The sequence below is a fragment of the Numenius arquata genome, chromosome 4 (assembly GCF_964106895.1).
Source record: "Numenius arquata chromosome 4, bNumArq3.hap1.1, whole genome shotgun sequence".
Classification (NCBI taxonomy): Eukaryota; Metazoa; Chordata; class Aves; order Charadriiformes; family Scolopacidae; genus Numenius; species Numenius arquata.
The window spans coordinates 47,501,597-47,573,685 of record NC_133579.1 but is presented as its reverse complement, the minus strand read 5'-3'; positions in this window follow the sequence as shown (position 1 = coordinate 47,573,685).

Genomic DNA, 72,089 nt, shown 5'->3' with positions numbered 1-72,089 from the left:
GTAACATCATTAACACATAATATCTCTGCAATAAATTTTATTTATGAGGAAATCTTCAGTTTAAACATGATACACAGTTGTAATAATATAACTGCAGAATCAATATTTCAGAAATTTTGCTTAGATGATACCAGTATGATTGCTATCTAAAGAGTATGTCTTCACTAGAAAGGCTCTGATACCTAGGAGTTATGCAGCAAAAATGGAGGTGAGATACTAATCTAACTAGCAAGATACACAGTCAGGCAACATTATGAATAACTTACTATCAACTTCCATCAAAGATCCGCATCACTTGTGTGCCTACGGATGGGATAAGATGACCAGGTTTGGCCCCTGTGTACAGGAAATCAACGAAGTGCAGACTCCAGAGGAAGGTCATTGAATGGCTTGGTAACTTGAGCATGTGACATGCCAGGAGAAACTGAGGGACCGGGATTTGTTTAACTTGTAGAAAAGAAAGCTAAGGAACGATCTGATTACAATCCTCATCTATCTAAAGAGAAGTTATAATGAAGGCAGAGTTGGGCTCTTCTCTGTAGTGCACGTTAATAAGACAGAGACAACAATCACAAGCTGCAACAAGGGAAACCAACTGCTGCAATTACATTTGCAAAACTGTACAAGGTTCAGGCTCTCAGTATGAATGCAAGCTTTTTGAGGGTCATAGGGCATGTAATGCTATGGATATGAACTGGCTAAGAACTGAGAGACTGAAAAGTTGACTCAACACTTCAAGCATTATTGTTGCCCTTTCGTCTCTTCCTTTGGACATTTCAAACATCCACCACTAGTGAGGTTGATAACTAAACTGGGGATCTTCTTTGATTTGTTAAGAAGCTGCTCATTGCAATGATTCCTGGGAGTCTAAGTCAGTGCACAACCTAAATTAATATAGTTATCATTCTTTGCACTGACATGATGTTGGCAGTTTAAAAATGGAGTAAAAATTAATTTAAAGAAGTGTTAAGTGGTTAGGGAGTGGCTTTGGAGCCCTTTGAAACATTCTTTGTTGTAGGAAATACTGATTCCTTATTTACTCGACATGGTTGTGCCAAGAACAGGAAGAAGTGACCAATGACTGGCAGCCACCTTCTAATGCCACACTAAACTGTGTGGTGGTCTTAAGAGTTGATAGTGCCAAACTAGATTAAAGAGAGCATTTAAAATTACACTTGTTTTTTCCATGGACAATACAGGTGCTGAAGTGTCATTGTTCTGAACAGCACGCTGAGTGGTATTTGAAAGTTTGAGGCATTGTCGTTTACTGTAATTTTTTCTTTAAAGTTAATATGAAAGCATACCTAAAAGTGAGGTGGATTTGATCCCATTGGAGTGACACTGTCAGCCTTCTCTGACTTAGTATACTTATGAATAATTTAATTAAGCGTTGCTGAGCTTGGTTAGGTGCATAGGTTCAGATCCACAGAAATATTTATGCACCTCAGATCCTACTGTTCAGTAGTAGCACAAAAGCTATTTTATTCTTAGTGAATAAGAATGTTTTTTGAATGTTTTTTGTTTGTTTTGCTTTGCTTTGCTTTTTTCCTAGCACAGAATAATAAGACATAATACATAAATATTAACAGCCGGCTTTTGTCAGATAACATTAGTTTCTGAAAACAGTAGCTCTAAAAATTTTTGACTGAATTGGCTATGATTGAATCTAAGTATATTGCTCATTATCCACCTTCAGCACATTTTAAATCCTTCAGAACAGTCACAGATTAATACTAATGTTTTGGGAAGCTTTGAAGAAAATCAATGCTTTAGTACTTCAATGGAGCTTTGGTAGTTTTGGATACAATTCCCACATACCGTTCATGATATTTGACTCCATGGTTAAAGCATCTATCCTAATTCACATCAGTCATACCTGAAAAGAGTTAAAAGAAAGAGACGTTTATTGTATCCTAGGGAAAATGTCTCACTGTAGATGTGATGATCTTATCCTTCATATCCCTTGTGAGTCTTTCAGAATTCACAACCACCTGTTATTCCCCTTCCCCCTCCAAAATAGTTAAATATGTAAAAGCTAGCATGAGAAATGTTAGAGATGGAAAATGATTGTTATTTTCTGACATAATAGTTATCTTGTTAACATTTTTCCCTATATTTAAATCAATATTTTTTATAAAAAATTCTAAGTCTTGATCCAATGGATTAAATTATTGAAGAGAATAATTATTGATTTTTCTGAGTTCATTCTGAAGCTGAACACTGAGGGAAAAGGTATTTAAGGTGAAAAAGTTGTCAAATTATTGCATCTCTGAAATATATTTATATATTAATAGATTTAAATCAACTAGGCATTTTAGTAGATACAGAAAAAAATTTAACAGCTACAGGAAATGTTACTGTATTTTTAGACAATCAACAAAGAAATATTGTCTGATAATTACTTGGTGGAAAACTGATTTCATGCAATAGTTTAAAATGTTGGGGTTTTTTACTCCTTAATAGGAAATCAGGTTACACTTTCAAAAATATTTTAAAATGTTGATTTGGAGGTTTTATGTCAGGGCTCTGAGGGGCCCTTTCTGTCTCTGCCTTGCCTCCCCTGAGGTTCTTCACACCCTGACCCCATTTTTCCCAGGCCCCTATTTCAGCCCAGCTTGGGGCCTTCAGTCTCTGCCCCAGAGATGCTGCAGCAGTGCTGGTCCCCAGGCCAGTTTCTGGCTTGTTCTTTGGATTCCCTGCCTTTACCTTGATCCTGGCTTGGTCCCCTGCCATTGCCCAAGGCTCCTTGGCCAGCCAACAGGACCAACTGTTGTCCCCACAACTCGGCTCCCCTGTCTGAGCCTGCTCGTAAGGGCATTGACTGCCCAGGTTGCAACCATCCTCAGCTCCCAGCTCACCGCCTCTTGGGAAGCAGCCCCCTTTTCACCACTAAGCAACTTAGATACTCATGGAGTGATTTTTAATCTAACATAGCTCAATAATCACTTGATGAACTTCAGATATCTATAGAAAATCCACTGCTTCCAGAGTAATGTGCATGGAATAGGGTTTCCAATGCATCGATTAGTGGGAATTTTTGTTTTACATTATCACAATGATTTATGAGTTATTGATTTAACGTAATTTAATTATTTATTTATCTCCTTTTGGGTGGGCTCTTTAAGTTATTTTTAGCTCGCTTACTCAAACAAGTCCTCATTTGCCAACTAATGAAATATGTTTTTATGTTGAAGGGCACTTTAAAGAAGGAACATAAGACTTCTGAGTTATTTAAAGTTTAAAGATTTGAGCAAATCTAGTGCTCTGTTCAATAATTAGCACTGACCACTTATCTAATTGCACTTTACACGGCTTTTGTAATGACACAAGAACACTTGGCTCAACAAAACCTGGCACATTCTAATGGACACGAAAGTGTCAGGAAAAATCATTCTGCAAACTGAAAAAAAATAAAAAGCACTTTTATTAATTGGAATTAAAAAAAAAAAGTTTTCTAAATGATAGATATTTAAAAATTATTCATTTTTATAATCAGAGCAGACAACTGCAGAATGCCAGAAAAGCTTGGCACAAATTTGTTGTCTCTGCATCTATTTCTGTATCTGTATCATTATAAATCTATATACATATTGTAATGGGTCTGACTGGAATGGAATTAATTCTCTTCACAACAGCCCATATGGTGCTCTGTTTTGGACTTGTAATCAAAACAGTGTTGATAACACACCAATGTTTTGGTAATTTCTGAGCAGAATTTATACAACAGCATGGCTTTTAGTCTGGAGGCAGAAGACTAAGGTGGGATATTATCAATGCTTATAAATACTTAAAGGGTGGGTGTCAAGAGGATGGGGCCAGTCTTTTATCAGTGGTGCCCAGTGACAGGACGGGAAGTAGTGGGCACAAACTGGAACATAGGAAGTTCCATCTAAACATGAGGAGGAACTTCTTTACTTTGAGGGTGGCAGAGCACTGGAACAGGCTGCTCAGAGAGGTGTTGGAGTCTCTGTCTCTGGAGACATTCAAAACCCTGCTGGACACCAACCTGTGCAACCTGCTCTAGCAGGACCTGCTCTGGCAGGGGGGTTGGACTAGATGATCTCCAGAAGTCCCTTCCAACCCTATATCATTCTGTGATTCTGTGAAGGCTTTCTCTTTTTCCCACTCTATCCGCCACCAAATAGGCTGGGAGTGCACAAAATGTTGGGAGGGAACAGCTGACCAGAATTGACCAAACAGATATTCCATATCATATGATGTTGTGCATATAAAAGCTCAGGGAAAGGAGGAGGAAGCAGGAATATTTGCAGCTGCCTCCTGATGGGAAGTAGTGAATAAATTCCTTATTTTGCTTTGTTTATGTGCACAGGTTTCCTTCAATTATTCAACTGTTTCTATCTCAACTCACAAGTTTTCTCAGTGTTGCTTTTCTGATTCTCTGCCCCATCCCTCCTGGGGAGTGACCAAGTGGCTGGGGGTGGGGGTGCGCTTAGCTGCTGGCCAGGCTCAACAAATGTATATACACATGTATGTATGTTTTCACAAGCTTTGCACTTCCTTATTTGCAGTTTGTTTTCTGAGCCATTAGATTGAAGACAGTTCACCTTCTAAACTTGATTTATTGAAGTTCCATATTCTAGAAAGCTTTAACATTTGTGGTGGGATTTTCCATTTGTTTGTTTTGTTTTACTTGACATTAAACTTTCTCGTGTAAACATTTATCTCAGAAACTTTAAGGATGTCATAAGAATCATAATTGGAGTTCCAAAGTTAAAATATTCCAGCAGAGTTTCCAGCCAATGACATAACTAGAGAGGTAAAATGAAGTTCTTCAGCCTTGATAGTAAACTACCTGGCAGTGTCACCTCTGACAGATGTCTTCAAATTATTGGAGCCTTCTTTAATGGTTGAATCATTTTCCTACTTTACTTAATGGAGGCTTCAACTAACAGTGCCTAATTACCTGAAGAGTTTCATTTTTGTCAGTTAACAGTTTTGCATGAAGATGCCCAAGGGTTTCAACATGCAAAAGGTGTTTGTGAAAGCAATTGAGTTTTCTACAAAATGTCAATAGTGTTTTCAGCCACATTTTCACAGATCTCCACATGCTTGTCGTGAGGCAATAGAGAAAACGCAATATATGCAGGTGACCCCAGTAGTACTGTATGGGCACATACATAAAATTTTCTTCTGTCCATCCCAGTTAAATAAGGCTGAAAGAAAATCTGGTTTTTAGACTCCCAGAGAAGTCACAATAGTGCTTGAGAGAAGCCTGACGTAAGTTAGCTTATGTGAAAACAGAAAACAAGTCTTCTGCCTAGAAAAGATAGATTTGGCATTTGGGTATTATATTCTACTTTGAATTTACCATATAGTAGTCAATGTTTTACAGCTAAATATTTGACAACAAATTCTGTTAGGATGCGTACAATATGTCACATACCTCTATATTGAATCTCATTGTTGTCCTAGACTTCAAAAGAACAGATATTGTATCTCTAAAAAATATGATTATCATAAAATAAAACATATTTTTGTTTGTTTAATAAATGAAGTCAAGCTGATAATGATAATTTGCATTCATTTTCCTGAATCAGGATTTTGTTGTCATGTTTTCTTCATATACTGTCAGATTAATATCATGTTCTTTGTTTAAAAGTGTATATATTCTGTGCAAATATTTTAGACAACATCACTAACTTTGTGTTTTATTAAATGAAATTTAATTTGAAACCATGTTGCTTCAGTACTACAGTAATTCTTGAATGTATTCAATTAATATCTCATAGTTTTTAGAAGTCCTAACTTTAAAACCATCCCTCAATTTCTGTCCTCTGAGACAGTGTGCTATAAATATACCAAGAGTAATACTAAGAACTGTGCTGCATATCCTGCACTGACACAGATATTTTCCGCATAATGTTCTCTTACTCTTCAGAATAATTTATTTTCTTTTTGAATCAGCACTCAGTGTGGTTTGGAAGAATGGGTCATTCTCAGAATTTCACAAGTAATAAAAAATCAAGGTCTTGAATTCTTGCATTTTGCTGTAATCTTAGTGAATTTCACTGCACAAAGTGATGGAGTATATCTGGAGTTAATGATGTGCAATCCTTGTACCTTAGGAGGGATGAAACATGAAATATTCAGCTAGCTCTTGTCTACTTCCCCTGCCCTGACACACAAACACCAAAATGTTTAAATCCTGGCTACCAGAAAGCAATCCCTATATTTCACAGAAGAAAAGGTATTTTTAGGTTCATACTGGGGAGAACAATACACCTGCCCTGTCTTACGTTGTTGCCTTCAGAAAAGCAAATAGAATAAATGGCAAGAGGTTATATACTAGGCAGCAGAGAAAAAAAAGTAAAATCAGTTGTAAAAGTGTTGTTAACATACATAGATTGGCAACACCTTCAAGAGGTACTCCTGGGACAGCTCTTGCTTGCAATCTGAGAAGCAACTTTGATAGAATATCTTGTCCATCATTCTGCTCTGAGCTCAGAATTAACCTCTGCACAGGATTCACAGAGTGTGCAAAATTACTGGAACTCTGCCAGGTCAGGCTGCAGTGCTCAAAAGCAGAGTGATGCTTTGTCCTGAAACAAGGTTGAGACCCATCATTCTGATATGTAACTGCTATGTGTCTGAAAAACCTATGAATATAGATCAGAAAGAATGACTAGATGGAATCAGGATCCTAAAGATAACACAGCAAGCTGACTTGCACTCTCTCCTATACCCCCTCTTCTGTTACTCTCTGTTATCAGCCACATGCAAATATTTGGTGGGAAAATGCCCTCCTTCCCTTCCATCTAGACACACACAATTATCTTTTTCAATTGCTTTTATCATCTTCGTGAGCCACTGTCTTGAGTGCAAATACAATTAACAAGGTAAATAAATAAAAGGTAGATAAAATTCCTTCCAGTATATCGACAGGAAAAACTTCTGTTTCTGTATTATCTTAGATAATATAAACAGGCCTACCAATATTTTTTCTGCATAAAATTTAATGTTTCAATAAATAATATATAATAATATTCAATAAATAAGAAACATTAATGTTTACTCAGATATTGTTCTAATATTCCAAATTATTTTTGGGCAGGGTTCTACAGCCCCTGCCTCAAAGCTGCAGGCAGCTACACCTGCCTAGGTGTAGGACCTGCCTAGTCCCAACAGCCTGTAGAACAGTTAGTTCAGGTGCATCAACTCCACTGAAGACTGCAGAACGCTTTAACACAAGTAGCAAACTCCAAGTCTGGGAGTCACAGAGTCCAGAACTGCAGTTACAAATCACACAGATAAGCAAAAAATAACAACAGAAAAACCAAACTCCTAGCTTATGCACTGGGGCCCTTGTCTTCTGCAGCTGATCAGCTAGAATTCTAAGGCACAGAGTTGTTGCAGTAAAATTATGGTGCAAATAAACGATCAGGTAAGAGTAGTGAATTTTCTTGTGACCCTCTTTGAGATTACAGTAAATTATCCACCTAGATACTCTTCTCCCAGTCTTAATATTCTACCTTTGGGATGACTCCTGTACTGTTATAAAATTCCTTATCTAATAGGCAACCCGCATCTTGGAATACTTTAAATTCTTTCTTTTTATTATTTCATTCAGATGATCTGTTTAGCACTCCACTCACTCATAGGTTAAAAAATTTTGTTCTTATTTTCTGCCGAAACCTGTGTTACCAATAAAGGCATCGCTCAACTCTGCTAAATGTGATTTGGAATCATATTGTGTTTTAAGTACATTAGTGTATCATTCTGATCCATCTGATCCATCAAAATCCCATGTAATATCAGATAACTTCAAATAAGCAAATTTGATATTAAAAATTAAGTCTTCATATGTGGAACATCTAAAAGAACGCAGACAGTGAGTATTGGACTCTGACAACTTGTTTCTAATAGTTTCCACTAGGCTTTTAAACAAATCCTATCACATTTTAATAGTTGCATGCCTCACCCCTTCTTCTTGCTCCCAAAGACATTTAAAGAGACTTAAAATCTTTCTCAGTCATTTTTGTGATGAAACAGATGAGAGTTTTAGTTTTTTTTCTGAAAATAGATACTCCTTCCCTGATCATCCTAGCAGCCAATTGCTACCCTTGTTGCAAGTTAAGCTGGTTTTGAACATATGTAATCAGAACCACACAGAATATACTAATTAAGATGTTCTCAGTGTCTTGTGTACTTATCTATTGCCTTTCTCTACTGCAAATACATTGCCTGACAGATCTTAACATCCCTTTTTTTTTTCCTACATTGTTGCTTATAATGATCCTATGACTAGAACAATACACTCAGATCTCTCTCGTTTTCTATCAGCTTCAACTAATGATGAATTTCTATATAGTAGAACTCCTCATTATTATTCCATTAGTCCATGACTTTGAAATTTTGTCCTAAGAATCTTATTTCTTTTTCTACTAGGAAGCAGGGTCTAATTATTCTTGTAGTATTATCTCATTCCTCACAGCATCAGCAATAACTCCAAATTATAAGCATACACCTCCTTCAGGATATTAATGAGCTCGACTTTACATATTTAAGCAAATTTCATTTTTTATACCCTCACTAAAATATCAAACTGAAAATAATGCATCCGTTGGAAACTGGCATCTTCCAGGGTGCAGTTTAGTGCAGAGTTTTGCAAGAGAGTGGCTTCAGTTCCTAATCTAGTCCTTATTCAGACCATTGTTACCAATGATAGCTTAAGTCTTAGATGGGCATATATTATTGTTTATGTTATCTTCATTACTTTTACTTTCGTGAACAATTAGAGGACTGAATTGTCTTCAGTGAGAATTTTTATTGCTACCCATAGACCACTGGTACAGCATTATTAATATGAAGCTTGCAAAATTCTAGAAGCTATTTTTTGTGTATGTTACACGCATACAGCATCAATTTTATTATAGTACTTAAAATCTATCACAGAGAAGGTTAGTTCATATTCTCCTTTTTCAGCAATTGCCAGATACAGGATTTTTATTTTTAAATACTTACCTGAAATAATTATATTTCAGGAGAAAATTATATTTCAGGAGAAAATAATTATATTTCAAGAAATCTTTCATAATGATTCTGTTAATTGTTTGGATTTTGAAAAGCCACATCATTCCTTTTAATAATTTTTTATCCATCAACAACCAACTATTGTCAATCTAAGCAGAACTGCATTGCTAAAAAAACTCTGGTTCTTAAAATGTTGTAGTCTTTCCCGACTAAAATTCTCAGAAGTGACTAATAGTGCCAGTTTGTGGCAGGCTTAAAGAGAAGTTTTTCAGGAAGGGATGACCATGCTTATTTAAACATCAGGGCCCTGTGTCCTGATGAGAACTCAGGTAGCAAATCCAAAAGTCAGTAGTATTTTCTGAAAATAATTATTTCATATCTAGAAAAATGGCCAAAAATTATTTATTTTGTCAGTATTAGCCTAGTGTCTAAGCAGTTCAACTTCAAATTCTTTAATTATTATTATTATTTTCATTTTAAAGTCTGCTGCTTAATCCAGATTGTTTGAAATCATGGCTTTTTTCTTTTTTGCACTATGAGACCAGTGTTTCAATCATTTTGAGAAGTAGGTTTTAGAGCTCAGCTTGTAACGTAACAGTCATAATGTGGAGAGAATTGAGGTTGTTACATTACCTTTATTCTGAAATACTGTGATTTTTTTTTCTCCTTTAAGTTTATTTTGAATGCAACATTAGTTCCATCACTATCAGATAGGAGTAGCTGCCAGTTGGGAAAGTTAATAAAATTTTCTTGTGCCTTTGTCTTCAAAATCATATTGTTTAGTGCTGGGAGAATGAAAAAAAAAAAAAAAAAAGAGAGGAAAAAAGAAAGAAAAGTGTTTTAATAATGAACAATATCTTAGTGTATAATTACTTTGCCTTGTAAACAGCACAATGCAAAGTTCATGATCATTCAGACACCATGGGACTGTTGTATAATGAAATTTAGATTCAGGCATAGCACTGTTAATGGTGATTAATAAATAACAAGACAGGAACTGGGAGTTCTAAAGAAGACAGAGCTCACAATCTGTAAACTGCCCTAGAACTTAAAATGGCTTTAGATAAATTATAAACACTGGCAGACCCAAAGGGCTGAAATTCTCAACCCATAGTCTGGAGGATTTACTCCTGGTCAGGTTTTAAATTGTTGTTTGTCTGTTTCTGGCTGCTAAATTGAATTAAGGCTGCAAAATACCTTTGAGCTAAAGCAGAACTATCTATTTATTTCAAACCAAGTTATTTAAAGCACAAAAATGCTACTTAAACAAAAGCATCACTTGTAATTTTTTTTAATGTTTAGGAATCTATGAGACTGTGGCAAAATTAGTCTATCCAACAATATTATTATATTAGAAAAATATATCCTTTACTTTTCATGAGGATTTAACATTTAGTTATGAGCAAAATTATGTTTATATTGTTTATGAGTCAATAACATGCCTTTAAAAATAATCTCCTTTTGGTGAGGGAAGGTAGGGAGAAAATTAGCACTGGTTGACAGTTGTATCAATAGTCAACCCCCATACTGAAATAACCCCCATTAAACTTTTTTATTAGTATACTTCTAACGTTCCTCTAAGTGATACTAATATGTGATCACAACAATGCTGGCTCTGCCACAAGGAAAAAGAAAACCTTATTCTGCAGTTCTCATGCCTTTCCTTCCATATAGGGGTTTGAAAAATGGTACAGTTTAAAGCAGTAATAGTGTTGTAGGACTATAAGGATGTAAAAGTTCACAGTACAGATTCTCCTCACAAACCTTGCTGAAGTTCTTTATTGGTACAATTTTTTCTGCAGATTGTTTTTCCTTATAGACTTGGTCCTTTTCTCACATGGTAGAAAATGCTGGTTAGATTTCTTAGCAGTGACTGTAGAGAGGGTAGAAAATCCACTTGCTGCAGAAGCACCTGTGTCAGAGGCTTCTAGTTCAGTGTCAACTTGGCCAATATGTTTCTGTGTCACTGTGTCTAGAAATCCCATCTGCAAAACAGAGTCTGGCCTGTCCCTGAAACATAACAAGAGGGGAAAAAACCCTTGCTCCCAAAAGTACATGTCTACACTGCAATAAAAACATGGGTTTAGTCTGGTGGTTCTAGTGTGAAGGTAGCAAGGATTTCAAATGAGCTGATAGTTAGTTTAGATCAAAACAACAGAAGTTCGGTAGCTCAGATACTGGTGCTTTAATAACCTAAATAAATAAGGTATTTGCCCTTTTACTTCCCACTGTTTCAATATGCCCAGATGTTGATTCGTAGTTCAGTTTATATGGCCATTCTAGACTAAAATCTCCAGAGTGTACCATTGAAATTTATGAAGTGGGAAATTAGTATCTCTAAGAAATATGTAAGCATAGATATAAGTATATAGATATAAGTATATAGTAAGTATATACTTATAAGTATATATACATATATAGTGGCATAAGTATATAACTATATATAATCTCTAAGTATATATGTATGTGTATATAAGAAATATTATACACTGAGATCAGTGTTAGTTTCAGATTTTAATAAAGAACGTGTTCCATGCAGAGAAAAACACAGGTGGATTTCCGCATTAAACAAAAACTAATTAAGAGTTACTATGTATAGCAGTATTTATGAATTTTCATTGAGGATGCCAGAGTTAGGCAGGAGAGTATTTTCAGATGAAATGGACATATAACAATGTATTTATTAGGTAGATTTAACTTATTCAAGTCAAGGTCTGAAAGTAACAACACAAAGAGAATAGCAAATGCTGTTGCTTGACGCTAGAGTCAGTGGAGAAGATTTAGGGGTTTATCTTTCTAACAGGATTCAGAGAGCTTAGCACACTCTTGCTTTTAGGTCTAATGTAGGAGCAGTTTTTCGTACATAGGGATTTGACAAACAAACTTTATTTGATCTCTGTGAGGAGCTTAAAGAAAACTCTAAGTCGAGGCAGTGGAGAACTACCCTTTACAGAATAAGAAATGCTTGATGTGCCACCCTAAAGAGCTGGAAGCTCTTTATAGATTTTGGTCAGTTCAGTCACATTAACCCTTTTTTTTCTCCTGGACTTGTGCAATTTTCTTCCTGTAAGTCCAGCATTGCTTCAGGCTGTTAGAAAAAGCATGCTGAATCCAGCACTGAGATTGGCGACGTGGTCAGTCCTGCAGTGCTTTCACAGCAGCTGTGTGGTGGTGATGGAGAGGCTATGAGTGGCGTCAAAGGGAAGGTGTGATCCCCAGTGCAGGCTGGCCCTGCAGTCCATTGATCCAGCATGGTGAGTGCTCCAGTAAAGGTCAGCCTGAGGGCTTCTGGCCATGCTGTGCACCAGACAGCCCACTAAAAATGTTAGCTGTATATCCATGCCTACCACAACTATGCATTTTGTTGAACGGCGGGAAGAATTTTCAGCTCTTTTTAAAACTGAGCCACAAAACTAGTGCCTACTTCTTGTACTTGTATAGGATAAGGAAAATGGTGAAATTCTTGTTCTTCATTATTTTCCTGTCAAGAAGAACATTTTAATTCACTTTATGGGGCTTATTCCTGGTTTAGATCAAGAACACAAATGAAAGGAGAATCTCAGTAAAAGCAATTGTTTGACATTCATTCCATCTCTCAATACTATTAATGTACCTAACATTTTCAAACAAATCAATTTCTTAAAAGGATAATATGAATTATTGGTACCAGCTCTTTATTTCTCAAGCATGAAATTATTGTCATTTTAACTTTAACCTTTTATCAATATAAGAAATCCTATACTTTATTTTCTCAAAGTTAAATGAGATGTAATACCTGCCAATTGTTCTTTCTAGTGGAGGCATCCTATTAAGAATTGTTTCTTGAAATGAATTTTCTTTCAATTTAACATAAAATTACATACTTTGCAGCACAGAAATGGATATGACTACATACAAATTCTATTTAAATTATTTAGTTAAGAATAGTTACCTTCTTAATTTTAATTCAAAGAAAAAAAAAAAAGTGTTCCTGTTCTTTTTGAAGGAGAACCAGGGTTTTACCATGACAGGGCTAAGTGAGCTTCCAAGTACTTTTTTCTGTGTAACAAATAACTTTCTTTGTCCATACTATTTTCTTTGAAAATAATAAAGCCTTCAAACAAATAGCCTAATAAGGTTATTAGTCTGGGGCAACAACAAAGTTTGAATGTAAGCTTAAATGCAATCAGCATCTTTCCCGTTTCTCTGAACAAGATGCAAATGTCTGAAATGCAGGCTGGTTTGACAGGACTCAGACAACTATGAACATATCAATTACATGTTGTGATTTTCCAGTTAGTCCAATGCAATTGAATAATACTCTTTAGTTCTACTTATTAATAGCTTTAGGATGAAAATGGAGACTTGATTAAAGTTATAATCATGTATTTTGTATGATGAGTTTATTTCTAAAATAATGTATCCAAGAAGAAGCATTTATCATGCCCTGAGAATCGGGTTAGTTTTTTGAAAGACTTCTCATCTGAGCATGATTACAATAGTCAGGACAAAAGCATTTAGGAATCAGCCTTATAGTGGGATGATTAAGTAATGCTCAGAAAAAAATGGATATGAGTCTATGGTTATATTCAAGACTATAGCCTCACTACTGAACCCATTTTCTTTCTGCTCAGGATCTCTTACTTCTACTCTGATCTTTGAAAAGGCACATACTATGTTACTGGAGATAAACAAGTAGCAACCAGTGAAATAAGTATGCTTCCAATGAAAGAAAATTTTAAGCAGACATTTCTCAGAGTATTTCAAGTGTTCCAGCTCATACTCTTAAATGTGGCTTGCTAACCTTGGGACCCGGGATCTCCCACAGCAGCCACGTCCCACCAGAGTGATGACTCCTTAGCCTGAGGGGTGGTAAGCTTTCTCACGAAACTTTCATGGGAACTAGATTTTGTTCATACAGTTCAATCCCGTTAGGTCATGCAAGTAAGAAACAATTTTTTTGAGACACATTATGGAAGTGAGTCCTTCAGAAAACTCCACCTTTGCAAATATCTGAAAGTACAAATTTGTTCAGATGTGTTTGTTCTGTGTGCTAAAAAAGAGAGAAAAATTTTTATTTGGTTTTATTTTGAAAATTTGGGCTCTTTTCGGTTATGTATTTCAGGAGAAAGACTTGGATCCTCAAAATCCTTATGTAACTAGCATTCAATATTTTAATAAATTCAGTGTCAAAACTCGGATAAACATGCTACAGCCTATTTTATGACATCTATTGCTACCCTTACTGTGGAATATACTATGATTTTATGGATTTTTTTGTCTTTGTGCTGGTCATTTTTTAATCAATAATAGTTTGGGGGATTATAGTTTCATATGTGTTTTATAACTAGTCTGATCAAATCCTTCTATTCTTTGGACTGATAGTTCCACTACCTACATTAGATTTTAATGCTTTTGTTTGTCTTGAGTTTTTGGGGGGGGGGGGTTGTTGGTTTTTGTGTTTTTTTTCTTGTTTGTTTTTTGTTTTGTGGGGAGTTTTTTAACATTTTTTCAAAACAGCTGCAGGAATAAGTTCTTTATAAGGAATATAGGTCTGAGTTGCAGAACACAGAGGGGGCTAAAAAAGCTTTTGTTGGCCTTTTAATGTTTCTGTAAGCCAAGAGTTCATATCTTTTGCAACTAGTTCAAAACTAATCAATCATCTCAAAAGATATCTTGAGATAACAGGAGGTAAAAAAGCTCTTAATGCCACATTGACTTTAGATACACCATTGCATTTTCTTTGTCACCCATGTAGATAAAAATAATGAGCAGCTGAAGATCTTCACTGCACTTAATAGATTAGTGTACACCTATGATCACAGATGAACTTATTTCTGCAGAAGTGAGAACTACTGGGTTTTATTACAGGTTTTCTTCTGATGTATACCTCAATAGTGTGAAGATGGATTAAAATGTTGTACATTGCTCCCCTAGAAACAGTGTGCTCATGACCGAAAATTTCCTGCCTTTTATAACAGAAATTAAGAGCTATTGTGGTTTAAGGAAAAAAAAAAAAAAGAAAAGCTAGTAGTTGGTCTAGATCAACTGTGCTATTTCTGTAGTTAAATTGAAGCACAAACTAAGTGAATTTTTTTTATATGCAAATGTCTCTTCATAAATGCGAACAATATTAGTATTTTGAAACATATTAATCTAAAATACATTTGACTTTCTAAAACATCCTCAGGAAGGAACGCATAGAAATGTACTATTCATACATGACAAGGACAAAAAGATGTACTGTGAACACATTTCGAATTCACCCATTCCAGAACAGCAGATAAGCCCAATGACGTCGCCTGCAATAAAGTAGCCCCTGAAACTTCAAAATGGATGATTTTGTCCTGACGTTACCAATTGAGCTGGGGCTATTATATTATTGTGTCCGCTTTAGAAAGTGGGAACATGAGACACACAATGATGTGCTCAAGGTCATGCATGAAAACAGGAATAGACAAAAATGGAGTTTTCTTAAGTAACTTAGAAAAACTTTTAAGCCTAGATGCATTTCAAAAATGGCATTTGAAAAAAGGCAACTTGTTTTCACACTTAGCTGTTTGAATGCCTATTCAATCTGTCCCTTATCACTGTGAAAAAATAATTTGGTCCGGTAGCTGAATGATAGCTCACGCCACTCAAGATTTTCAAAATTGTGCCGCAAAGTAGAAGAAGGTGTCCCATTCCATATAATTTCAACTATTTATAGAAAATGACAATATTGGTGAGAAATAAAAAACCCTGAAAGCTCAAACCTGAGGGCTTTCTGGGAAAACAGGCAGGTAGATTTAAAAATAGCAAGCACCATACATATTTGGGAACTCATGTTTACAAAAAATAGAATAGCAAAAATTGCTGAATGGTTACTGCAAATAAATAGTGGATTTAAATCTCAATGCTTTAAAGGGAGTTTGCATGATGTGAAAATGTATTTATAAGTGGAAAAGAGAGATAAGAAATCTTTGGTGTATATTTTTTCTCTTGTGCATATCTTAGCTATTAATCTCACATTTAAAACATTCCTCCTCAGGGAGCAGAACCAGGGTTATGTGTTTTACAAGAAAAAAATACATAATAAATAAAAAGAGCCAAAATTTGATAAAAACAGTTCAGGAATAGTCCGCTACGTAATTACAATTTGTCCAAGCTCTTCAGTGAAATTCTTTAGTAATATACATATTTCCAAAAATCAGGGTGATTTTCTTTTTGTTAGTAATTGAATGATGGCCAAAATGCAAATAATTTATTAATCCAAGGGCCAGTTTTATTTTGATCCATTTAGAGAACTTTTTCCAGTACTGTGTAGCTTTATGCTCCATTCTTTGAATTGGAACATTCAGTAAAGAAGCAAAATTTAATTAAATAAACAAAGTATACAGTTTTTCATCTATCCTGAGACAAAAATGCAAGAATTTCTATCTAAACCAGATGTATATCTTTCATCTCTATACGCACTAGTGTGCATTGTAGGTGTTATATACATTCATATGTATAGTTGTGGAACAGTATGAAACAAAAGGAAAAAAAGCTGTATTTGATTCATGGCATATTTATTGTTTGCATCAAAATTTTTGTTCTTGTTTTCCCTGCTCAGTTTATTGTGTTGTGATCATCACATGCTAGCCATATATAATTGGATTTTGCTTTTCATGTCTCGTTATTTGTCTGAGATGAGAAGCATCAAAGAAAGCAGTTCCCGGATTGCTCTTCCTTATCTTCACCACTTCTTTTATTCCTGCTCTGGAACAATGAAATACGAATCTCTTCAGAGCCTTTGGGCCAGAACAGAAGGTAATAGTTGCATCTCCTACTGTTTTTGCTATTAGTTGTCCTCCTGCTGGAGGTCTTTTAAGCGTTTGAAGGCTTGCTTTTGGAGCTCATGAAACTGAGTCCCGAGTATTAGTGCCTCACTGTCCCTGAAATGCTTTTGTTTTTTCTGTCAGACTCACTGGGAAGAGTCTGCTGTCAGAGTTACTGTAAAATACCTCTACTAGGCACGCCTGTCTGGATTTAAGCCAAAAAAATAAAACAAATATGTGTAAGTGGAATCGGCAAATACGACGCATGATTTTTAACTACAGAATATAAGCATGATTTGGTTTTTTTCTTGCTGACTACTGCCTGGGAAACATCTGAACCTGTTCTTGAGTACACTCAATTTATGGCTATGTAAAGGGCACATTTCAAGGCTGGACAATTATAATTCATGAATATCAGAAAAGATTCTGAACAGCATCATTAGAATTTTAAATAAAGAGAATGCCAAAAATACCCAAGTAAAAACGGGCGCAGTGCTTAAAATAGATTTTAGCTAACTAATTAATGATAACTGTAGTATAATTCATCAGGATTGAGCTGATCCTGATAGGAAAACATGATGTAGCACAAAGAATACTTTCCCTGGCTGACAGTGGGGGCAATCAGCCTTCAGCCAGGGTAGCAGGTGCACATGGTTAGATGTGAGAGGTTCGTGGAGTATCTGGAAAACTTTAAAGCTTGTGGTTATTTCTGGATTTTGAAAGTATATGAAGAGATCAAGGAAGAGAGGTTGTTGGTTCCTCTTCTGGCAGATGATATTGAGAAGCAAGACTGGTAAGAGTTGAGTGTGGGTTGTGTTTTGATGTTGGAAAAGAAGAAAAGTTACTGTAATAGCTAAAATAAAGTAGATCTCAGAGATATTGTAAGGGTATTTAAAATTTATCTAGAGAGGCTTTTTTACCCCTTTGCTTTTCTGTTTAGAAGATGATGTTTTGTTATGGGGGTATGGAAGTGTGATTATTAAATGAAATCACTTGGAGTTCTGAAGTATTTTTACCTCTCTTTTCTTCTGTAAATAAAGCTGTCCTCAGGGAGCTGGCCAGGCTAGCAGTGTGTATAGTCACCTGAAAGGAGAGTTGTGGGAGTTTGTTTTAATGTAAGATGTACAAGATATGTCTGATGAACTAGTGAAAAAAAAATATTTTTTTTTCTATTTATGAATTGGGGTTTTGTCTTGTGTGTCATAATGTATTTTGAGGCTTTCAGATACACTAGAAGGTGCACCTTAAAAAGGCTATTTCTGTTTCTGTTATAAATGCATCTGTTCTGTTTTCTTCTGGTCCTAATACACTTTTACATCAAATGTATTTTAATTGTGATAGATAAAGGGTGCAAAATGGTGAAAAGATCTGTTTATAGTGAGTATGTAACTCACTGAAGTATGTGACTGTACATGCAAATAGCTGAAGTGCTTTAGATTGTCTATGTATGAAAGAAATGCTGTGCATCCCACAGGTAAGAAAAAACAAAGGCTTTATGGAGTCACCTCCGGTTTGGGTTTTTTATTTGTTTGGTTTGGTTTTTTGTTGTTTTGTTGGGTTTTTTTTTCCCTTTTGTGATCCTGAGGGCTCCCTTTCCTGGTATGAGAGGCTTCTGGTTTGAGGGAAAGGTGTGGAGGAGAAGCAAAAAAATGCATGAGCGTTATCTTTCTGCCTAGTTGCAACAGTCTCAGGAAAACCTGGCATGATGTGGCTTTGGCAGTTGGGAGGAGCAGAAGAGGTTTTTGGGAAACAATAGCTCTTACAGAGGTATAGGGTTTCTGTGCAAAATATTTCTTGCATCCTGAACAGGCTTGGGGAAGCAGGTTTTATGGGTCTTCCTCTGGGCTGGATAAACATTTTAAAAAATTATGGAGGAGAAAAAAAAACCTAGGAGAATGGCTCCTCTCATATGTTTAACCCCTAAACTCTGTTTATCTCCTCATGGAATGGATAATCAAAACTTCAAAAACAATAAAAACCTCTTTGGTTTTACTCTTTGACATATTCTGTAGGTAGTTTCTTGTGAAGAATTTGTTAACATGTCTTGCAGTGAATAGAGGGCTTTCTCAAGGACCTGCTTTTACACAATTGCGTTTCAGGTTCCTGTCCAATCCCAATTTATGTTTAAAACCTTTAAGAACTTCCATAGCAGGGTAGCAGCACCATGATGATTGTTCCTCTCTTTTTAAAACAATGGAGGTATAGAGAGGAGGAACATAGTAGGATGACGATAGTTCAAGAAAGATTATAGTGAAAGAAACACTGATATCTTTCTGAAAAAGAGAATGTGTGAAGTAAACTGTAGTAGGAAGATGTCTATGATATGATTACTGTTGCTTCTGTGACAACTGTGTCCACTGCCTGCTTCTCTGACTTTCTTGTTTACCTTGGATTGCTGGTAAATCAGAACTGTCTCTCTCTAAAGCGAACTCCCTCACTAGATGGAGAAGCAGCTAAATTTTAAACTTTTATTATGTATAAAACAGTATTTCTAGCAATACCAGAGGCTATGTTGATAGACTCAGCTGCAATCAACTTAGGATAAAAAAAAGGAAAGAGTTAAAATGCAAAGGAATGGTGAACTACATTATAAGTGCACCTAAGTGTATCTTATGCACTACATAAGATACAGAGAACTGATTAGGCAATGATTCAGATATGAATGAGCTAATTTGTAACATGTATTGGTAGGAATATTTTTTCTTAGCTAAGTTGTTTTCCATTCCAACAAGATTCTAAAAATCTCCACAGAAGGTGTGAAACAATCACAAGCACAGTATGGTGCAAGTTGAAGGGTATCTGATTTCCACTAGTGAAAGCAAGATCTACATTCAGTGGATTTTGAGAATGCTCTATAATGTTGGGATCAAAATTGTGAAAATTATAGACTCAGATTTTTATGCATAGCAGTAATTTTACCTTTCTTCTGTCTCAAGTTTTTGTTTTTTTTTTTAAATTTTAAAATCTTATTTGTAAGTCCGAAGAAATAGGGAATTGGAGCCACTTGAACTGAATGGGTTTTTTTAATGTGTTCAGAAAACAACTGCTATGGCTGCAATTTATATATATAGATATTTTTTTCTTTTAGTTTGGTCCATATGTATTTTCAGGTGTCTGGTGTTTTTTACTCATTTAAATTTAATATTAAACCAATTAAACTATTTGTCATTAATTTTAATAGAATCTGTGTCTGAAAAATAGTACTTTTGATTTGTCTTCTTAACATCTAGCTGTTTGTTCTAAAGCCATGGGAAGATGTTGATAGGTTCAAAGTCAGGGGTTTATGTCTGTGTATGCATCTTTTATTTTTATTAACATCTTTGTAAGATAATGATCATTCTATAACTGTTAAGTCCAAGCTAATTAGTTTGCTAATGATTGAAGCTTCAGTGCAGCTGTATAAAATACTTTGTATCTTAGAGAAGAAACTTTATCACTCTTGGCTTTTACTTAAGTTGATACTTTTGCAATAGAAGATGGTGATGAAGAAATCCCATACGCAAATGCTAAGAAAGCATACACAAGTATAAGGTTAGCGTCAGGTAAGTAAAAGAAATGCAACAGACCTGAGAAAGGAATCCTCAGTATGGCTGGTTTGTTTTCTTCAGGAAAGAATTTTCTAACATGAAAAATTACTAAATAAAACTGTCAGTTAGTAAGAAATGTATGGTAGGACAAGAGAAAATATCGTGGCAAAGTGTAGTGTGATACTTGGTAGAACATGGTACTTGATTTAGAGTGACTTCTAAATTAATCTTTGTTTCATTGGTACTGAAGATTGAGGAAAGGGAAAGAAACTTGATTAATGGGCTTGTAGTAGGATGATTGTGGTTATAATCTAACATATTAATGTCTTATTGAAGCTGAGGCATGGGACAGAAATAAATCAATTTTACTCACATCAAACCGGAATCTGTCAAAGAACAGGAATATTTGATTATTCAGGTATGGAATTCACTGAATTCAGACTTTCTGATATCACTTTAAAAAGTTAATTATTATTATTATTATTATAACTTGGGATTGTGAATATAGAACATGTTTTGTTGCTTTTACTGATCATGAAGTGTACCACATTTTAACTATATCAACTTTCTTCATTATTAGATTCAACCTGTGGGTAGTATGTATGAGTGTTTAAGTGATAATTAAAATTGTTGAACTTCTTACTACATGCATTACTCAAATCTCATGCACCGAGACCTGGAAATCAATGCAGTTCTGCAAATAACTTGTGTATTTTGACAAAAGTATAAATCTCAGCTTTTCCTCTCCAAACTGTTAAAAAAAATAAAAAATCATAATTGTTGTGTCTTCTTGCTGCTCCACCACATAAATAGGCCATTGTAGATCTTCAGATTATGTATCTTTAAATTCCAGGTGTCCACATCTCTGTTTCTGTAATGTGTACTTCTCTATATGCACGTGTCAATGTGATAACATAATTTTGTACACACAGCTGTGTGGTACCTTAGCTGCATGGAACAACAATTATCCAAAAACATTATTCGAGGAAAGAAATCTGAAGGTAAACCACAAGAAAAACTTTTTTCAACACTGAAAATTAGCAGTTGTTCCAATAGAGAATCACTTACAATATGATTGGTATATAGCACTCATGAATGGGTTTCTGAAATGGAGTATAATATGAAACACATACCTTATGAAGAGTATATAAAAGGATATTGTTTCTTTGGGATATTCATATTGCTAGTTTGATCTTAAAATCAGTTAGTTTTACTGCCAGTGGCATCCCACAAAATACAATTAAAAAAAAACCAAACCACCAAAACCCAACAATCTAAACAGAACAAACATACTCTTCTCCTGTTCTCCTTTTGACTTGGACTACACTGGCAAAAAAAAAAAAAAATCAATTTTTGAATACCATAACCTGCATGAGTTTTCAGAATTTTGGCAAAATGGACCTAGAGTATTGGGATGTAGGACATACTTACCAGTTCTCTAGTTTAAAGATTATACATGCAGACTCCTACATGCTTTTCTGCTTGACAGGTTTGGATTACTGAAATTTCCAAGAAAAGAAGAAAAAGTGTCCAATTCAATTCTTCTTTACGATCTGTATCAAAACTCCCACTGTTTAGATTGTGGAGTTTGAAGATCAACTCTATTTGCATACAGTGAAAGAGCAATGACTGTTTTGTTTACTTTCATTACTGAAGGATCTGAGATTTTTTGAGACCCCTTCCATGTGAGTTGGCTGGTGATATGAAAGGTGGAGAAAGGACATGGATGGGAAGAACAAACTTGACCAAATAGCTTTGATTCTTTTCCTCTGAAAAGAAACATTTGGGGTTACTGCTCTGGAAGTAACTGGCATAGGTAAAGCTACATGTGTGGTGATCAATGCACAACTGAACACGTGTATCCCCCTTTAAAGCCTGAAGGTTCTTTTTCCCAAAGGCAGCAAGAAAGTTTATTCTGATACCTTGAAAAACGTGAGTACACTAAATGCATGCGACTTGAAAGGGTACAGTTTTACAGTGTGTAAAACACTACTGAAGTCAAACTTGAAACCTCATGTAATCAGAGACACCACGTAAACTAAGGTCTTCCAACAAAATTTAGAAATCTGTTGGGCTAGGCAGTTTTTATCTTCAGTGATACCTAAAACATATTTCTATACTACTTCAAAAAGTTTGTGGGAAGAAATTTGAATAAGATTAATCACTCTCACACAGTAGTAAAAAACTATATCTGATCCAGGTGGAGGTGACCAGACCTGCGAGTTCCTGAAGTAATAAGTAGGAAACTATACTTTCAAGAAGTAAGGGACTGGAAAGATAAAACCCTGGAGGAACAGTGGAGGTAAAAAAGAAGTCTATTATAGGAAAGAAAGCAGCATGAAAATTAAACAGGTGTTGTTTTCCTTCTCCTTGGATTTAGAAACACATAGAAATGAAAGCAGTAGGGACAAACAATTTTACCTGTTCACATATGAGAGAGAACTCTTGTTTCCTAGCTTGGCTTTTCCTGAGCAGAGGATGTATGGAGAAAACTTTCCATGCAGTTTTTTTTTTTTCTCTTCAGTTTCAAAGTCTTCCTTCAGAATTCTAATGATCTCTTAGCAAGCAGAAGTTTCCCATTCCTTTAGCTATGAAATGTATTGTTCAGGCAATGAGAGCTTGCCTGAATTTGAATCTGGTGGTGATTATTCTTCTGGGGTGTGATGCAAAATGCCATGCTTCACTGTTTTCAAAGTGAAGCTAAAGAACAGTGTGTCACCATGTTCATGGAAAACTCTCTCCAGATCCAATTGAAAGATATTTGGATGTGAATGCCTGACTCTCCTATGCCACTGAAGCCAACAGAGCTGTTTGAAAGTGTGGTCTTGGCTAGATAAATCTGTATAAACTAAGGTATGAATATTTGACTGTAAAGTAACTGGTGAGACAATTTTTTCTTCTGATAAGACAACTGGTAAAGGGTCTCGAGCAAGAAGTTAGTCCTCTGAAATTTATATGAAGCTAGAGTGTATCTTAACAATATCAACTCTTAAGTACAGTATCTTGAAGCAGATGAAGCCTTGTAAGAACTGGTCTTTAAGGTTGTTTAAATCTTGCTTTAACTCTTTATTTTAAGAAATTCAGTAGAACATAAAACAGGAAACCTACTTGGGACTTCCTAAATACTAAACACAAGCAAAATCTCTTCATGAAATCCATGCTAAAAAAAAATGACTCGTGACGTGTTAAGGCCACTTTCAGGTTGGAGACTATGCAAGCCAAAGGGAGAAAATAAGTTAAACTTTCTTTTGTGCTGCAAGCTTGGCCTAAGTAGATAATTTTATCTCATACAAATGAGGATGAAGAAAGAAGACTAAAACTTAACCGATGTAGGTTTCCAAATTCGCACATTCTGAAGTCTTTTATATAGAAAGAAATTGATGGGAGTCTTGCTCTTGTGTGTAGGAAAAAAGAAAAAAAAAAAAACAAAAAACCAAAACCAAACACCACACACCACTTTAAAAAGTAACCATAGAGCTCTGCCAGTATATGAATAAGAATAATAGTAGCCAATACTCCTGTGGATAGTCTTCTAAGAGTTAACTTTGCAAAGAAAATAGAGCTTGTGCAATTGAAATGCACTTCTTTGTTTTAGTAGACTTCCTGGGAATGTTTTGTGTGTCTTTGAAAGTGAAGAATCTGGTTTATATATCAAGACAGGAGGAATCCTTTTTAATCTTTTTATTTGGAAAATAGTGCATCTATGGAATAGAAACTTACAAGCTTAGTATTAAAAGTCAGAGAAATGTTATATGCAACATGACTCCCTCTTCTTACATGTTTTGCCATTCATAAATTCTCAGGACTAGCTCCTTTTCTTTAGCTGAGGAAGCTCCGATGAAGAGATAAAAGTAGGCCATAGGCCAGAAACAGTTGCTGTCCCATTTCCCTGGGGTATGAGGGTTGGGTGGCAGGTAGGTTTTTTACAAAGTTAGCTTTTGCAGGACCTTAATTAAGTTGAGGACATGAATTATGTACCAGCCTTATAGGTAGCACAGCTCTTGCTGCTGGAGGTAATTTGATCCTAATACAGGAACAAAGCTGCCTTTGAGCCATGGGTTGACAAGATCTCCTGCTTAGCTCAGCAGTATCTCATAATGCAAAACTACAAAAGGAGGAAGTCAACAGTTAAACTTAGCCAGAGATCTTAACTTCTGCAACCTCACCACAATGCTATATCCTGATTTAAAAAAAGAGACTGGAGTCCCATCAGGTTTGCTTTTCACTGTATGACTGTAAGCTGTCACAGTTAAAGATATGCCAGAAACAGTCAAGTTCAGAAATGTGGTCTTTGTTGTATATATGTATCCTGTCTGATTAATGAAACTCTGTGCTAGTATCTTGGATCATCTGTAAATATAGCACCTGATCATAGTATATTCCAGTGATTAATTACCTTGTTTTGCTTGAACTTATCAGCATGACAATGATAGTAATGTTTAGTTTTGCTTAATAGGGTTTTTCTCTACTCAAATTCAATAAACCTTTGAAAGAAAGCAAACTTGTGAATCACTACCCTGCAACAGGTCCTCAAATAATGAAACAAACTAATAAGTATCAATAAGTATCAATATTGTTGTGTTTTGGTATAACTTAGTTTAAAAGGGTGGAGTTTTTTGATGGTGTACACTGTAGAAGGCTAGTAAGATGACAGCCTGGCCAGTTGCAAGATCCAGTTACAGTGTACTTTGGTGATAGCTATAACTTGTTGCAAGTGACCTTCAATCCTGAATGAAATGTTCCCTTTTCTGTTCTCTATTTTAACCGTATTCCTGTGAATAAATATGTTTAGGATAACTTGTTCTCAAAATGACATATTAATTTTCAGCTCCTAAATACATAGTATGTAATGGCATATCATTTCTACATACTCCTGGTAAGAATTTGACCTTTCATCATTTTAGGACTGAACCTTTTTCCTAAAGATACATTGTCAATATGTCTATGTCTTCAAAGAAAAGGAACGTGAGAAAGAAGCTTCTGGTAGCCAAGAAGCTTGTTTCTATGGAAACATTTTGTTTTCTTTGAAACATTCTTTTTTTTTTTTCTTTAAAAAACAAACCATCTGAAATAAACACTGTCAGTGTGACAGATGCAGATTTTCATGTATCTATTCCTTTGAGACAGGTTTTGCACAATTAGCTTAGTTTGGCAACTAATGCTGAAAAAATACAGCTTAGTTGCTAGAGATATTGAGTAATAGTGATCTGGATCTCACTGTGTAGTGAATAACTGCCATCTTTTATTCCACTCAAGCTGGAACAAAGTAATCTTGTGGTTGCTTGGGAATGTGAAGCCAGGCAGGATGCAAGTACTGACCCACTACCTATGGTTCCTATTTCCATCCCACCAAGTTTCAAGACTTTGATTTTTATTTTTTTTTAATCACAGCACTATTTATTGTTGTTTGGTACTACCCTCTGCATATCTAAAAGCTCTCCATTGAAGTGCTGCCCCACAAAACTGACCATTTTCTTGAGTATAGTGGAACTGTGTGGCTTGTGAAAAGTTGAAGGTAGAATGAATACCTAATAATATTCAAGGGTTACTTCTGAAATGTTGAGGGTAGTTAGCATGTGGTGTTTGAAGCAGTCTGCAAATCCTCTGTCAAACTTGTGAATTAACTAGTCAAATGTTTGGCATATGTTGCCAAAAATGAATTCCTATTTACCTGCTCTATATCTTGCTATAAAGACTTCATAACTTTAATGTATGTCTTATAGTGGTATTTGAGAGAGAACTTGTTCTGAAAGGGTAAGTGCTAACAACAACAGTAAATATTGGAAATATTTACTCACTTATCCTGTAGGTAGGGGTAAGAAGCCTGCATTCAGGAGGGAAATTACTTTATGCTGTCTTATGAAAACTTGTGCTAATGATCTTACTCTGCTCATGGCTAGAATAAGTTTTAAGAAGAGCCTCATGAATTTCAAGATGGTAAATGCAAAGTGCTGCCCGTGGGGAGGAAGAGTTCTTTGCAACGATATAGGCTGGGAACTGGATGGCTGTGGAACAGCTCAAATGGAAAGGACCTCGGTGCCTAGGCAGATACAGGCTGAACATGAGCCAGTGGGGTGTCCTGGCAGCAAAGGTGATCAAAAGTTATGCTGGGCTGTATTAAAAAGAGCACAGCTGGTAGATAAGGGAAATTATTATTCCCCTCTACCCAGCACTCAGTAGACCCTATCCAGAACATTGTGTCCATTTTTGGCACTGCATCATAACCATTATGTATGCTTAATGATATTATATAATTGATATCAATAAACTGGAAAGAGTTTGGGGTGGGGAATGGGGCTGGAGCACTTGATCCAAGAGGAGACATCGAGGAGCTGAGGCTTGTTCAGCTTAAGGGACAGAAGGCTTTTGGGAGGACCAACGGCAGCTGCCAGTATTCACATGGAAGTCATTAAGATGGAGGCAGACTCTTCACTGCTCCAGCAAAGTTGTTGGTTTAGACAGGATCACCAGTGCCTTCTATATTTAGTTGCTCTTGTTTTCGGCTAAACTGATTTCAGCTGTTTTCTACAGCATTTAGCAACAGATATCAGTATTAATTGAACAATATGTGCTCAGACTTCTGAGAAGGGAAGGAGAAGGGGCGGTAATTAGGGAAACAATACAATCTTCTGTTTTGATTTTATTTATTTATTAGTTCATCAAGGATCTGATTATAGGAAACAGTAGTCAGAAGAAGTTTGTTTTAAAATCTATTTCCTAAAGCAATTATGTAGAACCAGGGTGGATGTTGACAGTTCCATGGAAGAAGTTGTGTAAGTCAAGTCAAGTTAAATATCAGTACTGCAAGATACTCAGCTACAAGTAGCAGGGATCAATATTTAAGGATAAACAAATTCTAGACTATAAGAATTCCTAGAATAAGAAGAAATATAAGAAATTCTAGACTATCTTCTGCTCTTGAGACTATTCCAATAATTTACTGAATATGTAAGGCTAATCATACTTTAGCTTTCCCTGGAAGGCAGCCAAGTTTATCAGTGCAGCGAGTGTTGCTTTGTCTGAACTGGAAATGACAAAAGAGACAAGGACATACAACTACTCTCATGGTATGTTATGGTAGGATACCAAAGCTAGATCTTGCATAAATCTTCACAACAGCTCCTTGTCAGTTAAAGAGTCAGTCTGAAGACATAAGTTTCTTGGTCTGCCTTTTCTTTCTTAGTCTTTGGTAAATTCTCTTATTGCCATCCTGAAAATTGAATAGTTGCTTTCAAAAGGAGCAATAGTCTCCACTTCCTGTAGGGCACTATTCTTTGATGAGCAGAAAAACGTCTTTCATTTAGAGTTCACCTCACTGGGTGGAGGAATTAATTGCCCACATGTTGCCAATAACTTGCCCGCACCCAAAGAAAACCCCACACCAAACAGCCTTCACTCTAAATGTGTTGTTGAGTCCTCATTGAGAGCTTAGAGTTAAGACTAGAACTGCAGAAATATTCTTCTCCACAGTTTGTTACTGGGGCCTGGGAGTATTGTGCTGTAAAATGAAGCAAAGTTCATGTATACAGTGCTTATCAGGGTTTTAACTAGATAACATTCCTAAATAAAGATATTCATGAAAGATGAGTCAGCTTCCAGAGCTAATTAAAGTTATAAATGTGGATAGATAGATAATCATAAATGCATTTGTTGATTACAAGCCCAGAGCAATGTTAATTTGCCTGCAAGTAGATTTCAAAGACCAGTGAACAAAATAGGGTTGCAATTCAGTTTTAGTGTTCAGTACCTCCAAGATTAGACCACTGGCAATGTAGAACATGAATAAGAAGTGAGATCCTTTTAGCAGACAAATACAGCCTCATAAACTCATCCAAATAAAGAGTTTATTAAGAGAATTATAATGAAATAAACACAGGACTTTATTTACTGTGTGAATTCATACTTGAATCAGTGTTATCTACCTGTTTTTAATTTATAGCAGATAACATACGACCTTCTGGTTTTTTAACATAACATCTTAAGTTGCTAAGCTGCTTTCCACTATATTTGAAAAGTTGTGGCAGTCCAATGAAGTTCCTGCTGACTGGAAAGGGGAAAAACATAACCCCTGTTTTCAAAAAAGAAAAAACAGAAGACCCATGGAACTACAGGCTGGTCAGTGTCACCTCTGTGCCCGGCAAGATCATGGAGCAGATCCTCCTGAAATCACTGATAAGGCACATGGAAAATAAGGAGGTGATTGGTGACAGCCAACATGGCTTCACAAGTCATGCCTGACAAATTTGGTGGCCTTCTATGAATGCGCTACAGCATTGGTAGACAAAGGGAGAGCAACAAACATCTACCTGGACTTATGCAAAGTGTTTGACACTGTCCCACATGACATCCTGGTCTGTAAACTGGAGAGACAAGGATTTGATGGATGGACCACTCGGTGGATCAGGAACTGGCTGGATGGCTGCACTCAAAGGGTTGTGGTCAATAGCTCAATGTCCAAGTGGAAGCCAGTGATGAGTGGTGTTCCTCAGGAGTCAGTACTGGGACCAGTGCTGTTCAACATCTTTGCTGGAGACACGGACAGTGTGATACAGTGCACCCTCAGCAAGTTTGCCAATGACAGCAAGCCGTGTGGTGCAGTCAACACTCTGGAGGGAAGGGATGCCATCCAGAGGGACCTGGAGAGGTGGGCCCGTGTGAACCTCGTGAAGTTCAACCAGGTCAAGTGCAAGGTCCTGCACCTGGGACATGGCAATCCCAGACACAAATACAGGTTGGGTGGAGAATGGCTGGAGAGCAGCCCTGAGGAGGACTTGTGAGTGCTTGTGGATGAGAAGCTCAACATGAGCCAGCAGTGCATACTGGCAGCCCAGAAAGCCAACCACATCCTGGGCTGCAACAAAAGAAGTGTGGCCAGCAGGTTGCAGGAGGTGATTCTGCCCCTCTACTCTGTTCTTGTGAGACCCCCTCTGGAGTACTGCATCCAGATCTGGAGTATTCAGCACAGGAAGGACATGGACCTGTTGGAATGGGTCCAGCAGAGGGCCACAAAGATGATCAGAGGACTGGAGCACCTCTGCTATGAAGACAGGCTGAGAGAGTTGGGGTTGTCCAGCCTGGAGAAGAGAAGGCTCTGAGGAGACCTTATAACGGCCTTCCAGTACCTAAAGGGGGCCTACAGGAGAGATGGGGAGGGACTCTTTATCAGGGAGTGTAGCCATAGGACAAGGGGTAATGGTTTTAAACTGAAAGAGGGGAGATTCCTTTTAGATACTAGGAAGAAATTCTTTACTGTGAGGGAAAGTTGAGAAACTGGAACAGATTGCCCAGAGAAGTTGTGGATGCCTCATCCCTGGAAGTGTTCAAGGCCAGGTTGGATGGAGCTTTGAGCAACCTGGTGTAGTGGGAGATGTCCCTGCCTGTGGCAGGGGGCTTGGAACTTGATGATCTTTAAGATCCCCCAATATTTTCTTACATCTTTGGTGTTGCTATGAGCTTAATTCCATACAATCTTTTGTGTTAAACAAGAATTATGCTCTACACAGATAATTAGTGTTTTTATTACTCTGTATTTATTTATCATGTAGAGTATGCTATTGTCATTAACTTTCCTGTACTCTAAGAAAATGTATAGTGCTCACAAACTGAAAAAAAAAAAAAAAAACCAAAAAAAAAAAACCCACAATTATGAAGATGTGATTCACAACTTACTCTAAAGGACTTACTCATTTGACGTACTCTATTTTACTAAACTTTAGTCCTCAAATAATGTTTTACCTAAGTAACATTGTAAACACTTGAGTCAAACCAATAAGAACTCACACCGCTCAGGCTTTTCATAGCCAAGCTGGACAAAATACAGAACTGAAGTATTGCTTGCCTCTGACTTGCACTCATTCCTATAGTTTAATTTTTTGTGGGTACCAAGCAGAACAGACCTATACCAAAACCAGACCTACACGAACCACAGGAAGCAGGGGGAAGAGACATTCTCTGAAAGCACTATGTTTTTCTACCCTATATTATACCTAACTCTCTATTGTTAGGAATGAAAGTACTGTGTTCTGTAACTTAAAAAAACTGTCCTCTATTGGCTAAACAGAAAGCTAAGTTTGTTATTAGTTGCTACGGAATAGGAACTTTGAAATTCTCCTTCTCCAAGCCTTAAGTCCAACCTACCAAAATTAATATTTGTAAAATATTTTGACATAAATATCATAAAATTTATTATTAAAATAAATATTCTATATATTATATCTACAGTTAGAACCATAAATTTTGTACTGCCTTTTAATTTGATCAGTTGAATCTGTAACTTTGTTTTGCTTTTTGAGAGACTAACATATCTATTTTTTAATAATAATTCTCATTTAGTATAAAACCTAAATCTTCTAAGTCCTAGTTGACACAGTCTGGGATAGGGAAGGTTATGAGGAGTCATCAGTGCTGTGAGATCTTTCTTTGGAGGACTGTAACACTCCTGGTGATCCTCCTCAAGTTTCATTACATATTTTTCATGTCTTAATTTTTTCATAGTATTTCTCATTTATTAACATGGAAGACAAAAATAGGCAGCTTTTGGCTTACTGCTACTTTGCTGTCCACGTGCAACTGCCTCTTTGATTCTTTTATTCAAATATTTGATAAAAGGCAGCATTGTGTTACTGATTTAATGGTTCACTGATCCTACTATTGCTCAAGTTAGATAATCCCTCATCTGAATCTGCAGAATAGGAAGTAATTTAAAACAAAAGCTGCAGGCAGTTGATATTCTCTCCTGTTTTAGCCTTTCTTGCCTAAGCAGTCAATGGGCCCAGAAGAAAAACACATAGTAGATTCTCTTTTTGAAAACTGACACCAAGATGATGATTATCATAAACTTGAAATTTTTATGTCTTAAATTTGCAGTTAAAGCAAGAAATTTTTTTATCTTACTTTAAAAACAAGGTTATAAATATTCAAGGAAAACAATCTTTCCATTTTCTTTGAATGTCTGAACATCTCTTAAAAGTCTTGTTTATACCTTTCTCTAACAGAAATTACAGGTAAAAGGGGGTGCGTGGTACAACAGTGATAATGTTCTTGTAAAACTAACCTATGGTAATGCTTCTGTCTAGAATTCCAGTGGTGAAGTAATAGATTTTAATTACTAACATAGATTTCCCCAACTTTTTATCAACCAAATAAGTTTTCTTGTCAGACTCTTCAAATCCAACTATTAATTCTAATTGCATGAAGTACCCTGAAATTAATATATTTGGATCCTAACATTACTTTTAGATGGTAAAAATTTCTTCAGAAATGTCTCAGTATGTATGACATGCTACATAGGCACATGGTAAGTTAACCAAAAATTATTCCACGTATTTGCAGTTAAAAGTTTAAGCAGTCTTTTTCCTCTGGCAATCTAAAAGCTCAGAACTACTGCATTTTAGTACAGTCCCTTGCCTACAAGATCCTATTTAAAGGATTATTGCCTTCTCTAGATGGCCTTCAGATGTCTTAAAATAAACCATCTTCTTGTTCTGTAACCAAAACTAAAATGCTTTACAAAAGTAGTTGTGTGCATTCACAATGTAGATAGTGTTTGAAATATTTGTTCTAATGACAAAAGCTGCCTTGCCTGTTTTCCAGGGAATCACAGTCATTCTAACCAGTTAAAGCCAATTAAAAAAAACAATGCCTACCTCTATGATTACAGCTAGTAACAATATAAACTTATCTGAAGTATAGCTCTTGATCAGTGAATACCATTGGTTAAGATTCATTCATGTTCACCTGTTGCAGGTGCTTTGTGTGTGAAAACTCATGCTGGAAATCACAGATTAATAATTCTTTTAGTTCTCAGAAAGGATAGCAAAGGACATTTTACTTCTAATTAGTTATCCTCTTTCTTGTACTTGAATTGTAAGAGTGGAAGACTACATGACATGCTTTCTCCAGATGTAGGACTGTTTGCATCAACTTACAAGTGGAATTTTATCTTTTTTTTAACTAGAGAAGTGCAAAGCACAGAACCTGTTAAAGAGACATGAACTATTATACTTCTGAATTTAGGTTCAGGTGTATATAAGACTTTGAAGCTTGCTGCTTCTATAACTGCTTTCTTCTGATGATAAAACTTCATCCACAAAATCCTAGGCTGAATATTAAATTATTTTTGTTTGCAATTTTGCAGTTGAATACTCTCAGCAACTGTTTTCCTTTTGAAGGAGAGGAACATTAGTTCTAAACTATGGGTTTATTTGTCCTGTCTTCATTAGAACTTGACATACTCTTTCATGTTACAGTAAGTAGGATATCTTCCAGGATGTGCCTAAGGATGTTATTTAAACTGAATTCAAGTTAAGAATTGGAAATAAGAAAGAGCTGTAGCCAACTCAGTGCTGTGTGGGTGGTGAGAGGAATCTTCAAAAAAGCCTGGTGGAACAGCCTGACCAACTATCAGTGCCACTTAGGACTACAGTAGGGTATTAATGAAAACTTGTTTTTCAGTTGTTTAAGATATTAATGATAATTTTTCTCAAAGAAGTAATTTACTAAGAAACAAAGTAGCTGCCTCCTTAGGTGAAAGGACACAAACTGGAGAAAATTGATTTCACAGATTATTCTCTACTAATTTCTGGGTAAAACTGAATGTTGTATGGAAAAAGGGGTTGAAAAATTCTGAAGTGTTTCACCATTCTTGTGATGTTTCCTAATATATATCTTGAAAGCTATAAATACAGTATTCTCCTTTTTAACCATTTATAGCATGGGTTTTGGGATGAAGTGTTGTAAATTCTCCTTTTCCTAACAGGAGGATGAATGGAGAGGAGGCACAGACCACAAACAATATTTCTTAGACGGGGTTTAACTATCCTCAACTCATAAACTTTGTTTTCTTATGAAAAATGTCAATATAATGCAGTTTTTATATTTCAAGATACCTTTAGTCTGATTGATTCAACTGTGTCCCAATATTACCTGAAATCCTGCTGTTCTAGACAGCTTCCTTTGCATCTTAAAGGTAAACTATGTACATATGGCAAGTTAATTGGCAGTCAGAATGATTTGTAATTTCACATCTTCGAGAGAAGAAACAAAAGACAAATGGTATGTCTTTGAATGGAAATGGATAGTGTTCTCTGAACTGGAAAAATCTCAGTGCTAAGAAAACTGAGTATCTTTCAATAACAAGTGCTTGTTACTCACTGTATTTGGAGAGGATTTTTTTTTTAAACATGTAACTTCCTAAATTGTAACATAGTTAATTTTGATGTCACCAAATAGGAATTACTGCAACACATCTGAACTGAGGCTTTGTAACTGAAGAAACAACAAAAAAAGATTCAATTTGAACAACATGGTACAGTTTCCTATCATGTAACTTTAATTACGAGTGCAAACTTTATTGGAAATGGTTGATAACATTGAAAATAATACTAACAATAAAAATGCTTGTGAAAATTATTCTGTACAAAGCCACTTCAAGCCAGGCCATCTTTAAGCAAAAGCATAAAGTTAATTTGTAATATGTTACTTCCACAGACAATTTTTAACTATGTTGAAATCTACAGCAATAACTAATTTTTATTCTGTTGCTATATTGAACATTTTCACTTATACTTTTGGTGTTAAAATATACAGTAAAATTGCATAAGCTTTGGCTCAACACCACATTATTACTTTCGGGTAAATGTGGACTTAAAACATAGGTGTGTGTCTGCAAAACAGAAAATAGGCACTAGGGATTCTTGTTCCACTATCAATGGCTATACTTCCCTTCAGAGCAGATGTCTCTCAAGTAGATCCGCTTCAAAGCGTGTATCCATACTTGAAAATTTCTTGGTTGTACAGAGCTGGGATAAAATTGTCAAATACATCAAGACTGTTGTAAATAATGTTGGTGCTTTCCTCACCGTAACCACTGCCTAGAATTAGAAACTCCAACTTCCAAAGCAGGTTATGGTTTCTCACATTTAAAACGATGTACAGGTCTTCAAACTACATTCTCCTTGCTCTTCAGCCAGCTATGTCCTGTAAAGTTAGTTCAATGCAATGTGGGGCCACAGCAGTAGAGCTTATATGGAAGAATAAAATTGTATCTAGGAAAATGAATGGAGCCTGAAACAGACAAATGCTTTGGAAACTCACTGAATATGAAAAATAATATAATTATAATACAATATATAAATATATATGTATATATATTAAATACAATATAATTGTACCACCTTCTGCTTCTCCCAATGTTGGTGTAGCGTACTCTTTCTGAACCAACAGCAAACTGCATAGAACTTCAATGCCCCCATATTTCTCTGCAGTCAAAGATAAACTTGCATTTCAGGGGTGTTTCAGAGTAGCATCCAGAGTGAATTGAAATGTGATAATCAAATTTTGCATAGTGACCCAGACATTCATATACCAGATGAAAATTTTAGTGTTGTTGGCTTTACACATCTGTGCTGTAGGAGAGCTCTCGCTCCAAACAGTGGATGAATCAAGTCTTCAAATGATAAATGGAGGAGAATTTCAAATAAATTAAATTATAAAGGCCAGGTTTCTCTAGTACCCCTGCCCAAGTTCTCTGTTCTTGAGTCTCAAGCAACGTTAGGATGTCAAAATTTGGACATGTAGCTGTTATTCCTGGACTTGTTGCTCACTAACTCCAAGAAGATTTCTGGGTACAACTTTTCTGCCTTTTGTCAAACATTTCATCTTTTTTTTTTTTTTCCGCCCCTTTCCTCTCTTCCTGGCTACAAAAACTGCATAACAATAGATCCATAGATGACTAAGTGGATTTGCCAGGCCTTTAGCTTCAGGAAATTGGATGAAAAGATAATACATAGAGTAATTTTCCAGATGTTTGCCCTCCTCCCTGTACAGGTGTTTGATGTGAACTTATGTCATGGCTTATATTGGACTTTCTGGAAATTCAGTAGTTACGTAAACTCTGATCATTTCAGTCTGTTACCTGAGGAATTGGTGTGGAAGTACATTCTCATTAACTTTGCATGATCATTTCTAGGAATTACCTGTTTCCCTGGAAGTGTTTGGATACTTCTTCATTGAAGTACACTAATTTCGGTACTTTATCAAGAAGTTTGAGCTATTTTTAACAGATATACTGTTTTTCCAATGTTCAAATGATAATTTCCATCTCAGTAATCTATTTCATAGGTTATATATAGCTCTATAAAACTTCTTTAGTTGTATATACACAAAAAACTATTTTGAAACCCTTCCTGTATTTACCTCAAGGCAAATTGCTAAATTAGCAATTTTAGCTATTAACAATTGCTAAATTAGCAATTTCAGCTATTCATTCTAACAATTGTAGTTTGTTACTGACTTTTTGTGTATGTGTTTATTTCTGAACGTCCCTGCATTGCTATCCTTACCCCACCAATTGTTTTTGTTTGCTTCAACTTTGTGACTGTCTTTTAAAACACTTGTTCCCATTATTGGAATTTGGTAGCTATACTTTCTAATGAAGTAATATATGTAATGCAAATGAGAATCTACTTCAAGGACAAATGATTGTCTCTCTTGATTCTCTACCTGAATGAACAGTAAGTGCTTCAGTGGAACCAGTTCCTTTGAATACATTCTACAGTAACTAAATCTCATAAATTAGGCCAAAGTATGTAAGTTAACACATAACTCTTAAATCAACTCTAGATCACTTTATTATGCTGTCTGACAAACATACATATGTACAAATACATACACACATTTCATAAAAATGTTAGGTTTCTTGCCTGAAATCTTCTGTGCAACATTATCAGATTTCAGCAGATTTTTGATATGTGGATTTTAAGTCTTCAAAAAGGCATGAATTTTCTTGCATAGTCAGGGCCAGACAAAGAAGAATAGATCTGAAACTTCATTTCCTTGATTGTAATGTCACTCGCCAGGTGAAAAGAAAATAACCTGTGGCATGTCTGTCTCTCACTTAGAAGAAGTTATGTTTAGAGAGTGTACAGCTTAAGCTGAAAAGAAAAGCAGAGTAAGTAATGCTAACATGACAATTTAGCAGAAAGCTACTCTGTCAGAAATCTGCAGTTTAGAAGTACTGTGGAATGTACAACAATTTTTTTTTTTTATTCAGAGTTTAAAGGAAAGAAAACGAGATTTTTACCAACTAGTTGCTCTGGGTTTATATCTGCCACAGTCCTGAAAAAATATATTTGGGAACTAAAGCATTTTTTCTGCTGTTGAAAGGAAAAAAAAAAATAATTTAAAAAATCATTTTTCCAGATTCTGCTGTCAAACCGGATTTGCGGGTTTCATATTTCTTCTTATTAGTATAGGTGTGCTAAGCATCTAAAAGGAAAACAAACAAACAAACTTAAAATCAACCTGTGGAATGTAAGTCCATTTGTCTATTTGTTAAAAAACTCAAATCACTTGGCAGACTATTTTGTTGCAAAGTGTCCATCTCTTAGAAGCATTTTTCCACAGTTTCCTACTGTACAGCATGTCCACGCGCATGCACGCACACAAAATTAGATGTAATCTTTTACATTAAAGCAAATCAAGCATATATTTGTGGCACAAGAGAGAGAAAACATAGCACTCTGTGAAGTGCTTGTCTGACAAAAGGAGGTTAGTCATTTCAATGGAGCAGGTGATAGTCTTTCAAACATCCTGTCATGGTTACAGGAGCCACATGAGGAGATCTAAAGATAAATACAGCAAGAGTAATGATGTGAGACTTTATCTTGTTGACATGGAAAAGGATGCATCTCTATTTGACTAGTTCAGCTAATGGAAACTGTTTCTGTGAGTTCAGATTTTTGCTAAAGTATTTACATGATGAAAACTTGAGCTTACACATTGAACCAGCAATCTGTCTCTCATACAAAGTTGAACTTCAAACTGAAGCAGCAGCAGTTAATTTTCCAGTTAAATTAAAATTCAAAACATTTTCTATATCTTTTCTGCTTCAAAGCTGATTATCTTCAGCAGATACAGCAAGGTGGCTGCTGTTAGAATGGTAAAGGCAGAGGCAGTGTAGTTGGCAAAATTATTTGGGAGGATGATATCCCTTGCTTTCTGCAATACACTTGCATATACTTTAAAAGGTTTATCATCCCTTCATAAAGATGCATTTGTACTTTTTTGTAAAAGTGTGTGTGTGTTAGTTTTTAAGGATTGTATTAAGAGCTGATTAGTCACAGATTCATATAACTTCATACTTTGATATATTGTTGATCCTGCATATCATTAGATAGGTCTTTAAGCCACTTAAAATCTTACTGAAGTATTTTACTGTCTATGGAATTTGACCTTTTAAGCTGCCAATATAGGTTATTTTGTCTGAATATTGTTCAGACAAAAACTAGTAATGTTGTTTTAATAGCATTCTATGTTAATAGACTATCAGGATCTTTAATTTCTACTTTACTTTTAAATTTCTTTTAATGTATTGCTAAGTGTTTCTGTTAGAGAAACGCAGTTGACAGCTGCTTCTGCTTGACCTCTGCTTTTACTTGTAGTATGCTTTTTAATGATTACATGTATTTCTTATAGTTTATTATATGCACTTATGATGCACTTAGTTTTGTATTATGAAAATATCTCAGTCTTTAGAAACCTCTTAATTGCTATACTCAGAATGCTTCGTTTAGGCACTGCGTTTTGAAAAACGAGTATTTTAAAATACTGTTTACTTGTCTCTGTAGTATTTTCTCTCCTCTGGCTATTTTTAACATTTCTAGTTCTATTACTCTGTGAAACTAATAATTTATGTTGTTGACTGTTTAAATTGAAACCTATAGAAAGCTACGCTATTCTTATGCGGCAGAACATGCAGTGTTATGGTTTTCCTTAGTACAGAACTAAAAGTGATATAGCAAGTGATTTTTGTCTTGCTCCCCGGAATTTGCAACAGCAGGCTTAGCAGGGTTTCTTAATCAAGGACCAGAAGAGTCAAAGAAGTCCTGGAACACAAAAAATTCCAAGGTCCACTAATGAGATGGTACTGTTACTTTAGACATCTGTTTCCATATTCCTGACTTCTTTAGTGTGATATGCTTATTTGTGTTTTCCATAATGCATGGTAATGCAAGCTGTTTAAATCCTTTAGCTATGTAATGCAAGTAGTCCAGGGAATGTTGAATGCAGCTGGATTCTGAACTTCATGCTGGCAAGTGGGACTATAGATTACAGTTCCTACTTTAACTAAGGTCTAAACAAGGCTATTTTGGGGCAATATCCAACCCGTCTTCCCTCTTAGGAGAAATATCCCTTTTTAAAAAAGGATTGATTTCTCTTTGGTCTTTTTTATTGTTTCTTTGCCGGTCTTGAACTGCTGAAGATCATTTCCACAAGGTATTGTGATGATGGAGATGGTTTGCTGCTACATTACAGTTGTACCTGAAGGTTTTTGCCATACAATTAAGTATAGTACTTGTATAATCTTTATGGTGTTTCTGTGTTTTAACTGAGTGACAGAGAGAAATGCACGTTATCTACGTAAAACTTTCCTTTGTTAGTTCTCCTTGTTTCAGTTTAGTGTTTAGTATCTGTTTCAGTTTGGTGAAGTTAATGGTAAGAGGCTTTCATTTTTAAGAGGTTATTGAACTAAATATATAATCTATAAAAAGGGAAAGATATATAGAGATGAGAGTATTTTATTTTCAATATATCAACTTCATACTAAACACAAAAGTGTTTTAGCCAGCAATTTTGTGAGGTTGATCATAAACCTGTTTATCCTTCTCTTGTCCCATGCACAGCCTACTACATTATTGTGTGCTACTCTATTATTGTATCAGAATCTTTGCTTTGAACACAGTAGTTCAAAGTAGCTCTGATCACTTTTATATGGTATTGTTTATTGCTCCTCTGGCAACTAGTTCAACCTAAAGTTTGTGGGTTTGTCTGCTTGTCTTTTGTGAGTCAGAGGATCATGGGGTACATTCTATGGCAAAAGAAGGTTCTTGTAATCCAATTTAATTTCAGTCCTTTGCAATATTTCAAGATATTACACAGTAATAGACTAGTGGTACACAATTTCAGTTGTACTCTTAACCTTCTTTCTCTGAGGAACAAAAAAGCTATGTAGATTCTATAATTTTTCTGAGCTTGTCTACATTTCATAAAACTTTTTCAAATATGGGAAAACAAAAGAAGGCAGAAATGCCTGTATTTTTCCCTTAGACAGATTTCACTGGCATATTTCAAATTACACATGATGACCTACTTCAGGGTCTGCTTTTTCCTGGGGACTGCTGTGAGCAGGTCTGTATTTGTAGCTATGAGATGGAAAATTTAAGTCTCTGCATCTATAGGAAAAACAGAGAACTCCATAGAAATTACAAATCTAAATTATACCTTTATCAGTTTTCTTTGAAGTACCTTAAAAAAAAAATCTTGCTAAATATGTCTTCTTTATTCAATTGGCACTTCCACAATAAAAATCTTATTTCAGGTAATGCTTCAAGAGCATTCCTTTAAAAGTAGTTGTCATCCCTTATGACATGAGACATCATCTGGGACAGTATTGTAGCTCAAACACATTTCTTTGACTACTAGCTTTGATTATAGTCAGCTGCTTAAGGCTTTGCTTGAATGAAAATGGGACATATTGCATACATGAGTAAAAGTAGACTTGAGCAAGACTTCAAAGGATCTCTTGTGGGAGGAAGCGCAAAGATAAAATGACATCAAAGCACAATTATATGAATGATAGCTGACAGCAGGTCTCATTGAATCTGTTGCTGTCCCCACTTGCTTGTTGCTGTTGGAAGCTAGCTCTTCAGTGATATAAATGGAGAACTGCTTTGGTTTTCTGTCTGGTTTCTGACTGTCTTGGATGGTTGTGAAGCCAGGTAATATAGAATTATGAAATAACATGTAGGAATATCCTTCCTTTGTTGAGGAATGGAACTTAGTTTGAATATTGTAAAACTTTTAAGAGAACTAACAAAGCTTAGCACATCAGATAGTACAGACAATAAACACTGTCATACAAAAGCTGAAATGTTGATCAAGGCTCTGTTCCGGCAGGCATAACAAGACAGTCCTCATCTGAAAGAGTTCACAATGGACACTGACAAGCTTTCTGTGAGAAGGCTGAGCCATTGAGGCACTTCAAAAAAAAAATCTTAGTAACTGTAAGAAAAAGTCACCTCCTTTGTTTGTTGTCAATAATATAACAGTATGATGAAAGTCTTGCTTTGTAGCTTTCTAGAAAATGCAATTGTGTAGGTTCTGCATCCTCATTTTGATGTATGATCTTCCATGAAAGGCAACAGCTTGAACAACTCTGTTTATTTAAAAAAAAAAAAAAAGGGGGGGGGGAGAAGGAGAGATGGAGAGACATCTTGGATGCTGTGGGTTTTTACTTATTTATCCAGGAAAAGTCTGGTGAGAGTTATTCTGCCAGGCAGCCTCTTTGTACGTTAAACTACCTGATAGAGATCATTATATGTCAATGAGTCTGGTTACTTTCAGGCTAGTCTAGATATGCTGATGTAGGATATTGCGTATTGATCACTTTTAGCAAATGTCTTGACACTTAGTTGAAAACATTCGGTTTCTCAAAGTCACATAGCAAACTGTGCAAGGTTATTCTAGTAAACAGACACACAATATCTGTAGAATTGTATCATAAATTTCTTGTGTTCTTAATATTTGATGACATCAATAACTGAAAATATTACAAAATACAAATCCTTATGCAAATAATTCTGCAGGTTATTGTAAAAACAAGCAAAAAACAGAAAGAAGAAAAAGGAAAGGAAGCCCAACTGAAAAAGATTCTGATGGTTTTTCTACAGAGAATCTGAAATGAAACTCAAAAATTTAGAAACTGGTTAGTTCTTTTATGGTGCTCAAACAATTCTCAAAGTTCTTAATCTATTAATTATTACTTAATCTGTTTCCATGCAATGAAATAATGGTCACCTTGGTTCTATTGAACTAGAACTCTGCAGAACACCACAGTTGAACTGAACCAGTAACAGAAGTCTTGCTTTTGCCAGGTCAGCTGGCCCATTATTGACAACTTTTCATCATAACCATTCTGTGTATTCATATAAATATATAATTAAATAATTATATTAAATATTTGTAAAATTAAATAATTCATGTCTTTATATTGAAACGTCCTATGTAAGCATAAACTATATAATGCCTTAATCCAATGTGAGTAATAACAGACACAGAGTATATTCTTTATGAAACCCATATTAGTTGGTAGATCCCGAATCCAACAAATCACCTGATGACTTAGAAATTGCTTTCTTTCATCTACCTTGGCGAACAGAGGGCTAACTTGCAATGCAAAATTTGGGTTCAGATCTTCACATGTTTTATTTGGACAAGAAAAGTGATCCTGGATATCTCGATGGAATTCTCAGCAGTTCAAAGTTCTTGGCTTCTTTTGTCCAATATATTAGATTCTTTGATTTGTTACTTTCTCTAGTTATGCTTTTCGTGACACAATGGTTGCTTTTTGGGGGGGCTAAGCAAAAAAGTGATACGGTTTCACTTGGGGCAAATTAAAGCTCTGCATAAATTTATTCTGTATCTTTGTGATCTGGGAACTCAGACTGGAGACAGAGGTTCAAATTGGTCAAAACTGAGACTGAAATAAAGGCCTCTCAAATCACGAAAAAGTTTTAACTAACAAGAATAAAGGGGAAATGTCTCCTTCCTAGAGCTGGATTCTTAAGTCAAATTCATTCTCTCATATGCAAAGACTCAGAGCTTGATAATTCTACATGTAGAGCAAACCTATGGCTTATGTGATTGCATACAGAGCGCAGTCGTTTCTTTGCAATCTGCTGTGAAATTGGGGGACTTGAGGAAAAGGTTTCTGTGGCAAAATCTCTGTGCACAATGGCAAAATGCAGTGGGGAAGTAGAAAATTCCAAAGAGTGCTCCCTGTATTAAACTTGGTTCTCAGTCCTTCTTACTCATAAATGGTAATGAATTAGCCATAATAAATAGGTTAAAGGACAGAAGATAATATCTAATTGCTCAGTTATTTTAATGCCCCTTCTCTTCACGAAGCAGCTCAGGACTAGGTATAGGTTTTGTTGTCATTGGATTTTTTTCCTCCACTTCTTCCCTCACTGTCTGCCCCACACTCCCACTTCACAAATGACTGTCAAGTATTGCGGAGTGGGATGGCCCATGCCTCCTTAGACAGGACTATGGGATACAGGAACTAAAAGTTTTTATCCAAGTACACTTTACATTCAATTTAATTTTCTCACTAAACACCAACCACCCCTCCCAAGTAAACACCCTAAAATTCCTTAACACCCTAGAACCGCCTTAAAATTCTAGAAAAACAATTATCTCCATTGTGATATTTCGGAGTCTTTTTTTTTTTTTTTTTTTTTTTTCCCCACAGTATATTGAAAACTATTTTGCACAGATTCACAAATTCAGATTTCTCCTTGGCACTGTGAAAGGAAGATAACTAGTGTTATTTTACTGCTATATCTAGTTCAGAATGTAGCAACATCCTCTTATCCAGAATACCAAAAGACTAGGCTATTCCCTGTCTGATTATCCCATGCAATTGAATCCCATGCCTTGATGGGAAAACTTCTGGCAACAGAACATTTCACATTCAAAAAGTGCACTCTTCAAATGAATTAACAATTCTGTCATATCTATTTATTTTCTTCAAATATTGATACTACACACCTAGAAATTATAATGCAAGAGAAACCCCAACAGCTAGATAATCAATTTTCTCGTTCATGAACAATTTTATCATTGATTTCTGCAGGACAACTTGTTCCTTAGTAAGGACGCAAATGCAGTTCTATCTGTTCTCAGTAGACCAGAAAGAAAATTTGCTTAGCTATTATTTGGTAAACTCTGGATACTTTTGTTGGGAAAAATTACAATTAGTCATTCTATATTAAGTCAACTGTATGACCTTTCCAATATAAGGATATATAAGATCCTCTGTGTTCATCTGCTTTTGCAAGGGACAAACTGCTTGCTTTGTCTTCTCTTGCTTATTAACAGTACTGAAGGCAAGGAACAAATCCTGAGGCAAGGCTTTAAAGTTAAAACTGATGCACAGATTTATTTACAAAAAAAAGGGGGGGCTACCACTTACCTCAAGATTTGAACATCAATTTATTAACAATATTTATTCTTTCAGAACCATAAAACTATTTATTTAAAGAACCTTGTGTTTTCAGGAAGAGAAGAAAAAAAGTTAAAATGCATGTATCTTATTTTCTGTTTCACTTCAGCTGCAATGAATGTATCATTTCAAGTTGCATTGTTCTACGTATTGTTACTTTTGTGCAGAGACTTGATCAGTGTAATATACACTACAGTTCCTCGTGACTTGGATCAAGTTTCTAGTGAAGAAATTTAAACAGCTGAGGTAGGATCCTCTGACAAGCCAGAAGGTGTTTAAGGGACAATATTTAAAGACTGTTGGGGTTTTTTTTGTTTGGTTTCATGTGTTGGTTTTGGTGGTTGGTGTTTTTTTTTGGTTTTTTGGGGTTTTTTTTGGTTTTTGTTTGGTTTTTTTTTTTGGGGGGGGGGAGCAGTAATGGGGGTTTTAAGGGTTTTTGTTTTGGTGTTTTTTTGTTTTTTTGGGGGGGTTTGTTTGGTTGGTTTGGTTTTTAAGAGAAAGGCTGCTATGGAGATCTGAATTCTTCACTTCCTTTTGTATACCACCTCATTTAAAGATTTTTGAAGGATGTTGTTGTGTTCCTCAGTTCATGAGATCTCTTTGGCAGCAATATGAGCAACGCAGCTGCAGAGGAAGTCAACAGAAACTTCATCAAGGAAATGTCTATTTTGATAATAGTCAATTATGATTCTGTTATTATGATATCTGGTAGCTTCAGTTTGGGCATCCAAAATGGACTATTATTAATTTTACTGTCTCAATTATACTATTTAATGATTTTTTTTTTGTGGTATTTAATGATTCATTATACAGAAATATCAATAAACAAAGCAACTTATTAAACTCAATTTCACAAAAATTATACAAAGCTGTATATCCTTATAAACAATGGAAAACAAAACACTGAAATGAAATGAACACTGACACCTCTAAGACTAATTATGCATAAGTACAGTGGTAAACAGAATATTGTAGCAGATGGGGGTGGGGAAGTGAGCCAAGTTAACCTAATCTTAATTCTCATACTTTCTAAGATGAATAAATCTCGAGTAAACAACCTGAGCATTTATTTAATCAGAGAAATCCATATATTTGCTTGTATTGGTGGACTTTCTACCCCACAATTTTATGTTCTACAATATTGTTGGGTAAATTTATTTCTCTATTTTTCACTCACCCATTCTAAAATAAAAGGCCAATATGCAGGACTTCAACTGTTCCTTTCCTTCCCTATCTGGTGAATGTCTTAACAGCACCATATAAGATACTTGTACGCTTCATGGCATACATTTCGGTGTTTGTTTTTAAAAACTCATTATTGGTCTGAATGCTTATGGACATTGACACGTTTTTCAGATGTTTATTTCTTCTAATTTCTTAAAGATTTCTGCAATTTCATTCCAAGAAATTGTTTTTGTAAGTATAGCAGACCATATTTTACTGTAAACATGCTCTCTTACTAGAACTATATCATATTTACAAGATTAGCTCAGAATTATAATTCATAACATATTTTATCTTTGACCTGGCAAAGCTATGTTTTAATAAATGCCAGACATTCTTGGTAGGTTAGTAGTGCTATAAACAAAAGAAGGAATGGAATTGCTGGCCAATTAAGTACTCAACATGAGGAGGTCAAAGTAGAATAGCTCAGGACTTTTCCAATAAATGAGTCATTTAAAATTGTGATATCTCATTTTCTTGACAAATACTCTAATGAGGGGAGAAAATGGCTCAACATTAATCCTTTCTTTCCACAGAGGGTGAGAAATGGGGAAATTATATTAAATTAATCTTCTTATTATAGGTTTGATACTAGTCTTTCCATTCTTATTATCTAATGTTCCCAGTCCTCTGTATTTACAGAGACTTTCTTCATGTCAATTTAGCTTATATCAAGAAAAGGCTTAGCATTTTTAGTGTACTCATACTTCCTCCTCCCTCCATATGACCCTTAACTGTGAGTTAAAATCAAGTGATCCTTAAGATATACAACCACTCTATAATGCCTTAAGTCCTCGTGTCCATCGTTATCTTTTCCCTTAAATTTAGAAAATACTAGATCACAGAAGGAACAGATTCTCAGTGAAGTTTGTATCTGTCCTTCATGATCATTTGCCTGGAAGGTGCTAGCACTCCTCACAAACTGGTGGGTATTACAATTCCTAAACTAACAACAGGTTGTATCTGCTCCCACAGCTTTTTTGCTTATTTAGTGGTAACAAATGTAGCTATCAATGTATTAGTTTCTTGAATTAAAGAATATTCTGTCTTCTGAACCATCCTGGCACTTCCAAGAATCTGATAGATTCAACAGAAAGAAAATAATCTAGAAAAGGTCAGAGTCAGTCACTGATCCTCAGGTGTTAACATTTTCTGATCATATCAGGTACCAAACATAAATATTAAAGTATGTTGAGTAGGTTATTATCAAGAGAACTTTTTCTGTAATTTTCCTGGGTTTGCCTAAACCATGACAGTAATGAATTGTTGAATTATCCTCTATACAACACTGAATAGCTTTACGTCTCTCCTGAACGCTTAGCCGCTTCCCTAGAGAAACAAGTTCCTTCATGTGTCTCTCTAACTCTCAAAGCTCTTGGGCTGTTTCTACCAAGTCACATAGAAGGATGGCAGTCTCCAAATGTTGAACTGATGTGGAAACTGAAGTTTCACTGGCAGTTGCAGCCAGGCAGGTAGGAGAAATAAGTTATTACTGGGAAAGCTGGGGCATGCTCAAACGAGCATGTGCCTGCAGAAAAATAGGTCTTGGGAATCCCAGAACTCGGAGAATTACACTTTTTGCAGGTCTGAGAAAGGATGCTAAGGTTGAATGATGACTTGACCAGATTGTCTCAGACACATCACCCCTATTCTATCTTCAGCAAATTTGGAAAATTCACCGCCATATCTTCAAAGCTTCTGTTTTAAAATCAACCTGTTGTGTTCAGGGTTGCTTCAATGAGGACTTCTCCTCATAGTGGCATTAGATTGAACCATTTCCTAGTATTTGCCTTGGGGGAAAAAAAGGCAAAGGTCCTGTATCTTGTATATTATCTCCCATTCCGGAATATTGTTGTCATTCACAATGCAGGCTTAACTGCTTTCATCAAGTCCTCTATCTGCTAATGTCCATTAAAAAAAAAAAAAAAAAAAAGGCAGCAGTATTTGGATATCATTATACCCCTAAGTTTTCATATAGGCATATTAAAAATGGCCCTTTTCCTTTATGGCAGTGGAGGATAACACAATTGGTGAAGCTGGATTGATGCATGTTGTTTTGGGGGACTGTGGGGAACAATTGTCTGTCAGCCTAGAGCTATGACAGTGGTACCACTAAGGCTTCCAAATTTCCCCTTCAATGTATGAGGAATATCTCAATTTTTCTAACTGTTGATGAGCAGTCATTTCTTGGAGTTCTCTGCTGAGTGTAAGGATGGCTCCCTTGGGAACTATCAAGCGTTAAGTCTAACCTGTTTATTTCTAGAAACTGCATAATATACTCCATCAATCTAGCTATTCTTGCTTTTCTTAACAGTAGTTTGTAACTGTTTTAGACAGGACAACCTGAATTGACCTGTCTCCATGGATTCTCTAATAGCTTCAAATTATATCCATGCTCCTCTTTGAATTTCCAGATCCACCTTTTGGTGGTGGTAAGGGAATGTTCTTTATCTAGATTAACTAGTAAAAGATGGAGGTAAGATCTGTTCCATATTGCTCTATGTGATTTCATAGGGACTTACCTGCCTCGTATTTCTTGTCTTTTAGTAGGGTCAGTTTTCTTTTAGTGGCTGTGCACATTTGCATGCAGTTACTATAAAAAAAAAAAATTCCACAGGGAAGCCTTCAGCAAGTAGCTTTGGCGTTGCTGTCCAAATAATTTCTAGCTGTCATGCTGCTTTCTCATCATGTATTTTTGTTTGTTGATGGTGATGTGTGTTTTTCCAAAGAGCAATAAATCTAATACAGAAGTGACAGTCTTCTCTGCATGATGGAGAAATACCTGTTGGGTATGTTTTCTTTCCTTTTTAAGACAGTTGGCAACTTTGAAAATATTTGCTTAAAGAAATGAAAGAACTTACTAAACAGTGAGTCACAGAGCAGCAGGTTTCCTAGGGAGGGTTTCCTGTCAAACCTCCCAAATAAGGGGGAACTTGAAAGTGAAGGGGGGGAAAGCCCTTTATGTATGAAGAGCATTTGGACAAAATATTATAATATTCCAGTCCTTTCCACTTCATTGTGTGATGGTGGCATGCCAAACCTTGAAAAAATTAGTTTTCCTTCTGATTGGATTACCCAGAGTTTTTTAATATATATGCTGAAAACCAAGTTTGATTTAAGGACCATCAGTATTAGTTTCTTTTGCCTGGGTTCAGGTATTCAGGACCAACACTACTTATGAGCTTTCAGCCTGTTGCCAGCAGGCCTACCCAGAAATACTGAAAGATGAGGTAAAAACCTCCATAGATATTTTATTTTAAATAAATTACTTGGAAATTGGTATTTTTTCTCAACGATGTTTTCTTTTCTTCACAATGATGTTAGAAAATTCAGTCATATAGACAGTCATATTGAACGTATATGTTTGATCCAATACTTAGAACTGTTTTTTAGTTTCAAAGTTAATTAGATGACTGCAGTAATCCATAGAAAAGATACTTTGAAATTCTAGAGTTTTAGTGTTAACTTTAAGCCTGATTAAGATATTCCAAATTTATGACACTGGAAACCTGTCTAGAAACACAAATGGATTGGACAGAGAGGATTGAGGCCATAATAAGGCCAAAGACGTCCCTGTATAGCAAAGCCATAGAAGAAATCTGACCATGTGTGGAAGGAGGCAGACTATTAAACTAAGGTAGATGAAGGAAAATGAGTAAATGTTATGTTTAAAGAGCAAGTGGAAAAGAGGTCATTCTACGTAGGTTTTACTATACTCCTGTATTTGAAAATTTTTTACTCTATTTTAACTGACATTTTCAAAGGTGGTTGTGGGTTATAAACTGAGTACAAATTTCTTAAATAGGTGCAGTGGATGGATGTTCTTTATTTTCCTTCCTCGGTATCAGGGATATTTGAGAACACAGGTTCTGCCTGCTGCAATTGCCATAAAATTTCCCATAGTTTCCAGAGTAGCATGCAATCATATTGTCATAGCTTGGTGATTTAATACTTGCCAGCTGACTAGAGGTAACTTGAATAGTGCTTCAATTCTAACAATAGAAGTAAAGGGCGTTTCGTTGAAGTGTTTTGTTTTGCAGAACGTTAATTTCCGTGAACCAGCTGAGGAGTTATGCTCTCATTGAAAGAGATGGGAGGAGGTCCTATTCAATATTGACTGCTGAAAGTTCTGAAAAATTACAAACAAATTACAAAATTACAAACTTCAGGTTTTAATGGGTTTACAATAAAAGTTCTTAAAAGTTAAATATTTTTGGTGCAGTAACTGTCTGGAGACTGCACATTATAAACTGGTGATCTTTTACACCTATACAGTTTCATGCATAGTTAGAAAACCACTGTGCTACCATGAGATAGTAGATTGTTTAAGTCCTATATGCAGGTATAATTTTTTTATTTTTTTCTTGGGAAAGATACCTAATAACTATTCTTGGTTATCTTAAAAATTCTATTTGCAAAATGAGGCATTATCATGTAAAGGAACTCTAATGAACCATATGTCCAATAACTAGGCCCAAGTAGTGACAATGTCCAGACTGAGAGTGTCCTGAAGTATGTGGCAATCCGCTAGTACCCAAGGCTTTGTGAGTGGGTACTCAGTGGAGGGCTTCCCAGTACTCAGGGGTGGTACTCTTCCACTTGGCTGTCTATGCTGCATCTTGGACTTCATCTGCTGAGCTTTTTCTGAGGAAGCAGCAAGGGGCCAAGGTCAGCCCATGCTGATAGTGTGGACAGCATTGTGAAGGAAGGAAATTCTGGGCCTGTACATTGCATTTAACGTTTTATAAAATGGCCTAGCTCATGCTATACAGTTTATTGGATGAGTTCAAGTTTGGAAGTGGGATGAGTCACGCACCAGTGATGTTGTGACCAGTATTGCTTTTTCCATGGAAAGGAGTGCTAACAGGAAATGCACTGACTATTCCCACTTAAATAATCAGCTGTTAAAGTAACCCCTGGTGTACAAATAAATAAATAAATAAATGTAAAAAATCTCACCAGACCTATTTTCTCACCGTGCAACAACATGGTAATAGTTTCATGGTGACTTGCCAGCAGAAGAGTGTGTAGGAGAGAGTAGAGTCTTTGCACTCCTGTGAGAAAGAGTTGATGGGCAAGAGCAGCTGAGAGAAGATGAGATGGACTGTGTACAACCAGAGCTTATCACTACTCTGTACTCCTTCATGTCTCACAGAGACTCAAGGTCTCTGTGAGCAAAACCATCCCTTGCTAAGATACCCTTCATTGGTACTGGACAGCAACCTCTACCGCTAGAGTAAAATCCAGCTCCCTGGCCATGTCTTGGACCTGTTCTATTGTTATCATCTACCCATTTTCTGCCATCTCTTCCCTACTAAAACATTGTGGATGCTGAAAGACTATGAAGGGATTTTAGAAGATAGCTGCTTGCCGCTTCCCTTTAGTATCTGATCATAGAGCCAATGCCTACAAATTCTTTTTGGAGCTGCTGATAATATCTGCCACCACAGCTTCCTGCAGCAATACTTTCCAGAAGTTCACTACTTACTGTATAAAGAAAAACTTTCTTGTATCTGTTTTAGATTAATTTCTTCATGCTTCATAGCTTTCTAAAGATATATTGGCTTTTACAAAATAAAGTATTAAAAACTGAGTTTTAAATCCATCTGTTTCAGAAACTCGAGAAAGACTAAGTAGCACATGGTGCAATAAAACAAAATATTAGTAACAGTAGTTATAGTTTTGGTTAATATTGTTTAGTTTATAAATCAGCATTCTGATTTGCTGTCATGGTTCTACAAAAACTAACAACTTCACTGTTTCTAATAGGTTCCTATTTGAAAGAAATTAAATAGAATATACTGAAGCAATTTTTGAGGGATGTGTTAATAAATCCTGGCATATATATTAGAATGCTGTCCATGGTTACTTTCCCTTGGCACAATAATGCAATAGCCTCTGTCCTAGTGAAGTGAAGGTTCATATTCTGTTGACTTGTTCCATACCCAAGGTAATTAGTTCATAATGGCTGTAATGCTAAAAGGAAATATGTAAAATGTTCATGCACAAATTATGCTTCAATATACTGACAGGTTTCCAAGTGTTCGAGATGTAAATATGTACTACAGTATAAGGGGTTTTTTTCAGATCTGAAATATTAACTGTTTTTACCATCAGGCAAGGCCAAACATGCATCCAATCTTAATAAATTAGGGCCAGATAAATTATTTCCAGCACATTAAGCAGTTTAAGGTAATGTGATACTTTAAATGGGATTTTAAAATGTATTGGTACTTTTTATGGTATTTTAAAACAGCATCTTGACAAGTGTCTCTTGTAGATGTGCCGCCTCACAGACTCTGTTTACTTAATATCAGAGTAAGTAATATCAGAGTACATCCTTATCAGTAGAATGGCTAAAGTGTTCATTTTCACTATCATATTTTAGGATGTACCAACTCATTTATTGATGAGATGGTATGTTGAAGGAATTACACTGTTACAGAAAAATAGCGCTAATTGCTACGAAGTTGCTTTAAAGTAGAAACCATTGAGCATTTTTCCCCTCCGTTGCCAGGGAGTCACTATTCCAAAGAAACAACAAGCTATCCTTCCTTAATGCTCTTGTGTAAACTCCAGCAGTATAAGCTTGTGTGGTTTGCCAAGTTAGACTCTTAAACGTGTTTAGGTTTGATTTGGGTTTGGGTGGTTGTTTCTTTTAAGGGGGGGAGGCGGGGGGGAGGACCCCAACAAAATCCCACAAGGATGAAGATTTGTATGGTGACATCATTAAGAGGATGTTCATTACTGTTAGTGGAGCCAAGAGTTCAGTTCAATAAGGTGGAAAAGAGCAAGGTGAAAAAAGGAAGTAATTGTCTTTACCTCAATAGAGGTTGTGATAACCTGTTACAGTGAATAACAAATGCCTATTAAAGAGACATGAAAATTAGGTATTCAAAACCATAGACAAGCAGAAACAGACCATTCAAGAACTCCTCAGGGCAAATAATGGGAGTGAGATTCTGAATTGTTGCTTGTGAACTATTGATATTCCTGTAATGGAGTGAAAATATTGATGGACAGAAGCCCTAAGACTCAATTCAAATCACACTTTCTTGAATTTAGGAGCTGTTTAACATAGACTGAGTAATCTTTTGTCTGTCAGGCTTACTCATGTCACACACACAAATGAAATAAAGCTACCAAATTAGTCTCTAAAGGGCTGCAAAAACTTCTGTAAAAGTAGCCACAAGTAATTAATGCCAGAGAAACCAAGCATTTACCCACCTTAGAAATATAACATTTACCCTCATACTGACACTGATACGGGGATCCTTGAACAGAAATTAATTGCTTGCAGTGAGCATTAAGTGCAAACGGTTCCTTTAGATATTGCACATTCTCACAGTGAACTGATAAGGCAAACACAAATGACAATTTTTTGCTGCCTTTTACAGCTGATCGTATTATTTTTTTTATACAGTGATAGAATTGAGAGATTACATCAAGTTAATCTACGCTTGATGAAAAAAAATGTACAGAGATGAACAAGAGAAAATGCAAATGTTAAAATGTTGCTACAGTTGTGTATTGTCATTTTTAGAAATCAATCTTACTGTTCTATGGCAAGTCCCTGAAATATGTCATAAAACTGAATAGTTCTAAGCACTAGCTCTACTGCTACTATGTGAACAACACCCTTGAACTGTTTTAAAACTATAGATGAGCATGATTTCCTGGCCTGCGGAAATCAGATCTAGTAGTTCATTAAGTACCATGGTTTCAGCTGGGATAGAGTTGACTTTCTCACTAGCAGCTGGTGTACGGCTATGTTTTGGATTTGGGATGAGAAATACTGCTGATAGCACACTGGTGGTTTTGGTTGTTGTTAAGCAGTCAAGGCCTTTTCTGGTCCTCCTACTGCCTGCCAGTGAGCAGGCTGGAAGGGCGCAAGCCATTGGGAGAGGACACAGCCAGGACAGGTGACCCCAAAGGACCAAAGGGGTATCGCATGCCATGTAACGTCATGCTCGGTATATAAAGCCGGGGCAAGAAGAGGGGGTCCATTCAGAGTGATGGTGTTTGTCTTCCCACGTGACTGTGACATGTGATTAAGCCCTGCTTTCCTGGAGATGGCTGAACACCTGCCTGCTGATGGGAAGCAGTGAATGAATTCCTTGTTTTGCTTTGCTTGCATGCACGGCTTTTTCTCTAGCTATTAAACTGTCTTTATCTCAACCCACAAGTTTTCTCACTTTTACTTTTCTGATTCTCCTTCTCATCCCAACTAGGGGAGTGAGTGAGCAGCTCACTAGGTGTGGTTTAACCCTAGCTGTCAGCTGGGGTTAAACCACAACATTAAGTAAATAATCTTTGAGGGTGATGACAAGGAATTGTCATCTCCAAATCTTTTTTATAAAGAATTTTAGCATGACTGTATGCTATGCCTGTTCTGCTGTTCATGTGGGTTAAAAAGACAAGTTTGGAGCTTGCTACAACTTTAGGTGTTCCCAAAGAAAACCAAACTAAACCAAAATAACGTCACTAGATTGTGATAATATCAACGTTGCCATGGCTGTGCTTTCATTCCTATGGAAGTTCTTTAGCTGAAAACTTGTGTAAGAGGGAGAGCAGACTTAAACTGTCCAAGGAGAAGGCTGTGAAAAGATAATTTAAAGTATCCTCCTCATCTACCATTTTTTAGCCCAGTGATGGCAGTATCAGATCCATTATTGCCCCCTGAGGAGCTCCACTCCTGACTAGCTGCCAGTTTGACTTTGAGCTATCAACCGCCACCCTCTGAGCTTGACAATTCAGCCAGATACACACCCATCTTGTGGTCCATCTGTCCAGTTCAGATCTTATCAGGTTGTCAGTAAGGAGGATGTCATGGGAGACTGTGTCAAAAGCCTTGCTAAAATCAAGGGAAATGACAATCCTCTGCTGTGAGAAAATTGTTTCCTCATAGAAAGAAACCAGATAGGTCAAGCGGGACTTACCTTTGATAAATTGGTGTTGGCTTTTTCCACTGACTTTCTTGTCGTTCACGGGCTTCCACAAGCACCTTTTCTTTCTTTTATAGTGCAGAGTATAATTATTCTTCCAGATGCTGAGCTCTCAGGGCTTTTTTGTATTATACTAGTATTTTTTGGCACATATGAACAGGATTAATAATTTTTATTTTTGCCATATAAGGTATCTTGAATTGCTGAATTCTCTAACTTCATAACAAAATCCCTTTATAGTTAAAAATTAATAGAATATATTAACCATTTTAACTGTAGTAAAATATATTAACTAGCTGTTTTACTAGGATGCTATTTAGTAAATTGACAATTTACATTTTTATGGCTAAATTTTAAGACAAATTTTGGCCATTTTTGCTTTTGAAAGCTATGGAAAATATAAGAAAATTCTCATAAAAGGAATCCCTTTATTATAACATACTTCCAGATACTTACTGTAAGTCAGGTTTCAAAGAAATGTTGAGAGAGCATTTTGCAAGAAATATGGATTTTGTACTTCTATTATGAAAGAATTTATCATTATTTCATATTTTCCTTTTTCCTTTATTAACCTCCTGAAATGAGGCTTATTTTAGTTTGAGTATGTGATGTATTTAGATGATCCCTATGGGTTGTATTTAGACATTTTTCTACTTGCTTATGAACAGGGAAAGTTAAATGTCACTGCTTTGTCAAATACAGGTGAGTGATGTTGCATTATGGTCAGTGGCTGTTCTGAGCCAGTGGGAACAATAGACTGGCAAGATATATATTTCCAAGACATAGAAACAGGAAAATAAAATAAGGAATGAAATGGCTATTGAAATTATGGAAGCATCATTCCTTTCCACTGCAAGTCAAAATGCTTACATTAACAATTTATTTCAACTCATTGTGGCTGGGGGCCCTTTACTATCCTCTTTTATAGCTCTGGAAACTATCACAAACTTTTACATAACCAGGTTTTGAAATCTGTGCATGTAGGTTTAGAATCTTAAACCTGTGGCTCAACAGGAGAGACCTTATAAAGTTCTCAGCATGTTTTTTTTTTGTTGTTGTGCCAGTAAAACACTGATTTGGGACACTTTTTCTATGAGGGGGAAGGAACCTGGATCTGAATATGTCTTGTTTTCTTCATGTACTAAATCATGAACTCTTGAATTGCAATTGTCAGCCTCTATCTAAAAGTGCAGTTAAATTTCATCCATCTCAGTAGTGGTAATAAGTGCTTTGGCAAAGACTGCAGAACATATATATCTGTATACTCCACCTAGGTGCATCTGTTGGTGGTGAGCACCTTTTTTCTATATGGTAATTGCATATATAATGCATTAAAGTTTTTGCAACTTATTCATGTTTAAAAATCTAGTAGCTTCTGTATTCCTTCCGAGTAATAAATTAAAAACCTGAAGATTGTTTCAATTGTGTCAATTTCTAGTGTTTTGCTGGGATAGTACTTTACTGGAGCTCAAACATTTAGTCTTAGGTGCCCTATAGAATCATTTAGGTTAAGAAAGACCTTTAAGACCATCGAGTCCAACCATAAAACTAACACTATCAAGTCAACCACTGCACCATGTCCCTAAGCACCACATCTGCATGTATTTTAAAAACCTCCAGGGAAGATGACTCAACCACTTCCCTGGGCAGCCTGTTCCAATGCTTGACAACCCTTTTGGTGAAGAATTTTTTCCAAATGTCCAATCTAAAGCTCCCCTGGTGCAACCTGAAACCATTTCCTCTGGTCCTATCGCCTGTTACTTGGGAGAAGAGACTGACACCCACCTCTCTACACCCTCCTTTCAGGTAGTTGTAGAGAGATAAGGTCTCCCCTCAGCTTCCTCTCCAGGCTAAACAATCCCACTTCCCTTAGCTGCTCCTAGAGACTTGTTCTCTAGACCCTTCACCAGCTTCATTGCTCTTCTAATGAGAAACATTATAATTTAGCTTTCACAATTTAATTAAAATTCTAAAAGAATTTCTGTCTTTATCATTCCTTTCAGTTAGAAAGCCTCTAAATACTTCCATGTGAAAAGGTATTTTTTTTTGTTAATAGGCCAAGTCAATTGAAAAAAAATTGAATTAATGTCTTTCATGTTATATGATTAAATTAACATTAGCTGATGAAGTAACTAAAGCACTGTAAATTCAGTGAATTTACCCTAATTGACACTTTCTAAACTGACCACAAATTGATACAAAATACCAAAATAATGTTATTTTCTAAAGATCCCAGTGTAAAGAGTCAAAGTTGGTTAGGAAATATATGAGTTTAGAGGTACCTGGTTTTCAAAGCAGAAAGTTCCTAAGAACTGATAATAAAATTCTAAGTGCATTTTTGTTCAGGACTCTGATGATTAGCTGCAATGTCCTTTTCAAAGGCCATCTTGAATATTTGCATCCTGTTACTCAACTGTGATTTAATGTAAAGCTATTCTTTGTTGTGAACGATGAAAACAGCAGGCATGATTCTGTCAGGAGATGACAAGACTTTTCATTTTGAGGTTTTCAGTTTAAATGTTAATTCCTGTAGGTATTCCTGTCTGTGTAGCAAGTCCCATGCTGCTTCCCATTAATCCATAGCTTGCAGAAGCATAGCAAAGTTGAAAGGTGCTTTCAAGATCTTTTAATGCTTAAGGTACTCTGTCTAACAGCTTCTTGAGTACTGTCTGAGTGAAAAATCTATCAACATTTTAGTACACTCGAGGTACTTCAGATTTAAGGCTGTGTATTTGAAAGCTATATGATTTTGTAGCATGTTTTTCTCATGAGCATAAGCACATCCCTGACTTAATAAAACCAACGTAAGAAAAGGAGTTTATTTTTAGTGAGTGCCTATTATCTCTGATGTGACATGACCCAACTTTGTTCTGGGATATGAAGCAACGTACATAGAATCATAGAATAGTTTGGGTTGGAAGGGACCTTTAAAGGTCACCTAGTCCAAGCCCCCTTCAATGAGCAGGGATATCTTCAACTAGATCAGGTTGCTCGACATGGAAGAGCTAAAGGACAAAGAGATTATCTGTTGGACTGAGCTCAACGCTACAAGCAAGGAAACTGCTAGCTAAACAGAAGTCCATGAATATACATACACAGCAGTGCCATGCTGAACCATGTCTCCATTCCTTCTGCGCAGGTACTCAGACAAAACAAGTGAGCAGGAGGGCAGGAGCTGGCAGAGTGATTTTTTTTCTTTGTTTTGCCTCTGAAAGCTGTATCAGACTGAATCCATTAATCACTCTTAAAGTGAAATTAAAAAAAAATATTTGATTGAACAGTTAAAAAACAGAATGGAAAAGAAAGACCCTCTGTGGGTGACTAGAGTCCTAGTTCAAAGTTTATCTCTACATTAATGACGTTTTTGCTCCACCTACTGGTAGGAAGGTTTGGAGCCTTTGGAAATGCCGTCAAGAGACTTGCATTTCCTTGTGCAACTAGTCCTCTTGTTCCAATTAGAAGACTAAATTTCACTATGCAGAGAGAGGAAAAATATCAATACCTGTTTCTAAAATTTGAAAGCGAGAGAGAATTTCTAACTTTAAGAGGGGAAGACGCATCATGGCTCAAAATGTTAAAACAGAGAAGTGTTCTGTGTGGTTAGGGAGGCAGATGCTCATAATTTTGGGGGGTAAAACAGAAAACAAAACCAAAACCAAAATAAACAAAAACCCACCAAACACTCTACAACTTTATACTTTAATTTTTTAGGTGTTAATTGGTTTATTGTCTAAAATCTGTCTTGCTACAGGAAAGCACAAAATTGTTTGTCCTTATGTTAACTTCCTTTCTAGCCTTATTGACATAAGGGATCTGACAGTAATTCTGAAATGTTGGTTTGATATCAGTGAGCACATCTCAGTTCTGATGGCTCTTTTTGCCACGTTTCTTGATTACTGGGTGATGTCAAGAAAAATAGGACTTCTGAGTTTATTTGCACAGTTGTTGTGATTAGTTATGTTTGGCTTTAAGCCAGGAGGTTCTCAAAGGTTTACTCTGCTGTTTCTGAAGTTGTCAGCTCACTGCTTCTGTCCTATTAAAATGTTATCCAAACACTGACTTGTAGAATGTATTGTTTCATTCTCTCTCACTAGACTGAAGACAATGAATAAGCTTCTTTGAGAATTACTGATTCAAAAGCTGTAGCTTTCTCTTCTGATCGCAAGCTTAGGTCTTCATGAGGACACTGTGCAGTAATATCACAACAAATCTCTTACAAGGTTTATGTGGTGAAGTTCAAATCACTATATAAATCAGATTGCAGTTTCTCAAATGGGAAAAAAATCACAAGTCTGGTAGTAGCCAAGGTTTCGTTGGCATTCAGTAGATACCACTAGTTGTGCTGTGTACAATGTTTTCTCTGGACCAGTATATTTGAATTTCTATTAAACCAGACCCTGTTAATCACACATAAATTCAGAGATGAGATAAGGTTGGTAGGGATGTTCAGAGGTGATCTTGACCAATACTCTTACTGAAGCAGGGCCAACTAAAACAGGTTTCTCAGGCCTGTGTCCCATTGGGTTTTGAATACCACCAAAGATGGAGACTCCATGGCCTCTCTGGGCAACCCTTTCCAGTGTTTGGTCACCTTCACTGTAAAGAAGCTTTTTACACAAACAAATTTGAGCCCACAACAAGTTATGTTGGTACTTCACCATACGCATATCATAGTGAGGTATAAAGCAAAGTGCTTGTGTATCCTCTGCAGGACTGGATTATTGTATCTAAAACCATAAAAAGAATTAGGCTGCCTAGCACAGGACTGGAGATAGAAGTCTTGTCCCTGAGTCTACAAATGGAATCTGAAAACACCATTTGACCCATTCTTATTCAATGAAGAAACTCTCCCCCCATCTCTCTCCGTAGCTGCTCTTTGATTCTGTAGGTTCCCATAGCTGTATTTCTGAGTCTGTCCACACTTCCACAAGTTTAACAGAAGAATGTCTGAACTGGTCAGAGGCCAGAAGAATCAGCCAACCTGTTGTGCACTAGATATAATGCAGAAGAAAAGGTTAAGTGCTTTTCAGCAATTTTAACAGGAATAGATACCAGCTTTTACAGTCATCAAAGCTCTGGAAATGCATTCCTGCAGCCTGAAAGTGTGTAAATTCCAGAAAACACATGGATTTCAGATGTTGCTGGAAAAATTCTTATCAGCTACTTTTAGGTATTGACTGACTATAAACTGAGTAATACTGTCTGGTTTTGAGTTTCTTTCTAGAGCATCCTTTAGATATGCATTGCATATATCTGAAAAATAGGAGCTGTGTTCTTTCAGTAAAGATTATGGTCTAGAATGAATAATTACGTAAATGCCAACTCTGAGGCAACTGGAAAATTTGTAGGGATATTCATCTGAGAATTGCAGCTTTTTGTATTAACTGATCATTCTGTTAAATAGCAATGTTACGTGAGTTTACTCTGACATGGTGCTGCAGTACCAGTCGCTTTATGTGGCAAGGCTAGAGCAGGAAATACATGTTACACACACACGCACACATTTACACACATATACACACAACAGAAAAAACACACTTTAAAGTCCTAATCTACTAAACCCAGTTATATAACAGAAAGTAATTACAGTGTTGCTGAAGCTAAATATGGTGAATCACAAAACAAAAAGTGGTGTTTTCTGTAAAAGAAAAGGGGAGAAGGGCCTCCTGATGCTTAAGTAGTGGTGTTGATCAGGTGTAACTGAGTGACATAATGCTGTAGAAATTTTTCTGTTTCTCTTCTTCCTTTTGTCTGCTTCTTGTAGAGGTTGTTACAGAGTCTTCTGTATCTTCTCAGTGGTGGCTCTAATTTCTCTAAGCTGATGGGGATCTCAAAGGGTAAACACAGGTTACCGCTAGTTGTGTTGTACACTTTCTGTTCTGGTGTTGGGCTTAGTGTCAGCATGTCTGCCATCCATACTCAGCACAAGAAAGAAAAGAAAAAAAAAGGTTTTATCAAAGATTTAAAAGTTTTGCTGGGGATGGACACCACTGTCCCTAATGTAGAGCTACCTCTGTTTCTGATTATGTCCTTTGTGTATAACTATGTTTATGCATGCTGTATACATGTTTTTTGTTCTTTTCCTATTGCCCTAAAGCTGGTCATCCCCACTTTCAAGGTTACATTCCTTTAATAACACATAAAACTGGGCGTGAGGTTTTTTTGTGGTTGATGTTTGTACCGTTGGGAATCTCTGTTATCACCTGTATTCTCAAGCCCTCTCTATCATCTTGTGCTTGTACTCTTGGAGGCCACTGCTACATAACAGTGACTATCCTGTCTACCACGGGTTAGAGAAGCAAGGGCTTGTAAGAAAGAGGCTGTTGTCCTATATTTTTTCTGAAAAAATATATATAAAGTTATGATGTAAAATTTTTATCCACACACATAGAAATAGACTCATAAAACTTCCAGGCTTTTCAGAATATCAGAATCTTAACTTTGCAATTAAGACAATTTGATCTGACAAGAACAGCAGTAGCGTTAATAGAGCTCAGGAGATTCTATGAACTGATTGAAATTACAGCAATACTTTTCAATTCTTTTGACCATTATGGTAACATCGGAATGAATTGTGAACATGCATCTTACCACTACTATATCTGTTCCATCAAGGTGATGAAACTTTGTTAGTAGAAAGATCCACCATGCTATGAAAAAATACCTTAGTGAAAAGACTTGAGTAGTCTTAAGGCTATGCTTTTTTTCTTTTGAGCAGAAGAATGGGTCATTTTGACAACTAAAAATATTATGCATTTGAAAATGAAGCATAAGCATATAAAAATAATTAAAGGCTTAATTAACTTTGACTAGTTGGCATTATTTGAGGTCAGGTGAATGATTTCAGGAAGACAGATTTTTTTTTCTACCAAGAGTTTTAACAAGATAACATCAAAAATGCCAAGACTGAATATCTTAGGCAGGCATTCGATAGGAGAGAAGAACTGATGTTGTAATGCATATAGTTAACATTTTGGTTTTCTGAAGACTGATCAGGGTAAACTGACATTTTTTTAAATCTATGAACTGCAGTAGTTAAGAAAAGTGAAAAAGTAGGGCTCTGTAATGTAAAAGAAGAGAGAAAAGAGCAAAACAGTGATCTAGACAGAACCTTAAAGAAGAAATTTAAAAATGGTAATGCAGGAATAGAACATAATTTATATATAAGCACACACAATTTTTAAAGTCCTATGCTATGGGTAGACACATGGATAGAGAACACGGTAGATTTAAAGTGTGTAGGAGTGTGGATCCAGAAATAGAATGAAGGAAGCCAGTACTCCTACAGGGTATTTGATGTCTAGGTTGTATTCTCAATATGAAGATCTTTAATCCTAACGCCTTTATCATATCATGGAGTTATATTCCACATTCCAGTGGAATATTATCCAGCATAAGAAACTGTACCTTTTAAAACCTGTACTTGCTGTAATGAATTTTTGTAAGAATTATATCATAAACTTATAACCATATAAGAATTACAAATTTCACAGTGAAGAATATTTTAAGTGCATAGAATTCCTTCTATCTGTTCCCAAAATCTGTAATAATTTTGAAAAAAATATTTTAAAAAATACCCTGCTCATGACTTCTACCTCTTAGAGAATAAGGCTATTTTGTTTGCATTTTATTTCTCCCTGAAAAAATGCCTTACTATTGCTTTCTTCATTTTAGCAGAAACAAGAAATATAACTTTAACATAGATTTTTGTTCTTCTCTTTCAAGTAAGAAGCAGCTAATTTTCCCTGTTTCCCCATTTTTTGCTGTACTGAGGTATTTTTCTAAAGATGTACCAAAGTAAACAATCTGTGGGTAATAAATTGCCATCAAGTAATCCTAACCACCTTACCCTAATGTAAAATTCTATTGAAGTTAAAGACAGTACTGGCAGAAAGAGCTAATGCATCTTATTCACACTGTGTACCCTTGGCCAAGAATTTTATCTCTTCAAGTCTGGGGGAGAAGGAAGGCAGGTTCAAACCTTATGAAGTGGCATGTGTTAATCTTCTCCAGTTAAAAACTATATTACGTTTTGATTGGCATGTACCTCAGAGCTTACAACCTTTTTCTGCAGATGCTCTTTTAAAAACCAATTAACTTGCAGTGTAATCAGGTATTTAACTTATCAGTTATGCAGTGAAAAATGTTGGGGGTGATAGAAATGACAAACAGGCTTACCAACTAATCAGCTGTCTAATTAATTTTAAAGTCTTTCATGTTTAATAAAAATTATGCACAATATCAACTGTTTAAGTCTTGGTGGTAAATATACCTGTGGAAAAGCCTTTGGGAAGGTTTGGCTTGAAATGTGTTCAAAATGCAGCTGGAAGATGCAAGAATGCTATGGCACAAAACTTTTTTGTCTCTTCTTTCTTATGTAACCTTCCTCAGAGGTTAATAGAAAAATCTAGGAAGAGAAAATTATTTAACTAGGGTTCATTAATAAACAACCTTTTCAATAATGTCAGAAGAACTGGTGTTCCAAGAGAGACCTGCACCTGTAAACAGGGAATATTTAATTTTCTGATAATTCCAGAGCAGATTAATACTTTTCTCCAGTTATTTAAAACCACGATAGCTTTTTCCTTGTTTCCTCCCAGGCAGGCAACTACTGGGCATAACTGGCAGGGTTAGGGCATCAGAGGCTGCAAGGTACCCTGTGTGGGAGGAGGTCAGGAACTACGCTGTGTCAGTCAATCCAGGTCCAGCTACTTGGCAACAGATAGAAACAGCCCAATGTGTACCAAATCTTCAGTCTGAGGAGCACACAACACACAGCAGTAAGAAAGGGTGGTAACTGTGGGGAGTAAGAAACATAAAAAAAAAAAAAAAAAATGTGAAGAGGCACAGGAGACAAAAAAGGAGGTACATGAGGAGATGTGAAGAGGTACCTTTTTGCAGAAACCGGAGGAGATGCAGGAGACACATGGAAAAAGACATTTGTGGAGGGGTTGACCTTGACTGGATGCCCACCAAGCTGCTCTATCACTCCCTTCCTCAGCAGGACAGTGAGAGACGGGGAGCAACCAAGATGGAATAAAACTCATGGGTCAAGGTAAAGGTAGCTTAATTAAACAAAAGCAAAGGCTATTTACAGAAGCAAAGGAAAACAAAAGATTTATTCCCTACTTCCCTTCAGCAGACAATTATCAGCCACTTCCTGGGAAATAGGGCTTCAGTTTGAGTAGCAGTTGCTCTGGAAGACAAATGTTGTAATAATGAATACCCTCACCCCTGCCTTTTCTTTTAGCTTTTATTGCTGAGCAGACGTTATATGGTATGGAATATCTCTTTGGTCAGTGTGGATCAGCTGTCCTGGCTATGTCGCCTCTGAAGATCCTGCCTGCTCCCAGCCTACTGGTGAGAGGGGAATGTTGGAGAGACAGCCTTGATGCTGTGGGAACACTGCTCAGCAGTAGCCAAGATCTGTATTGACAACATCTACCAACACCTTTCTAGCTACCAGTGCAAAGCCCAGCACTATGAGGGCTGCTATGAGGAAAAATAACTCCATCTTAGCTATACCCAATACAGCATTGCTGGGGATGCAGCTGGAGGAGGTCTGAGGGACTGCAGGAGATCTGAGAGACTGTGGAGCAGGACAACCTTGAGGTACTGCAACCCATGGTGGAGCTGACTGCTGAAAACTATGGGAGTGGAGATTAGAAAAGGAGGAGAGGTGTTGAACCAAAGTTGAACCTGGGAAGTGTTGAGAAAAGGTGTTACCCAAAGTATCTGTTTAATCCGTTTAATTGTATGTGTTTTTTTCTTCACTACCTGAACCAATTGTTAAATTATTATGTTAATCGGTAATAAATCAAATGAAGTGAAATTCCCCAAGTCAAGGCTGTTTTTTTCCAAGCAAGTAATAGAAATAGAAATGTAACCTAGCTTCAAAACCTTTTTTTTAATTAAGTTCACTATCTTCTTTTGCACATTAGCTAAACCTTTCTCCTTTACTGTGGTGGTATTGTCTAAGCAGTTTGGTCTGAGTATGGCTTCTGAAGGTTTTGGGGTTTTTTCTTTTTTTCTAAGGTTTGACTGTGCAAGAAAGGCATGGTAGACACGTAGACATGTCTACATGTCAACATGTAGACAAGAAAGTGCATGGTAGACATATGATTATTAACAAGTATAGCTAGTGGAAGATCTGAACATGCATTGCTCAACTTGAATGTTTCTTGCACAGTCTGGAGACCAGAGCTATAGTCTGGGGTGACTTTGCTGCCTAAGAAGTGCATTAGGAACACAATACTTTGAGAACTCAAATACAAGCAAATGCAAGTCAGACAACTGAAGCAGACAACATTAACCTGAACTGTCAATCCAGCCTCTCTTTATGTTGCCTCTTTCATAGGTTGAATAGATAGTTAAACTGCATATTAATCATTGCTTTCAATTTCACTTTACATTCCTGGCTATTAAAAACAACTATAGAGGATTTTTAAATTACCTTAGCAGAGATAGGGAGTGGTGGCAATTTAGCTACAGGCTGTTTGCCAGCAAGTGTGCATGTGGCTCAGCAATTGCTTCTGTAACAACAGCAGGTTCATAGAGAAGGAATGGTGATCTAGAGATTAGTTGAGAGTAGGAGCAGCTTTTCTTGTGACTTAAATTTACCTGTGAGTCATTCCTCATTTCAGAAAAGGATCTAAAACAAATGCTAGACTACAGAGAAAGGTGCCTACAGCTAGCCACTGGGAAAGGTAATTATGGATTACTGAAAATTTTCCAGCTGTTCTAGTTATAAAGAATGGTTTCAGATGTCTACAGTAAAATAAAAGTACCGCTGTCAGATTATTGAGAGAAATTAAATGACACAGGTATCTCTGCTCTAAACGATTTTAATGTGCAGCTTTTGTTTGAAAACACCCATTTTTCAAGAAACTGTTGCTTCATTAGTAATTTATAAACACATCCATACATCCCCTCTCCCAGGGACAGTTTTCCTTGTTTCCCTCATGTGCTGTACTTTATTTGATACGGCAAGTTACTCAAGGACAGGGATGTGTCTGTATGACCTTAAGGAGGTCTGGCAGGAGCTGTGCAGTCCTGACACTCTCAGTGCTGCTTCTGGTCTTGTCAGTTGGAGTCCTCTCTGCACCATTGCTTTGTTTTTGCTATTTCCCTGGTCCCTTCCAAATACAAACAGTAACCATTTGGATTACGGGCATGTTTCTAGGTAGTCAGTTGGTTGTTTCTATGCAATTTTTGGCTGTTTCTTGGTGATGTCTCCCTATTTTAGTTTAAATTTAATCATTTAATCACACTGCCTTGTTGAGCAAGCTACCTTTTAATGCAAGAACACTAGGACTCCGCTTCTGTCCTCAGGAATCTTCTGTATTTTCTGTTGCACCAATCTGGATGTCACAACCCAGAGGAAGTATACAATAATGTGCAAGTGTCAAAGAGTTTCTAGGTTTAGGCAGCCCTTGGTAAGGGCTTTTCAGGAAGAAGTTTTGAAATTGCATACCTGAATCTTGCACTGGCTGTCTATCTATAGATCATCTAGCTCTTAGGTTTTTTATAATCCTAATGACTAAGAAATTCTTACCGGGTCTCATTTGCTGTAGTTTACAGGTATGTAATATAAAAGTCCAGAATAGATTAGTCTGAAAAAATGTTACAGATTAAACATACCAACTTGTTAGAAACCTCTGATGAATTGCTAAAGGTATAGACTGCTGCTGAGTGAAGCTGCTTCTTCTCATTTCAGTGAATACAAAGATGTCTATTTTAAGTTTATTTTAATATTCATGATAGCGTACTTAATATTCATTGAAGTTTGTGGAGAGCTAACAAAAATGTGACATAATTCTTTTTTTTGCTATACATAATGAGTCTGTTTGGATGGATATGGAGAACACGTTTTTGTACCTCAGTATGACTAGAAATTATTCTTTCTGTCAAGCCAGAATCTGACTCAATGGAGGAATATAAAAACAGCAGGTCTACAAAAGGCATAGGACTAACAGGCAGCTTCCTGGTTTCATACCAGGGACAATAGAGAATTTATGTAGGAATGGACTGAATAAGAGTTCTGACAGAACCTACACATAGGTTGTATAAGGACTTTTTGTAAGATTCAGGAGAAGATAATCAAGCAATGCCAAATTATTGTTCTTGTTTAAAGAGCATTGAATTTAATACGAGAAAGGTACAAGAATATCTGAATGCTTCTCAAAATAAGTGTTCCAGGTCTTGTGCTACACCAAAACCTCTCCAAGTTTGACAATGCAAAGCTGAAATAACAAATCAGTTTCTCTTTTGCTGCAAATAATTTTGAAATGCTTCAGGCAACTCTTTGCTAGTCATTAGCTTAAATACTTAAAGAAAATCCCATTAACAACATAATCTTTATTTTTAATGAAAAAAATTTCAATTTGTATTTCATAATCGTAACAGGAATAAATTCAGTGAGTATAATTGTCCTTTTCTACTACTAAAATTTATCCTTAGAGCTATATTACAGAGAAGAAACAAAATCCATTTGCAATATAATTTTCAGAGGTATTTCTTTCCTTTACTTTTCTTATTTAGCCTTTTTGTCACCAACAAAAAAACTTTTGTTGAATAGATGATTTAACCCATTTCTCCTGCTGACATACTGGGCTGTCATGAATCCTTCAGCTATGCCAAAACAAGTGCTGGTTTCCCATTTGGCTCCCTTAACTGATTCCTTTTCTGAGAAGTAGTCTTTTTGATTCACCCGGTCTCCTGTACACAGGTGAAAAATTCTCTTATTAAGGATATAGATAGTGGGAATGAGTGCAAACTCAGCAAGTGACGCAACTGATATGTTAAAGGGAACGGGTGCCGTCCAGAGGGATCTTGTAAGGCTTGAGAAATGGGTGCTTATGAACTTCATGCATGTCAACAAGGCCAAGTGCAAGGTCCTGAACATGCGTCAGGGCAATCATCAGTATCAATACAGTCTGGGGGATGGATGATTGAGAGAAGTTCTGCAGAGGACTTTGGGACACTGGTAGATGAAAAATTAGACATGAGCTAGCAGTGTGTGCTTGCAGCCCAGAAAGCCAACCATATCCTGGGCTGCATAAAATGAAGCATGCTCCTGTGAGACCCCACCTGGAGTACTGCATCCAGCTCTGGAGTCCAGTTCTGGGTACAAGAAACAAATGGACCTGTTGGAGCGGATTCAGAGGAGGACCACAAAAACAATCAGGGGACTGGAGCACCTCTCCTATGAAGAAAGGCTGAGAGAATTGGGGTTGTTCAACCTGGAGAAGAGAAGGTTCTGGGGAGACAGTATGGTGGCTTTTAAATATATGGATTCTATGATTCCTAGCTCAGTATCATTTAAATTAAATAGCTGCATATTTGAGCTCCTAATTTCTAACAGACCAAAAGTGCAGTTAAGTTAATAGTAACTGAACTGAAGTTGTTGTTGCAGACTAAAATTACTTTAATTTTAATCTGAACTGCATTACAACTTGCCAGAGTAAGAGTAGGTCAATACATAAATTGGAATAAATGTGTGATGTCAAGCAGTTTTTAGACATAAATATACTTTAATGAAATTAAGGCTTAAATTTCTGTCATTAGTTTGCACATAGTAGTATTGAAATTAGGTCATCCTTCCACTGCTGTTATTCATGTTAGTCAGACTTTTAATCTAGAAACTTCTTGAAATTTCATACAAACAGCATGCATTTTCTCTGCTTACTCAGGTATATGATGAAGTATGAAAGGAGATGAAAACTACCCTCTCCCTTCACTGCATTCAATAAAACTTCAGACTTTCAGCTTTATGCTCACACCAGTAATTGCTTACCAGATCCTTTGGTTTGGACAAAAGTCAGTAGAGAGATAGAAGAACAGTGACTATAATGAATAACGTGTCTTCCCTGCAGGCTGTTAAACGGAATGAACATATTAATATGCTGAACCCAATTGAATAAAACACAAACTACACTTCTAGGCTACAAATTGGGAGCCCTAAAAGAATATAGCTGCTCTGATCCAAAGATTCAAGGGTAGTATTATCACTGTAGCTGGGATTAAGAAAAAAAATAATGTAAAATGATCCTTTGCTCACTCAATATGCTTAGTCTGTGCTTTTCTGAAGTATTAAGTAGAGTTCCGTGTTTGGTTTTTCATATAGGCTTTATGAAAATTTGCACTAAATAATCATGTAGCAGCAGAGAGTGATTTCTTTTCCTAAGATACTAGTAGGAAAGATGCAGTGAAAGCAGATGCTACCCAATGTGAATATGTTTTCAAAATACCTGTCACCACTAATTGGCAATTCTACTGCTTGCTCAGGGAAAACTTTATGAGCATCTCAACCTGTTGATTAAGAAACCTTCTGGGGGTCTTGATTTAGATGGGTAGAGGAATTGATGTGGAGGAGGGTAAGAATGAATGGTCTGCCACGCAGCCTACCAAATTAAACTCAGTTCTCATTATCATCAAGAATAATAATGCACATACGTTATCTAACTCTTATTTAAGATACATGCTCTTATTTATGTATAGAGCTTGCTGCTTAGCACCTGTTTGTACTACTCAGTACCAAATTGATAGTTACCTTAAAATGACCACTAAAGAAAAGAAACAACCTGAAAAATTTAGAATATGCAACTTAATTGTATTGATCATAACAAGTTTAAAAGTTGTTCCACCTGGTGTTCCTGAAAATCAAGTGTTTGGTTAAATTTGGCAGGCTCATTTTCATAGTTTTTACAGTTATTAGTTTCTTCAGTTTCTACAGAAGTGGCACAGGATGAATGTAAAGTGTTATTGCCGTGTGTGATGGCAAAAGACATTTCCTACACCACAACATCTTTAAGCACTATGTGTAAAAGAAAGCGTTGGAATTGTTCACTTTAAAACAATGCCTCCTTGACAGTTCAACGTAAGATACATTTCTCCCATTAAGTGGTGATAGCACTTGCCCTGCCTCTGGCAAGTGAACAAGAACTGCGCTGAAGCAATTGCAGACTTTGTTCACTTGGGCTGCCAGAGAATTCATTTATCTGAGAGATGGCAAGTTCTCAGATCAACAGTGACACTTGCTTCAAAGACTATCACTTGTCAGGTTAAGGAGGGGTCCAAAGAGGGTGAGAAAACAAAGAAAACACTGAGGAATTCAGGGAGCTGAACTGTATTGCTTTATACAATAGCAACCTCTGCTATCAAGTCCTTTCGGGCTCTTGTTGTTCTAGGCTTCCTCCTTTTTGATGCCACTTGTAAGATATATTTCAATTTATTATGAAAAGTAAATAGAAACAAAACACACAAATTCATGTCAATGTGTTTCTTAACTCTTAATGTATATGAATCAAACCTGTAGCATAGTGTCAGTTTTGTTCTGTGAGATTTAGCTGCAGCCTGAAGAAAATCCTGAAGAAGATTGGACTAAATTCAGGTATTGGAGAAGGGAAGGGAAAGCATGGGAAGAAGCAGTGAGAGAACGATAGAATCACAGGATGGTTGAGGTTGGAAAGGATCTCTCAAGATCAGCTGGGCCAACTCTCCTGCTCTAGCAGGGGCAGCTAAAGTGGGTTGCTTAGGTCCATGTCCAGTTGGGCTTTAAATATCTCCAGGGATGGAGACTGTACCACTTCTCTGTGAAGCCTGTGCCTGTCTTTCACCACCCTCACAGTATAAGTGTTTAATTGTGTTCAGATGTAATTTCCTGTATTTCAGTTTGTGCCTATTGCCTCTTGTTCTGCCACTGGACACCACCAAAAAGAGTCTGACTCCATCATCTTCATTCCCTCCAAAGCAGGAATTTGTATACATTAATAAAATCCCTTCTGAGCCTCCTCTTCTCCAGGCTAGAGAGTCAGCTCTCCCAGCCTCTCTTCATATGACAGATACTCCAGTCCTTTAATCATCTTTGCGTCTCTTTGTTGGGCTCACTCCAGTAAGTCCCTATCTTTCTTGTACTGGAGAAAGCAGACCACCCCAGCCCTCATGTAACCTTATCAGTGCTGAGTAGAGAAGGATCACCTCTCTTGAGTTGCTGGCAATAGTGTTGCTAATGCAGACCAGGATGCTGTTAGCTTTCTTTGCCCAAAGGACACATTGCTTGGCTTATATTTAACTTGTTGTCCACTGGGATCACAAGGTCCTTTTCTGCAGAGCTGCTTTCCAGTCTTAATTTAGGTACTAGATTATTTCTGCAATGTATCTTCAGCAATTTTTAAGTGTTTAGGGTTTTATTCCTTACAGGGAAATTAGAAGTGTATAACTGTCTGGACACTTAAATTCTCAAATTTGAGAGATTTTAGGCAAATAGAAAATGCTAGTATTTCTTCTTATTTAGCTATGTGACAACAATTACTGGTAACATTTCAATCACTTGTACTGCATGAACTGAAACAATGTGAATGCACCATACAAAGACTCCTTGAAGCACAGAAAGTTGACTTTTGGTGCCACAGACTGCCTCAGTTAGGTAGAGGAGTAGGGTGTATTATCTTACGTAAGAATTACAGTTCCTCTGCATGTTATGCTCAAGAACAAGAGATTACCTGAAATTCAACATATAGATTGGCATTTCCACATTTTTAAAAATAATATGCACCAGTATTGAGCATTTTTCAGAGAAACTGCAGCTGAAATGGGAGTGTAGAACAGGAAGAAGAGGGAAAAGAAGATGTCAGCTTCTGAGTTGTCTTTGTAAAAAGGTAGCACTATCCACAGCACTGGGTGGTTCAAGGATATGTGAGCAATAGCCCCTAGAAATCTTTGAGTAAATCAGTTGTTTCAAATTTCTGAATTTGAGAATGACTGGAAGAAAAAAGAAATTACATTTTCCAAGTATATAGAGAAAGAGTTAATGGCAACAAAATACTCAAGTGTGTCCAGACAATGATTGAAACAGTTTTACTTCTTTGGAGGTATGTCTAAAGAGAAATCAGTAAATAGTTGGGGGAGAGAAAACACTATTCTAAATTGACTGGTAGGTTATTTTAGTGGAATTTTATGCAGATATAATTTAAAATGTTACATGGCATAGACATACAATGACAATTTCCAGGATTTAATACGAATTTTACGTAGAATTTATAGATGCTTGTGAAGGTGAGAATTTCAAGGTCTCAACTTTTCTTTTGTTCTGCTGAGAAAGAAAAATGGAAAGGAAGTTACCAAATAGTGCAGAGTTGTTTGTTTTGATTCCTGTTGATTCCAAGACCTTTTGCAGATTATGTGAAACTGTATAATCACTTTAGGCTTTTTCTCACAAGAGATAATGAATGATGTCTTGCTCTCCACAGTAGATAAGTTCAAAATGAAAACGATACGCAACCTTAAACCACCTGTCTGTATTCAGTTTTAGGCATGGAGATTTTACTAGCAGAGTTGGTTTTTGCCGTTTCAAGATTTGTTTGCTTTTTTTAAAAGCTGTGTTTGCAGTTTGAGGAAGGAAAGGACTTTCATCATCAAAGACTGGGATCAAAACCATAATGGAAGAAAGTTCTATAAAATAGCTTTGTTAGCTGCACAGCATGCTTCAGAAAAGTTGTCTGGTTTTGGACTCGTAACTTTAAGACATTGTGAGACAGTGCAGAGGGAGTGGATTTCTTAAGGTCAGGAGAGTTCTCCTTCTTTACCATCTACACAACTATGTAGGTAACCTATGTTCTATGAGTTTTGATATGTACTAATCATACCACACTCAGTATTTCTGATTACCAGTAAATTCTGAGGAGGACTTACATCTCAACTGGAAGTTCCAATGCAGTAGGAAATCAAACAATGGAATTAGAGTAAGTATCATTAAAGGATTATGACTCATAAGAACTCTTCATGATAGAATCACAAAGCATCCATTTTGGGTAGTAACAAAGACAATCAAAAAAGGAACATATTGTCATTTAAGGTGACGAAAAGTTTTTATTTGGAATATCACCCCCAATCATCCGCCTCCCACCTAAAGAAACTAAGATCATATTGACACTGACAAGGATGAAGTCTAGAGAGGACAAAATCTGATTCAGCTGATATTCAAGAGATCTGGATAAGGAAAGTTTCAGAGGTATCTTGCCAGAACTGAAAAGCTAAACCTCTCTTTGCAAAGCCTGAGATCCGTACTGTGAAAAGGCTCTGAACTTGACATTCAGTACCTGCAGAAAGCATGTAATCCATTCTCTAATGTAGTACATCTTATTCGATGTGATGAAACTTTTATTTACCTATTACCAATCTCATATGTTCAAATATTGGTTGGTGCATACATTAACAATACAGGTATCTGTACTTCTGAGGAATCTAGAACTAGAGAAGTTTCCCTTTTCATTGCTCACAGAGCTTCCCACTCCACGCTCAGGTATAAGACATCTCAAGCAGGATGTGCGTAGCACCATTTCATTTTTCTCAGCAGCCCTGTTGAGTTTAAGTATGTAGCTGAAAATAACAGCATTCTGTTGATACTTCATCTCGATTGGATCAGCTGTTGAATACTGAAATGACCTTTCACAGCATGTAACATGAAGAACAAAATTCCATTTCAGGTACCTGTATGCAAGAAGACTTTACAGTCTTGGAAAAAGATAGTTTTTCAGCTACTGTGTTATGGGTTGACTGT